This window comes from Solanum lycopersicum, chromosome 12 (genome assembly GCF_036512215.1).
Source record: "Solanum lycopersicum chromosome 12, SLM_r2.1".
In the NCBI taxonomy this organism is placed as follows: domain Eukaryota; kingdom Viridiplantae; phylum Streptophyta; class Magnoliopsida; order Solanales; family Solanaceae; genus Solanum; species Solanum lycopersicum.
In genome coordinates this window covers 13,435,145-13,507,233 of record NC_090811.1, presented here as the reverse complement: position 1 = coordinate 13,507,233, position 72,089 = coordinate 13,435,145, and the positions used below count along the sequence as shown (strand labels likewise).

General features: G+C 35.5%; 1 protein-coding gene and 1 long non-coding RNA gene across 5 annotated transcripts; one reads left to right on the top strand and one right to left on the bottom strand.

Annotated features, from left to right (window-relative positions):
* Positions 1–39,887: 39,887 nt before the first annotated feature.
* On the top strand, positions 39,888–49,486 carry LOC101247793 (uncharacterized). Of its 2 annotated transcripts, none has more exons than XM_004251962.5 (7): positions 39,888–40,115; positions 40,327–40,469; positions 42,425–43,231; positions 43,316–43,453; positions 48,412–48,506; positions 48,927–48,995; positions 49,152–49,486. In XM_004251962.5, exons 2-7 carry the CDS (start codon positions 40,337–40,339, stop codon positions 49,293–49,295), a joined length of 1,386 nt encoding a protein of 461 aa, XP_004252010.1. In that variant the 5' UTR covers positions 39,888–40,115; positions 40,327–40,336; the 3' UTR covers positions 49,296–49,486. The 2 variants fall into 2 exon arrangements, with proteins under 2 accessions (XP_004252010.1, XP_004252009.1); XM_004251961.5 differs by having other exon boundaries at positions 49,115–49,486.
* A 1,474-nt stretch (positions 49,487–50,960) lies between these two features.
* Positions 50,961–57,872, bottom strand: LOC101247405 (uncharacterized). Of its 3 annotated transcripts, XR_738766.4 has the most exons (6): positions 54,317–57,872; positions 54,109–54,210; positions 53,668–53,869; positions 53,294–53,359; positions 52,477–52,617; positions 50,961–51,678 (listed from the first exon to the last, which is right to left on the bottom strand). It is a non-coding gene; the product is annotated as an uncharacterized lncRNA (long non-coding RNA). The 3 variants fall into 3 exon arrangements; XR_183321.5 differs by lacking the exon at positions 54,109–54,210 and having other exon boundaries at positions 54,317–57,780; XR_003244553.2 differs by lacking the exon at positions 54,109–54,210 and having other exon boundaries at positions 54,973–57,778.
* Positions 57,873–72,089: the final 14,217 nt, after the last annotated feature.

Genomic DNA, 72,089 nt, shown 5'->3' with positions numbered 1-72,089 from the left:
AAGATCAATGACAGTGATTGCTCACAATTCCTAAGAAACGGCCCCAAATTTATGTCTAGTATATATCAAATACATCAATCATAGTCAATTCGCCATCTATTACATATATTAATGCACATATAGTGGCCAATATTAATGGTACTGCAGGATCAGGCACAAAATTCAACACAATGAAGTCCACAGAAAAGATCAAGACCCCACTTGCACTAGAACATCCTCCACAACCCCCTCTGGTCTCGCAACATAGTGGTCTGCATGCTGTAAAATAATTGTGATCGGCTTAGGACTTCATAAACCCAACTTTTTTGTAAAAGGATGTAGTCATATGGTTTATGTTATCCCCAATACTACATTGACCCCAGGAATGAATCTTTTAACCTATGGTTATTTTCACTTTAAAGATATCGACATATTTCAGCTTGGTCGGTAATCTAGTCTTAATTCTTACCCATTTCACTCGAGGTTCCCTTACTACAATTAATTCAAAAGTGTACACAAATCCTTATATGTCTTTTCTAGGGCATGTCCCCTGTAGTAGATTGAAGAAGCATTTTTGTGTTGTGTTAAAGACCCTGAATGAAGTTTTGAACCAACACCTCATTAGCTTAATGGTGATGTGGGTATCTTATCAATAGAAATTTGAATCTATCCTGGGCATGGTATAAATCCCCCCCCCCCTTGCTTCTAGATAAATATCTCACTCCTTAATTTTGGTGTTTTCCATGATAGAAAGAATCTAATCAAGAATTTCCACTTCCATTCAAGTAATGGAATTTATTGGTTTCAACTTCAATGACCATTTTTCTCTTCCTATAAAAGAGAAGGGAAACAAAGTAAGACTCACATAATTAGGAGATACCTTATTAGTGTGTAAGTGTCACTTTTTGTAAAAAGTTCTGAAATATGCACTTGGGGTACTTCATAAGAGATCTAGAAGATTGTTTATTGGGGTGCAAGAGTTGAATCATGTTCTTCTTAAGTTCAAATCTACCCCTAGTTATCAATTTCTGCATGCTAGAAGTAACAACGAATGTGAGGGGATTTCCACATCATGCACTATCCTAGCTTCCATTTCTATAGGGTTCTCTCATTAAAAATCAAATTGAGGTACGGGGTATTACAAAGTTGCTTGACTTCTCTAATTGAATAAGAATAATCCATGATTAATCAATGGCTCTACAAGTTCTTTGTTTGTCTCTATTATTCTTATTTAAGTCACTTGTAAAAGATAACAGCTAAGATCAAGATAGAACCTAGAAAAAATTAAGTATATAGTCATTCTAAAGTCTCCAGCAACAACGCAAAAACTTGTTGCGTCCAAATTTATACGCAAGTATATGTGGTTAAACAAGTAGTATAGTGACTCTCAAGAGCAGGGAACTCTAATAAGGCTCGCACTTCAAGTAAACTTTATAAAATTAGTGGATCCATTAGAGGGAGTGGTTTCTTTCAGCGTCAAGGACGTGTTCAAGAAGCTATGCTTATATCTGAGGGCGGTTATCCATCTCGTGGGTTCTAAAGGACAGGCCATGGTTCTCACAGTTCATAATAGTGGTTTGCAAGACGAGAAGCCTATAGTGGTTCTTCTGGATCGTCAAAATAGTCCCAAGGTCAGAGATTTTTCTTCTGTTATGGAGAGCTCGTCATATAATATGATAGTCCCTTTACAAAATGGTTATACAAGACTCTATCCTAGTTCTTCAGTTTTGACTAGGTCTCTAGTTTCTCAGGCAAATGTATGAGGTAGAGCTTAAATTGTTAGTCGAAGATGTAATCCTGGTAGGGATGCTAGTGAAGGTATGACTAATCTAGGCAGAGGTAGATTACCACTTAGGTTGGGGCCAGCATAGGAAGCCAATATTATGCATTTATGAGGAGACTTAAGTCTTAGGATTCAAATGTAGTAATTACAAGTATCATCCTTGTGAAAAATGATAAAGTTGATTTTGGGAATGTGATAGATTGTTCTAGTAATGTTTCTAGAATAGGGTAGGATAACATCTAGGATAAAAAATATCTAAATATCTAGAATATAAAGTTCCACTAGAATTTTCTTTGTAAAAGTCTCTAGAAGAATTTCTAGAACCATCCATGAAAAAGCATAAAGATGGATGGTCTTGTACATTTGTAAGCAACCCAAATCAAATAGTCTTATTCTATACCAAAGTTCTTCTATCCAAAATATTCTTTCTCCCTTCTAGCTTCCTCTTCCTTAGTTGAATCTTCCGATCTTACTTAATGATCTTGGGCTAGCAGAAGGATTCCCCAATTATACTCTTCTTTTGCTATTTTTTTTTATGGTATCAGATCCATAGCCGTAAATTGGCTAGTGGGTGTTATTTCAAGATCGGGTTGGTGGTAGGTTCAACTAGTTTATCTATATGAATTTTAGTAGTCATGTTAATGGACTGGGGATGGACTTGTTGAATCATTCCAATTACAAGGTATGGAAAACATATATGGAATAATACGTTGTGGGAGAGGATTTGTGGGATGTTTTTAATAGGAATGACACAAGTCCTCCTTCTGATGGACAGAGTTCATTGTGAAGAGGACAATCTCCTACAGTTTATTTGATCACATTATGAAGTGTAAATCAGCTCATGAGATATGGACCCTCGATCTCTTGTTCAACAGGAAGAATGAAGCTCGTCTACAGATATTGGAGAATGAATTGGCTAATTCCACTCAAGGTAACTTTTCTATAGCCGAGTACTTTTTGAAGATTAAGAAACTATGTTCTGAGATATCTTTGTTGAATCGGGAAGAGGCTATTATGGAAGCACAAATGAGAAGAATAGTCATTCGTAGACTAAAACCTGAATATATTTCATTTGTGATGTTGATTCAAGGATGTCCTCAACAGCCAACCTTGGAGGAATTTGAAAATTTATTATCATCAAAGGAATTACTAGCCAAGCAATTGGCTAGTGTGTTTGTCAAAAATAGAGAAGAAGATGCTCTTGTAGATGACAAGAGAAACTTTAAAGAAAAACCAGGAGATATGCCACAATCTCGATCCTTAGGTGGTTCACACTCACCTAGAGATTGATGAGTCTTCTAACTATTATGGTAAGAAGCATCTCAGATGTTATTGTTGTGGTGAAGTAGGACATATGAAGAAATATTGTTGATCCAAGGAGAGCAATATGGCTCAAAAAGTTGCCGAAGAAGAAGAAGTGTGGGGAAAACATTTAGTAGCTGAGCCTCGAACAATAGATGCCATGATTCCCATCAATCTTGAAAGTGATAGGATCAAATATTTAGAATATAATATAGTCGATCACTTGGAGAAGTAAGAAACTGATGTTGTCGACACTAAGCAAGAAAATTTTAAGGATTTTCCAAGTGGTGATATGCTAGCTTCCATTGAAGAAATAGAAAAAAGAAGATCCCGAACAAGCAATATCTGAAACTACATGTGTCACTGGATACCTTTACAAAGAAAGCATTGATGGAGATGTACTGAAAGTGGAAGTATTTCGTCAATCATCTGCAATATCAAGGCCAACTAATGACTTAGAGCAAATTTCAGAAGCAGATGGAGAAAGTAGAGATCAACTAGAGAAAGAAGTTTATATTAAAGTCTAAGAGTCAAACAATATGCTCTTTGAAAGCTTTGAAGCTGCCAACAAATATATCATGGAGATGATAAGAGAATATGACAGTAGATCCTATGTTGGTGTTGAGACTTCACAGGAAATTGATAGTGCTTCTCTCGATAATATAATTGTTTAGAAGTTGAGAGAAAGGTGGAGTTTGAGAACTCAAAAAGGAGATAATCTAGATGGATCAACTGATGGTGAAAATTCTTTATCATTTGAAGAAGGAAGAGGAGTCCGGAAGAAAATATTGAGATTTTCACCAAGTCGTAGCTCAAAGCTTCGTTTGAGTTCTTCCACAACAAGTGTGGGGTAGTTTCCAAAAATCACTTTAAGGGGGAGTGTGAAAAATGATAAAGTTGATTTTGGGAATGTGTTAGATTGTTCTAGTAATGTTTCTAGAATAGTGTAGGATAATATCTAGGATAAAAAGTATCTAGATATCTAGAACATAAAGTTTCACTAGAATTTTCTTTGTAGAAGTCTCTAGAAGAATTTCTAGAATCATCCATGAACAAGTATAAATATGGATGGTCTTGTACATTTGTAGGCAACCCAAATCAAATAGTCTTATTATATACCAAAGTTCTTCTATCCAAAATACTCTTTCTCCCTTCTAGCTTCCTTTTACTTAGTTGAATCTTCCGATCTTAGTTAATGATCTTGGGCTTGCAGAAAGATTCCCCAATTATACTCTTCTTCTGCTATTCTTTACAGTCCCAATCTGACAGCGACTCGTATCTATATTGTTTGATCTAGTATTTATTTTATTTTATGTATTTGACCATTTCATTGTTGGGTTTTATTTGATGTGTAATTGTATTACCATGCTTATTCATGTTTATACACCCGTGCGTGATCCCTTAGTTGTGGATCAAATTTATCAATTTTGTCTTATCACTTTGGTGGGGAGTGATACCTAGGTAGACTTGATTATTCTAGGGATGGTGGACTTTGATGCCATCTTGGGTATGTAAATTCTATCCCCTGATAATGATATTCTTGATTGTAATGCTAATTGTTGCTCTCAATTGCACAAGCAAGTGTATGTGGTTGTACAAGTAATATAGTTGCTCTTAAAAGAAGGATAACCGAACACCAAGGAATTGTACTAAATTATAATAGTCTAATTATTTAATTAATAGTATAAGAAGTGTTGGATTTTTATTTGTAAATAAAAGAACGCAAGAATTAAATAATAAGAATACCTACAATGATTTAGAAAATTTCAAGGATGCAGCATGTATAGGATATCATATATCACATCTCACGCATTAATTAACTATGGTTATCAAATTAGTGATTTAAAGGATTCATTTTCTGGTCATGATCTCTTAACCTCTAATCTCCTGCTCCAATTAGTTGTCTAACTACATGTTGAGCAGATAGGCAGACCTAATTGGCGAGCATTTATATTTCGTCCAGTTTTATAGCCAAGTTAGGTGTTCGTCTAGGCATTAATCATAAATACAAATCAACTCAATTTAATGGAAGATAAAGCTTTTTGTATCTATTAGTCTATGTACCTTAGCATCTCCTGAGTTTAAGAGTAGACAAGAGTTTTATTTTTATGGTGATCAAGCACGAAATACTAAAACAAGAATATAAAAGTAATTAAGCGAAACCAATTTTAACTCAAAACAATATATGTTCAAAAATTACCCATATATATAGCCACATAATAAGGGTTTTAGCTAATGTCTAGAAGAAAAAGAAGAAGAGGAAAAAGTATTGACAACTTTATATTTGATGTCCTATGATTTTTTTTCTGCAAAAATAAATTTAATGGGCTATTTGTAGATGTGGAAACCCTAAATAAAATAATTGAGACCAAAATAAATTGAAAAACAAAAACCAAAAGGAATTGGAATTCATGTACGCTGAACCGCCTCATAATTATAGGGGCCTTGCAAGATTCTTGAAATTTCGCTATTTGTTGTACTTTTCCTCATATAGTATTAGATTGAATTTATTTCATTAAGTTTTTTGTTTGATTTCCTTTTTTAACCTTCCATATTTAAGTAGTTTTAGCTTAAAACTTCCTCAACTTTACAACAATTTACTCCTATAAATAAAATATACACCATTTAGCACAATTCATGAAATTCATGGTCAAAAAGAGAAGATATATATAATAAATGTGAGGCAAATAATTGATTAAAATATATTTTTTTGGCCTCACATCACTAACATTGTAACCATTATCTGGTGTTCTCAGGGTTGAGTGGAAGGGTAGTAGTGGTTCTTACCCTAGAAAGGTTATTGTCGTACTCTGTTCCTAGATATTAGAAGATGAGGGTGTTTGTCTTACTTAGCTTTCATACAGCACACTAATATTAATTCACCTCCCATGGAGTCCATTTTCATGGTATAAAATTTTCTGATATATTCCCTACTGATCTTCCATGAGTTTCCCCATTAGAGACAATGACTTTGATATTGATTTGAAGACATGCACTAAACCCATCTCTATTCCCCCACATCGTATGGCCCCAGGAGATTTGAAAGAGTAGTCGGAGAACATATTTAGGGTTTTATTCTCCATAATATATTGCCTTAGGGTGCACTAGTCTTGTTTGTGAAGTAGAAATATGGGTCTATGGGGATTTGTATTGACTATATGCAGTTGAACAAGGTTTTGTGAAGAACAAGTTTCATTTTCCACGTATTATGATATGGTTGATCAGCTTCATGGGGTTGCATTGTTGTTGAAGATAGCTTTAAGGTCCACTTGTCATCAGTTAAGTATTAGGGCATTGTATGACCCTAAGACAACAGTTTTTACTATGTATTGTCATTATGAGTTCTTGGTGATTTTCTTTGAGTTGAATAATGCCCATGTAGGGTTCAGAGAGTTGATGAAAAAGGTATTTTGCCCCTATTTAGATTTCTTTATTGTATCCTTTGATGAAATTTAAGTGTACTCTTGGACAAAAGAGGATCACGTTTGCCATTTGAAAATAGTATTTCAAATGTTAAGGGAGAAAAAGTTTTATGCAAAATTCTCAAAGTGTGATTTCGTGCTTGATTCAATGGCATTCTTTGAATATGTGGTGTCTAATGAGGTTATAAGGGTGGATTCAACCAATATTAAGGCAGTTAGGGTTGGATGAGGCCTACTTCTCCTATGTAGATTCATAGTTTGGTAGGGTTAGGAGGCTACTACAAATGGCTTATGAAGGGATTCTCTACTATTACAACCCCATTAACTAGGTTTACTCGATAGAGTATGGGTTTCCAGTGTGTGGATGAGTGTGAGGAAACCTTTCAAAAGATCAAGACCTTGTTGACTCTGTCTCATGTTTTGAATCTACCTATCACAACTTAGGTGTACACCCTAGATGTAACATGGCGTACTTGACCCCTAAGGGGTCTCATACAAGCCCTTAGCATATCATAACATAAGATAATACAAAAGTGCATAAATATTTAAAACATTTTTCATACAATCAAAGTCTTTCTGAAAAATAAAGCGGAAGTCTTACAAGACTTGTCTCAGACCATCTAATACAACTTTATAAATCTTGGGACACAAACCATACAATAGTCTCATAACATGAAATAAATGCATAAAGGAAAGGTTATTAAATCCTCAATGCTATGAGGACTCACCAAGTCTTCAACTCCTTGCAATTCTAGAACCCTATCTTCAAGAATGGAACTCAAAATCACCAGACCCTACATTTGATGAGAATGTAGGAAAGATTGTGTGTTTGTACAAAAGTACTAAATATGATAGCTAGCATATGTAATATCATAACAAAAGGGTTATTCAACATAAGACATAACTCAAAAGCATAAGAGAGAATAACATCATCATAAGCATAATCTCCAACATAGACATAAGATAGACATTAGTAATCATAAAGCATAGATCCTTATACATAGTTAATACTTAGACCTTTATATCATAAGATAACCACTCCATAAGTAACCTCCAAGTATACTTACTCAATGCATGAATAAGACCCCACAATCCCATTCATGCTAAGTATCCCCTTTGGCCATTATAATCATATTTACCATCTTATGGTCTCATACTTAGCTTAATTCTCATAAATAAGAGAGTCTTCACCTTTAGTCAACATATCAAGAATGAAAACTATAGCAACAATACAAGCTACGCGTACAACATATGAGAGAAACACTTTATAATTATCTTCAAGTCATACTTGTACAATGTATGTATAAGACCCTATAATCCTACCCACACTAAGTACAACTTTAGGCCATCATACATACTCAATGGCTTGGTACTAGTCCCTCTTTACTATTTGCCACTATTCATTTAAGGTACTTCTCTACTTAGTACAAGGAAATTCATTATACATGAAGGATTGGAACTTAGACCAATTAATGCATGCTATTATTCAAGCATTTTATTATGCTAGTTCAAGCTACGTTAGAGAAGCACTATGGTTCAATCCAGGATACCATGGGAACTCCTAACTTAAGTTACCAAGCATGGTCTTTTCTTACCAACTCAAGCTATTCATGAGGGGATATTATTTCTCAACTTCAAGCTATTCTAGTCTAACATGCTTGATTCATTTTAAGTGATCAAACCTTTCAACCTAGAATCATTCTATGTGAGAGAGTCTTTCATCTTCTATCATGTTCACTATGTTTTCATGGGAATTGTCATGCCCCGAGCTACCCCCGAACGCAAACATGGAACCTAGGACCACAAGTGATCCCAAGCTAACCCTGCTGGCATGTGCATGAGCATACTAAAGAATATAAATTGTTGCGGAAGCTAAATCATATATTTAAACTCAAAAGATGGGTAATACCCATATTCTATAACTGAGATAAATAAAATCAATGAGTTAAAAAAAAGAAGTTATTAACTCAATACTGAGGTGAAACTAACTATGTCTGAAATAAGCCTCTAAACTGGACTAGAAATACTGTGAAAAGCCCCCAGCTAAATCTAGAAAAAACTAAAACAAAATGACTAAAAATTGAAATGACACACATGACTGTTGTCCTCGGAGAATGAGGACTCACCACTGAATCTGCTGAACTGGAGGTCGGGAAATCGATCTATGCGTGATTTGGATGCTGATTACCTGAACCTACATCACGAGAAGATGTAACGCACGTATGCATTGGTACCTGAAGGTACTAGCATGTAGGATATAATAAAGCTGAATAAAACATAACTAAACAAGCATAAAAGAGGGTATAATAATCTGACATGATAAACTAAATTCTGAGTTAACTGGTTGTAATGAACAATTTATAACATGTTAAAATTGAATACTGAATATAATAATAAATGGTCAATGCAGAGAGGCTGACTGATCTGTGGGAGCTACTAATAACCGATAATAAAACCACATGAGCTAAATGTGTAGTCCGATGTATACGCCCCATTGAGAGGACCCAATATACCCTGTCAAATTTATAAAGGCATGTTGGCGTGATCAATAAACTGATTGCCTACGAAGGGGACTTACAACCTACTTGGCTAGTAGTTGTGGGACTATTGGGTACGCTAAACCCTAGTCCAACTTCGTATTATGCTACTACTAATGAATTCTGTAAATTTATTGATTATGTCTGAGTTTATGTAAATACTGGATAGCTCAAAACGAACATGCAAACTGAGATTGCAACAATTTATCCATTAATTATGCATTTATAACTGAGGCATGTATATCTTAAGTGTTTGAAATATCTGACCTAGCATGTGTAATTCAAGAACTAGAGAAATACAAAGCTAGAGTTCTGAAATTCATGCAATTAACTGAATAATAACATGATAATCTTATTTGGAACATGTATTTAGTAGGTTCATGAAGTTCTATCAAAGTTCTAGGATCCCTAGGTTTAATCATGACAATAGAATCAAGAATTTGACTGAAAACGAGGGACCTAATGGGTGAAAGGAACCAACTAGTGAAGTCCCACATACCTACCAATGAAATCCACAAAAAAATGCTTAAGTTTCGGGGCTGGAACTGTTGGAGCTTGTGGCATTTTTAAACCAGGGTCATTGAGATTTTTCTCCTCTCTTAATTCTAATTTTGTAGGTTTTGATTTAATTATTTGACTTTGATATGTTTTAATTATTTTTCTAGGCTTAAGCAGACTAAAATCAGATGATTTAGGGTCAAAACGACGTAACTTAGGGTTTAAACTGAGTGGGAAAGGTTAAAAAAAACCTAGGAAAGTTATTGTCGGACCAAACGGCTGTTAAGACTGACGGTCCGTCATCTGACCGACGCCCCGTCGTTGGGTTCGTTGACTGGGCCTGTTCGACAGGCCTTTACTAAAATGGGTATAACGCTTTACTCGAAGGTCCGATTTTATCAAGATTGGTGGCTATGGAAACAAAATTCAATTATCTATTTGTGGGTAGGTCACGGGACATCTAATTCATTTTGTGATAAGAGTTATGACCATTTGAAGTTGACCCAACTGCATTTCCCCTTAAGAGTGTGTTTGGTATGAAGGAAAATATTTTCCAATTTTCTCATGTTTGGTTGGGACAAAATCTTGGAAAATGTTTTCCAACTCAACTCATTTTCTTCAAAATTAAGGAAAATGACTTCCCTTCAAAAATTGAGGAAAACATTTTCCAAAATTCTCCTCCAATTTAAAATTACACTTTTTTTTGGGAAAAACATCAATTTAAAAAAAATATTTTCAATTTTAAATTATTTTTTTTCATCTGATCCCTGACCCCTCCCCCCCCCCCCCCACCACCACCGGCCAGCCCCCACAATCCCACCCTTTCCCAAATAATTAAATTTGCTTTTAAAAAATATTTTCAACTTCAATTTTTTTATTTTTAAACTCCTACCCCGCTCCCCCGGCTATCCCCCCACCCACCCCAACCCCCCACCAAAAAATTAATTTTGTTTTTTAAAAATACTATCAACTTCAAATTTTTATTTTTTCACTCCTCCCCCCTTCCCCCATCCACTACCCCCCCCCATCCCACCCCATCCCCACCACGACCTAAAAATAATAATTTTATTTTAAAAAAATATTTTAATTTCATTAATTATTTTTTACTCTAGTAAAAATAAAAGATGTCTCTCAAAAATATTTTTCATACATACATCAAACACTAAAAATCACTTCCGGATCTACTCACCAACCAAACATGAGAAAATAAGTCCTAAATCTACTTGTTTTCCAGAAAATATTTTCTAGAAAAATATTTTCCGTGGAAAATATTTTCCTCCATACCAAACACACCCTAACTGTCTACAAATTTTCCACCTGCGGACCGTACGTCCACCTACGGACCGTGCTGGTCATCCGTAGCTCTTATCAGAGAGTGGGTGAATCTACGGACCGTCGTCTAACCTACGGACTGTCGGTCCATCCTACGGACTGTCGGTCCATCCGTCGATCAAGATTTAGCCAATTTTTCTGGGTTGAAATTTTTGGGAGTTTTTTATCTCATCGACGGTTGTGCAGGACGGACCGTTGTCTGACCTACTGACCATAATTCCGTCCTTCGGTTGCAAATGAAGATTTATCTGAAAAAACTGATTTTGGTCTATTTTGGGTATGGTGTGTTACATTATCTCCTCCTTGGGAACATTCATCTAGGGAATGAAGACTAAACTAGCTAAAATAGACGGAGAGAGCTGCAAACCCCACTACTAAACAGTGAGAACTGAGTTTCTGACTGAATTTAGTTCTGAGAACATGCAAAACTGAATGACTGAAAAACTGAAGAGGTAATATTACCTCAAGCTGGAGTGGAATCAGAAGGAAAGACGTGAAGATACTTGGATTTCATGGCTGCTTCTTCTTCCTAAGTAGCTCGCTCTACGGACGGACTCCTCTACAAAACCTTAACTGAAGTGACTTCTCTATTTCTCAATCTTCTAACCTAATGTTCTAGAATTTCAATTGGTACATCCTCATAAGAAAGACTATCTTTCACTGCCATACTCTCTAATGGCACTATAGAGGCTGGGTCACCTGCACACTTTTTCAAGAGTGAGATGTGTAAGAGCGGATATACTGCTGCTAATTCTGTTGGCAACTCTAACTCATATGCCACCTTGCCAACTTTTTCAAGATCTTGTAAGGGCATATATATCTATGACTGAGCTTCCCTTTCTTTCCAAATCTCATCACCATTTTAATAGGTGAGACCTTCAGAAAAACCCAATCATCAACTTGGAACTGTAGTTCCCTTCTCCTTATATCGGCAAAAGATTTCTGACGACTTTGGGTTGTCTTAAGTCTATCTCTAATGAGTTGCACTTTATCCATAGCATAAAGGATTAAATCTGGCCCTATCAAAGCTATTTCACCTACTTCAAACAATCCAATAGGAGATCTATATCTACGCCCATATAAAGCCTCATAAGGGGTCATGTGAATGCTAGAATGGTAGCTATTATTATAGGCGAACTCAATAAGAGGAAATTGCTCATTCCAACCACCTTTGAAATTGACCGCATAAGCTATCAACATATCCTCTAAGGTATGAATAGTACGCTCTGCCTGGACATCCGTCTATGGATGAAATGTTGTACTAAGCTTAACTTGTGTACCAATACCTTTCTGAAATGACTTCCAGAAATGAGAGGTAAACTAAAGACCTCTATCTGAGATGATAGACAAAGGACCACATGCAACCTCACAATTTCATTAATGTAGATCTTGGCATAGTCCCCTGCCGAATCTGTAGTCTTGACCGCTACAAAGTGAGAAGACTTAGTCATCCTATCAACTATCACCCAAACCGAGTCATGATGTCTGCGAGTACGAGGTAACCCTGTGATGAAATCCATATTGATCACATCCCACTTCCAAGTAGGAATATCGATCTCTTGAGTCATACCTCCTGGTTTCTCATGTTCTACATTGACTTGCAGTAATTGGGGCACTTACTCATAAAGCCTTCCATATCCCTCTTCATGCCATTCCACTAATAAACTTTCCCCAGATCACGGTACATTTTAGTGGAACATGGATGAATAGAATACCTAGAGTTATGGGCTTCTGCAAGAATATGTTGTCTCAACTCGCCCACATCAGGAACACACAATCTACCCTGGTAGCGAAGTACACCATCTCCTGCTTGGGAGAAAACCTCCACTCTCTGATTATGGACTGCACCATTAAGTTCAAGAAATATTGGATGGTTGTCTTGCTTTTCCTTAACCTCCACTACCAAACACGATTCTGCCCCATTCTGAACTGTTAAACCGCTGTCTGATATGCTCATAAGGCAAACTCCCAAGGAGCAAGCTTGTGAACATCCCTCACTAGCTCCTTCTTTTCTTCCACAACATGGGCTACACTACCCATAGATAATCTACTAAGAGAATCTACTACTACATTCTCCTTACCAGGATGGTAATGCACACTCATATCATAATCCTTAAGGAACTCAAGCCATCTCCTATAGCAAAGATTTAACTTTTTCTAGGTTAAAATGTATTGAAGGATCTTCTGGTCAGTGAACACATCTACGTGAACACCATATAAACAGTGTCCCCAGATCTTGAGTGCAAACACCACTGCTGCAAGCTCGAGGTCATGAGTTGGATACTTCTTCTCATGAACCTTAAGTTGTCTAGAGGCATCAGTTTTTCACCTTACCTCGCTTCATCAACACACAACCTAGGCCAACTCTTGATGCATCACAAAAGATCACATAACCATCTAAACCCTCTAGTAGAGTCAAGACAAGAGCTATAGTCAATCTAGTTTTCAATTCTGCAAAGCTTTTCTCATAATTATTTGACTATTGGAACTTGACCATCTTCTGAGTCAACCTAGTCAATGGTGAGTCTATGGATGAAAATCCTTCCACAAACCTTTTGTAATAACCTGCTAGACCTAAGAAACTTTTTATATCTGTAGCAGAGTTAGGTCTGGGTCATTGTTTCACTGCTTTTATCATCTGTGGATCCACTCGGATCCCTTCGCTAGATATAATGTGACCAAGGAAAGCAACGGATTGCAACCAGATCTCTAATTTACTAAACTTAGCGAATAACTGGCGATCCTTGAGAGTCTGTAAAACAATTATCGAATGACTCGCATATTCTTCCTCATTCTTAAAGTAAATGAGGATATTATCAATGAAGACGATAACGAACAAGTCCAAGTACTATTTCAACACTCTGTTCATCAAATTCATGAAAGCTGCAGGAGCATTGGTTAGTCCAAACAACATAACTAAAAATTCATAATGACCATACCGAGTTCTGAAGGTTGTTTTCGAAATGTCACTATCTCTGACTCTAAGTTGATGATAACCCAATTGAGGTCCATCTTTGAGAAATGGCTAGCAATCTGAAGTTGGTCAAACAAGTCATCAATCCTGGGGAGGGGATACTTATTCTTGATTTTGACCTTGTTCAACTATCTATAGTCAATGCACTTTCTGAGGGAACCATCTTTCTTCCTTACGAAAAACACTGGTGCACCCCATGGTGAAATATTAGGTCTGTTGAAACCTTTATCTAGAAGGTCTTTCAACTACTCTTTCAATTCCTTAAGCTCTGCTGGATCCATTCTGTAAGGAGGAATAGAAATAGGCTGAGTATCTGGAAGGAGATCAATTCCAAAGTCGATTTCCCTTTCACGAGGGACTCTGGGAAGATCTTCTGGAAATACTTCTATAAATTCAAAGACTATTGGAACTGACTCAAGAGTTGGGGTTTGAAGGCTAGAATCCTAAACCCAAACTATATTATAGAGATAACCCTTATATATCATCTTTCTGGCCTTAAGGTAAGAAATAAATTGACCCATAGGCGCTAAGATACTATCCTTTCATTTTAAGATTGGTTCATCTGGAAACTGAAAATGAACAATCCTATTTCTTAAATCGATTGAGGCATAACATAAATGTTACCAATCCATGCCTAGAATGACATCAAAGTCTACTATTTTTAACTTTGCTAGATCTGCTGAGGTGACTTTTTGAGAGACTGTGACAGGGCAAATATGTATACCCGTCTAGTTATTACTGGGTCACCGACTGGAGTAGAGACTGAGAAAGGTTCTGAGGGAGTTTCTGGACTAACACTGAATTGGAATGCTAAACTGAATTACAAAAGACAAATTCATGTATGTTGTCTTTCCATTGAGTGAACCATATGTGAGTCACATCCTTGAGTTGGCAGTATGCCAGTCTCACCTATCACTACCAGTTACTGGAATCACACCAAATATATATTTGACCTCATTAATGAACTTCTGTGGGTCCATACCAACTTGCGACCCTAAAAGCATAGGCGGATTCATCCTATTAAAATCAGAAACTCTGGTTGCCACTAATCTGTCATTTCTATTAGTAGGACTTAGAACCTTCTGATTGTTCCATGTTCTCATACTTTGATCCAAAAGATGAATTGGAGTTCTGAAATTGTGCATTTGAACTTCCTTATCTGGTACTAGAGGAACTACGTAAGCATTGCGTGCATTAGCATTCCATGTCTAAGCGCTATGAGAAGGCCTGCTCTTAAGCACTCTACGTCGAGTTAGAATGGAATTAGATTATACCTTACACACGATAAGAGTAATAAGAAGGTGAATTTTTACCAAAAACACTTCATAGCCTCCCTCTCATTTGATGTGGTGCACTTCACACCCATGAAAAAGACTCTACTTAGTGTGGTCTTTCATAAATCCTAGAACTCTTAAACCTAGTGCTCTGATACCATGTTTTTTCATGCCCCGAGCTACCGCCGAGACGTAGACACGGAACCTAGGATGACAAGTGATCCCAAGCTAACCCTGCTGGCATGTGCAAGAGCATACTCAAGAATATAAACTGTTGTGAAAGATAAATAATAAATTTTAAACTCAAAATATGGGGAATACCCATATTCTATAATTTTGATAAATGAAATCAATGATTTAATACAAAGAAGTTATTAACTCAATACTAAGCTGGAACTAAGTATGTCTAAAATAAGCCTCTAAACTGGACTAAAAATACTGGGATAAGACCCCAGCTAAATCTAGAAAAAATTGAAACTAAATAACTAAAAACTGAAATGACACTCATGAATATTGTCCTCGGAGAATAAGGACTCACCACTGAATATGTTGAACTGGAGGTCGAGAAATCGATCTATGCGTGATCTGGATATTGAGAACCTGAACCTACATCACGAGAAGATGTAGCGCACGTATGCGTCAGTACTTGAAAGGTACTGAGCTTGTAGGATAGAGTAAAGTTGAAATAAAACATAGCTGAACAAGCATAAAAACAAGTATAATAATATGACATGATAAACTAAATTATGAGCTAATTGGATGCAATGACCAATTTATAACATGCTAAATTGAATATTTAATACACTAATAAATGGTCAATGCAGAGAGCCTGACTGATCTTTTGGAGCTACTAATAACCGATAATAAAACCACATAAGCTAAATGTGGAGTCTGATGTATACGCCTCTTTGAGAGGACCCAATATACCATGCCAAAGGTATAAAGGCATATTGGCGTGATTACTAAACTGATTGCCCACAGAGGGGACTTACAACCTATTTGGCTAGTAGTTCTGGGACTATTGGGTACTAAACCCTAGTCCAACTTGGTATTATGCTACTCCTAATGAATTCTGTAAATTTACATATTATGTCTGAGTTTCTGTAAATACTGGATATCTAGAAATGAACATGTAAACTGAGAATGCAACAATTAATCCGGTAATTATGCATTTATAACTGAGGCATGGGTATCTTAAGGTTTGAAATAGCTGACCTAGCATGTGTTATTCAAGAACTAGAGAAATACAAAGCTAGGTTTCTGAAATCCATGCAATAAACTGAATAATAACATGATAATCTGATTTGGAACATGTATTTAATAGGCTCATGAAGTTCTATCAAAGTTCTAGGAACCCTAGATTTAATCAATACAATAGAATCAAGATTTTGACTAAAAATAGGGATCTAGTGGGTGAAAGGAACCCTCTAGTGAAATTCCACATACCTGGTAATGAAATCCACAAAAAAATGCTTATGTTTCGGGGCTTGAACTGCAGGAGCTTGTGGCATTTTTGAACTAGGGTTATTGAGCCTTTTCTCCTCTCTTACTTCTAATTTTGTAGGTTTTGATTTAATTATTTGACTTTGATATGCCTTAATTATTTTTCTAGGCTTAAGCTGACTAAAATAAGATGATTTAGGGTCAAAACAATGTAACTTAGGGTTTAAATGGAGTGGGAAAGGTCAAAAAGACCCATGGAAAAGTTGTTGTCGATCAAAACGACGGCCAGGACTGACGGTTCGTCATCTAACCGACTCCCCATCGTTGGTTCCATCGACTGGGCCTGTTCGACGGGCCTTTAGTAAAATGGGCATAACCTTTTACTCGGAGGACTGATTTTAGCAAGGTCGGTGGTTATGGAAAGATAATTCATGGACTATAGTTCACCTACGGACTGTGTTGGTCATCCGTAGCTCTTGTCAGAGAGTGGATGAATGGGAGTCTCGATCTACGGTCATGAACTACAGACCGTCGTCTGACCTACGGATGTTGATCTGTCCGTCGATCAAGACTTAGCCAATTTTTTCCTAGGCTAAATTTTTTGGGAGTTTCTGATCCTATCGACGGTTGTGCAAGAAGAACCGTCGTCTGACCTAAGGACTGTAAGTCCGTCCGTCGATTGCACCTACAGATTTTTCTGGAAAAAACTGATTTTTGGTCTATTTTGGCTAAGGGGTGTTACAAAAATAGTCTTCGAAACAATACATCTGCATATCATGATCATAGACACTTAACTCTTAAATCTCTACGCCTTACAATCATCTTACATACCTAGATTTCAAGGAGTTCTAATCATATGCTTTATTATTAAGAGATTCTAATCATAAATCATCATAAGGGCTCAACTTCAAGATTTACTAGTCATGATTTATAACATATACTATAATCTAATAAATTCGGGTATACATGTTTTTATTCTTGAACAATTACTATTCATATCGACAATTCTAGAAGATCAACTCTAAGTCTTCAATTTCCCTCTTTAAGACACAAACCCACATTACTTCAATTTCATCAAGTAACTAGGGTTAGCCATATAAAACACATAATATCCTCATAATAAAATTATTAACTACTAAATCAATCCAAATTGATCATTATCCACTCAATTTGATCAACATACAACACTACCCACATAACTTAAAACAATGGATTCTTGACCTAACTTGATTCCTTTTTCTTCTTTTTTACTTTCTAGAGAGAGATATTTTGTTGGAGGGAATTGAGTCTCTTTTGGTGAATTGAAATAATGATTTTGGAATCACTTAGTTAAGTTATAATATATTTATAAAGGAGGTCTAATTACTAATAAAAATACGTCACTTAATAACTAATTGACTCTAGAAAGCTTCTTTAACCCCAAACATAACCAATCTAAGACTTCACTGTCCCATCCCATGAGATCACGTCCACGGGTCGTGGGTCCACCCACGGTCTGTGATTTTCACCTATGGATGAGGTTCTGCAAGTGAATTTTTGGTGTATTTACCCAAGACCCATCACCTATGGGGCATGGGTCCATATATTGGTCGTGGTCCCCCTTCGTGGGTGAACTATTTTTGGCAGTTTTTCAGGTAGTTTCTAGGGTCCTCCTCAGGGACCCTTGGATGGTCCTTGGGGAGTCATAAATTGATGTTTTGATCTCAAACTCTTCATTTTAAGTATGGGATGTTATATCTACGAATCTAATCCCCACATCAAGCTCAAGAACCCTCACATAATTCTCTAGTTTAGCCTACTGTGGGTTTTATTGTGTAATTTAATGCCACATGTAATAGCTTAGATGGTGTGTAGATATTGTAGGGGAAGGTGATTTCTTATGCTTCTAGACAGTTAAAGACCCATGAGAAGAATTACCCTATTCATGACTTAGAGTTGGCGGTTGTGGTCTTTGTGCTAAAGGGTTGGCATCACTACTTGTATGGTGTGCATTGAGAGGTATTCACCAATCATAGGAGTTTTCAATATATCTTCAATCAAAGGAATCAGAACTTGAGGCAGCATATATGGTTTGACTTGTTGAAGGATTATGTCATTATTATTCTATATCACCAGGGAAGGTCAATGTGGCAGAAGATGCATTGATTAGGAGGACTTCTAGCCTGGGGAGTCTTGCCTTGATAAGAGTTGAGGATAGACCAATGGATAGGGATAATCAAAGGTTAGACAATATTGTCCCATTGTAGATCTTAGAGGATAGTGGTGTCATTTATTGTCACGGCCCAGGGGTAGCCCCTAGACAAAACATGGCACATAATACCCCTAAAGGCACTATGTAAGCCACTTAGCATATCATAACATAAATCATTATAAAAAATAAGAGTAAAAACACATTTAAGTCCAAAAGTTTCATAAAATCAAAGTGGAAGTCTAGACTTGTCACAGTTAGCCATCTAATACAATCGAAGTCTCAAATAGGGTTAAATCCCTTACAACATAAATCTGAAAGTCTAGTACAATGAAGAAAGGGTCTAAAAAGAAAGTCAAATGACATGTCCCTTCCTCGAATCATGAGGACTCATCAAAAGTGAGGAGAATAGTTGAATCCAAGATTTATCAAAGGAAGATTACCTCAAACATCGGACCCTATACTTTGAAGATAAAATGTAGAAGAAATAAGGGATAGTACAAAACTGCACTAAGTATGATAGTCATGCATAAAATACTTGAAAAAATGCTAAAAGGGGCAGTTAGTTAAATTCATGCAATTTGTAAGTTAAAACATCATTTAGAGGATAATATTGGTAAATAAGTAATAAGCATCTGAAATACATAAATTCTCACATAATAAGAGAAACATACCATTTGTACCCTCAAAACATACTTGTGCAATGCTTGAACAAGACCCCATAATCCTACCCATGCTAAGTAAGTTTATTGAGTAACCATCATTCATCGTTCATGTTCATCCTCAATTCTTGTCATGGTGGGCATTAGCCTTAACTGACATAGACTATGTTAGATTACCATGGAATCCGGTGTCACGGCATGCCCCACACAAGAAAAGAGATATCATACTTGTCTAAGGTAGAAATAACATGCACTAGTTTTTAGGTGGATCTTCTAACTAAAAAACCTATAGGGGCATGGGATACAGAGATTACTACTAGAAACCCCAACCTTACTTGACGGGGGAGCTTCCATCTCATGATATTACCTTTAGAAACTCGACCTTACTTAACAATAGAGCTTCTATATCATATTCAATATTCACTTGGTGCTAAGCATTACTTCCCACAATTTCATGTTAAGTCTTGTATTAAATTCATATGCATGGAAGAGTGCCTTGACATTCGATCCAACACAATTTATACTGTAGCTCATAGATTGAATATGTGAGAATGACCTTGCAACCTTAGAATCATGATATTGTTATAAAACCTTTCACATCATGTTCATTATGTGTTAATGAGAATAGCCTTTCAATTAACACAATATTTAGGTTATAACCATGTTCATGAAGTATACACAAGAAGTCCACAATTTTGGCGTAATTCTCATGTATTCCTCTTGGATCAAGTATCACCTTCAACCAACCACATCTAAGGTAACTATATTAAACATAGATAATAACATGATTCAAAAAACTAAACTACTATAAACACTATTTTGTAGTATTCACCTTACTACAATTTACCCACATCACAAAGTCATAAATTAGGGATATGGGGGTTTCATGGATTCATTGGAGATTTTATCATAAAACATAATAAAAAAACAACAATTCAATCCTAATATAAGATAATCAGTCATTAAAAATATTTTTAGAAAAAATCCATGACTTGGAGTGAATACCCTATCTTTTAGGGAATATCCTACATTGAAATTGAGAGTTAAAGGACTCCTTGGATGAAAGTTATCCATGAATCAAGTACAACCATACCTTAATTTCATAAATCCAAACAATTTGTGTGAAATTTCCTCTAATTCAATCCCTAGTTTGATCTTCTTTTTCTTCTCCTTGGGTTTCTAAAGAGAAGATTTTGGGGAAAGTTTGTTTTGATTTGGGTAATTGGGATTTTTATGAAGTGAATGGGTTAGTTAATGACTTGAAAAGTATTATATAGGTTCATTAAAAAAATAAAAAAAATGACCCTACATTAAACTAACTTAATTAGGAATTACAGAAAACCCCTTACATTGGTCGAACCTTGGGCAGATTGCAGTCACGAACCACGACCTAGCACACACAGTTCGTGAGTGGGTCTATGGGAATCATGCAGGTCTGTAGGTGGTGTTCTGCATATCCCCTTTTGGATTTTGACCTACGAGCCTCCCCCACGAGGCTTGGATGGACCTACGCTGCATAGGTCCCATCCTTTGTTTTTATCTTTGGGTAGCATTGGTAGTTTTTGGGGATAGGTTTTAGGGTCCTCTTCAAGAGCCCTTGGTTGGTCCTTGGGGAGTCGTACCTTAAATTTAACCTCTAAACCCCTCATCCTAAGTAAGAGAAGACATTATACGGTTCTCCCCCACACATCAAACTCTAAAACTCTCATATAAGGATCTAGTTTAACCTACTATTTTTCCGGTTGTTACAGTGTCTCCCCTTGGGAACATTCCTCCTCGAATGAAGATCTAGACACCTTAAGGGATTAAAGACTCAACATTAGCAGTCCATCATGCATTAAACATCAAAATAATGAAAATTTTAAAACAGTAAACATCCATTCCATATCAAAACATAATCAAGGCAATACAAGGGAGTAGGAACTACTTCTAACAAAATCAAGGAAATACAAGTAGTAGGAACAACTTCTAACAACTCATTATGCATGAAACTCAATATTTTACATATTCATAGAAGGAAATACATTCTACAACCCAAATCATGCTAAACAAAATAGCATGGAGCCAATATGCAATTTCTCTCAAAAGCATACTAAAGTATGTCATCAACTCATCCTGTGAGGCTAAATAGGCAATTCATACAAAATATACAGCAACATAAGGAACATAAATCTTAAAAACTCCTTTTCTCACTAAAAATGAAGTTAATCAATAACATGCATCACATTAGGAAATCATGGAAAAGATCATACAATACATATGATTTTCGAAACCCTAAGATTCAAGAGGAACTAATTTCCTTAAGCTTGAATAGGAGAAGAAGGAGGGAGATGAGGATATCGCGACTTCATATCGACCTCAGCCTCCCAAGTAGCACTCTCAAATAGATGATTTCTCCATAAAACCTTTACAGAAGCTACTTCCTTGAATCTCAATGACTTGTTGGTCAAGGGTATCTACTGGAACCTCTTCATAGTAAATACTTTCATCAACTCGCAACCCTTCTAGAGGAATAATGGATACAGTATATCCAATACACTTTTCAAGAATTAAAACATGAAATACCAGATGATTCGGTACCAACTCATTTGGCAAGTCCAATTCATAAGCAACTTTCCTGATCGCTTCAAAACTTAATATAAGCCCATATAACGGGGAGTAAGTTTCCCTTTATTTCCAAACCTCATCACACCCTTCATGAGTGGGATTTTTAAATAGACCCAATCACTGACTTCATATTATAGTTCCCTTCTCCTTACATTGGCATAAGACTATTTCCTACTTTGAGTCATTCTCAACCTCTCCCTAATGAGCCAGACTTTCTCAATAGCTTCATAAACCAATTCGGAACTAATAAGAGCAATTTCACCTACCTCAAACCAATCAAATAGAGACCTACATCTCTTACCACACAAGGCTTCAAAAGGAGTCATACCGGTACTTGAGTGGTGATTGTTATTATAGGCAAACTCTACCAAGGGCAGTGGTCATCCCAATTACATTTGAAATATATGACACAAGCCCTCAACATATCCTCTAATGTTTGAATGGTGTGTTCTGCTTGAACATCCTTTTGAGGTTGAAAAATAGTGCTAAGATTCAGCTTGGCACCAAGCCCTTTTTGGAATGACTTTCAAAAGTGTGAAGTAAATTGAGGACCCGGATCTGAAATAATAGATAAAGGAAATCCTTGTAACTTAATTATCTCCCTTATATACAAATTAGGAGTATTCTGCTGAAAGGGAAACATTGACGGGAATAAAGTGGGCTGATTTTTTCATTATATCAACAATGACCCAAATAGAATTTATGTTGCCTCTGAGTATGAGGCAGACCCACAATAAAATCCATGTTCACATCTTTCCACTTCCAAGTAGGAATAGAAATATTTGTGATAAGCCTCTCAGTCTTTGGTGCTCAACCTTAACTTGTTGACAATTATGACATTTGGCTACAAATTCTGTAAAATCTCTCTTCATACCATTCCACCAAAAGACTTCTCATACCTCAAGGTATATCTTGGTGGCTCTCAAATGAATAGAATACCGAGAACTATGAGCCTTGTCTAAAATTTTCTCCCTTAACCCATCAACACCTGGAACACATAATCGACCTTGGTACCTAAGTACGACATCTCCCTCCCCTCCCCCGAGAGAAAGCCTCAACGGACTTGTTGAGTACCAATTCTTTCAATTTAACTAATATAGGATCAAGTTCTTGTTTATACTTCACATCCATCACAAAGAATGATTTGGAGACATTATCAACAATGACACCACCCTTGGTAGAATCCATTAGTTGAACAACCTAGACGAGCCAACCTATGCACATTGCAGACTAATTCTTTCTTTTAATCCTCTATATGAGCCACACTACCCATGGATAATCTACTAAATGCATCCGCTACAACATTAATGTCATCGGGCGTCAGTTAATCCAAATGACATCACAAGGAATTCATAATTCCCATACTTAGTTTGGAAATCTGTCTTGGGTATATCATACCCTCTCACCCTAAGTTGGTGGCAGACCGACCAGATGTCAATTTTTTTTGAAGTTACTAGCCCATTGGATTTGACCAAATAAGTTACTGATTATCAAAAAGTGATAATTATTCTTAAAGGTCACTTTTTTCAATTGGCGATAGTCAATGCACATTCTAAGAGACCCATCTTTATTTTTAACAAATAACACCGGAGCACCCAATAGAGAGATACTCAATCGGATAAAGACCTTATATAAGGAATCTTTCTATTGTTTTTTTAACTCTTTCAACTCGGCCAGAGCCTTTCTATAAGGAGAAATGGAGGTAGGTTGTGTATCCGGCAAAAGGTCAATGCCAAAATCTATTTCCCACTGGGGAGGAATGCTGGGCAAGTCATCAAGAAAGACACCAGAAATTCATTCACCACGAGGACCGACTCTAGAGAAGGGGATTCAGACTAACATCTATCCTCCTATTAGAGATCATTTTCCTATCTTTAAGATAAGAAACAAATTGACCTCTAGGGATTGAATTTCCCACTTCAACTCTAAAATAGGCTCATTTGGAAATTGGAATTTGACCACCTGAGTCCTACAATCTACAAAGGCATAATACGCATGCAACCAATCCATACCCAAAATCACATCAAATTCTAACATGTCTAACGCTACCAAATCTACCAAAGTGACTTTATATATATACACATATACACATCAATATTAAAACTTGTAACATATTGATCACTATGTTTGGGGAGCTCTCTTCATCTTCTCAAAATCGAAGAGGATAAAAGCGGTTTTGCTTTTGGGTATTCGAGTCAAAACCACTTAGAAGGGCTTGTTTGGATTCTCTCCCCTTGTGTGTAAGTGTTGGGAAATTTAAAATTGATGACCACTTTTTCCATATCCATAACACACATCAGTGTCAGCTAATCACTTGCCATTATGATTTTTTCCATATTTTGTATAAGTTGGCTTAATCTTATAAGAACTACCACTATAACCCTCCTTGAGGTTTAGGTTTAAGCACCCTATCCTTGTTTACCATTGGGTAAGCACTAGAATAACCTATCTTGGGAAGCCTGTGTTTGAACCTTTGTCGCCCTTGTCCATCTAACCTAGCATTGGAGAAGTTTGCATCACCGGTTCTAGACCTCTTTATCTCCCTATTAGTTTTCTTGATATTTTTCTTTTCAATTTGTTCTACATGGACCATAAGACTTGAAACATTCATTTTGTGATAATCATTTTCGAATAACATTCATTGAATACCAAGTCGGACACAATCATCACAAATTTATTCATTCTAGCCCTCGAGTCTGCCACCATGGTTAGAGCATACGTGGATAGTTGAGTGAACTTTAGGGTTTACTCGTTCACACTCATACCCCTTTGTCTAAGGTTTATAAACTCATGCATTTTTCATTCCCTCAACTAGAGGGGAAAGAACCTATCAAGAAACTCCAATTTAAATTATCCCAATCTTATTGGTCCCGCTCCAACGGATTTCTCACCCTTCCACTGATCATTCCAAACTTGAAACACCCTTTAATTGGTAGGCATCCGGCTCCTCCTTCTTCTTTGAAGACACCTCTATAGCATGAAGCACTTTGGAAACCTCATCGATATATCTTTGGGGATCCTCCTCCACTTTTGATCCAAGAAACTCGGGAGGATTCATTCTTGTAAAATCCCTTAATCTAGAAATCATGGATTTCCCATTAGGTTTCATATAGGGCCCAACATATCTATTAGCTTGAGTCTTCATAACTTGATCTTGAGTTGTCACGGTTTGAGATTGAGCCATCATGGCTTGATTTAACGTTTGGATAGTAGATCTAAACTCCTTAGAGTCACATTTTAGCAACGGGAACAACCAGAGCTTGATTGACTTGAGTCACATCTTCTATAATTTCAACATTCACCCTTCGTGTATTAATTTCCTGAAGGACTTCTATATAGTTAAAATCTTAGGCATGACACAAGAATAATGAAAGAGGTGACATTTCCTAAACATCTTATAGCCTCTTTCACATAAATATGGTGTGATTCACACTCATGAACAAGACTCTACTATATGTAGCTTATAAGACATTGTCTTAGAATCATTTAAACATTTTGTTCTTATTACCAAGTTTGTCGTGACCCAAGGGTACCCTTAAATGTAACATGACACATAATACCCTTAAAGAAACTATACAAGCCACTTAGCATATCATAACATAAAGCATTATAACAATAAGAGTAAAAACATATTTAAGTCCAAAAATTTCATTAAGGCAAAGATGAAGTCTAGACTTGTCTCAATAATCCATCTAATACAATCAAATTTTCAAATAGGGCCACAGCTCAAACAACATAAATTCGAACACCTAGTACTATAACAAAAGGAACTACAAAAAGAAGTCAAATGACATGTCTCATCCTTGAATCATGAGGGATGACCACAAGCAAGGAGAAAAGTCGAATCAAAGCTTCTATCAAAGGAAAATTACCTCAAACACCGGACTTCACACTTTGTAAAAAAATGTAGAAGAAATTTGGGTTAGTACAAAATGCGCTAAGTATATAGTCATGCATAAAATACTTCAAAACATGCTAAAAAGGAAAATTTATTTAAATGCATGAAATTTGTAAGTTAAAACATTATTTAGAGGATAATATAGGATCATAAGTCATAAACATGTGAATTACATAAATTCTAACATCATAAGAGAAACATACATTTTGTACCCTCAAAACATAATTGTGCAATGCTTGAACAATGCCTCATAATCCTACCCAAGCTAAGTAATTTTATTGAGTAATCATCATTTGTAATTCATGTTCATGTTCATGTTCAATTCTTGTCATGGTGGGAATCATCCTTAAACGAGATAGACCATGTGAGCTTACCATCGAAACCGGTGTCATGCTCTGCACTAAAAAGGAGGGTCCTACTTTCCTAAGGTAGAAACTAGCATGTATTAACTTTTAGGTGGATCCACTAGCTAAATAACCTATGGGGGCACATAGTAATGTGATATGGATATTGTTACTAGAAACCCCAATCTTACCTAACGGGTGATCCATCTCATGAGATTACCTTTAGAAACCCGACCTTACTTAACAATAGAGCTTCTTATCATATTCAATATCCACTCGGTGCTAAGAATTATTTCCCACAATTTCATTTTTAGTCTTGTATTATGTTCATATGCATGGAAGAGTGTCTTGACATTCCATACAACACCAATTCATATCATAGCTCATAGATTGAATAGGTGAGAATAACCTTTCAACCTTAGAATCATTATATTGTGAGAAAACCTTTCACATCAAGTCAACTATGTGTTCATGAGAATGGTCTTTCAATTGATACAATAATTAGGTTATAACCATGTTCATAAAGTATACATAAGAAATCCACAATTTTGGCATAATTCTCATGTATTACCCCTCTTGGTTTAAGGAACACATTTAACCAACCACATCTAGGGTTACTAAATTAAGCATTGATAATAACATGATTCAAATAACTAAATTAATATCATAGTATTCATCTTACTAGATTTAACCCATATCACAAAGTCATAAATTAGAGAGATGGGGTTTTCATGGATCCATAGGAGATTTTATCATAAAACAACAATACAATCATAATAAGATAATTAAATCATTAAAAATGTTTTTAGAAATAATCCATGACTTGGAGCAAAAACCTAGCTTTTAGGGAACTTTCTACTTTGAAATTGAGAGTTTGAGGACTCCATGGGTGAAAGTTATTCATGAATCAAAGACTAACATACCTTATATGAAGAAATCAAACTAATTCATCTGAAAAAGGCCTCTACTTCAATCCCTAGTTTGATCTTCTTCATCTTGCTTGGGGTTCTAGAGAGAAGATTTTGAGGAAATTTTGCTTTGATTTGGATTCTTAGGATTTTTATGAAGTGAATGGGTTAGTTAATGACTTAAAAGTCCTTATATAGTCCATTAAAACAATATTAAACGACCTACATTAAACTAACTTAATTAGGAATTTATGTAATAAACCTTACCTTGGTCGAACCTTGGGCAAATTGTAGGCACAACCCACGACCTAGGACCCACGGTCCGTGAATGGATCTATGAGGCATCCATCAGGTCCGTAGGTTGTGGTTTGCAGCTTCCCTTTTGGGTTCTTGACCCACGAGCCTCCCCCACGAGGTGTGGATGGACCTACGCCCTATAGGTCCCATCCGTGGTTCCTAACTTGGGGCAACTTTGGTAGTTTTTGTGGCTAGGATTTAGGGTCCTCCTCAAGGATTTGTGGTTGGTCCTTGGGGAGTCGTACCTTTTCACTTAACCCCTAAACCCATCTTTCTATATACATGAAGCCATTTTATGATTCTCCCCCAGACATCAAACTCTCGCATAAGGCTCTAATTTCACCTACTAGTTTTTCAGGTGTTACATTTCTTTTGTAAAGATCTTGCCTTTTTTGATTTACCGTAGTATAGAGAGGTTTGATTATGAGAGTTTTTGCATTATTTGAGACAAGGTGTATAGGGGTGAAGTTGAGGAAGATAAAACACTTGATTCAGATAAAGTTTTGAGGATTGAGTATATAGGATCTGTGTCCCCAAATTTAGTAAGTTTGTCAGATTGATCTTGGAGGAGTCTCATTTCTCCAAATACTATATTCATTTTGGAGCGGACAAAATGTACCACAATTTTCATAAGTATTTTTGGTGGTGTAGTATGAAGATGGACATTGTTGATCTTGTAGTGAGGCGCTAGACTTGCCAACATATCAGGTGTGAGCATCAGTGATTTAATGGTGTGCCTTTGAGGATGCCCACTTCTACATGGAATTGGGAGTGTATCACCATGGACTTCATAATAGGTTTGCCTACCACTATGGGTAGTTATGACTGGATTTGGGTGGTAATTGATAGTTCTAGTTACGTTACACGAGGTACCTATTTCTAGTTTTTCTGATTGAGATTCTCTCTTTACTTATAACTTTGAGAGGGCCTTACAACATGGTTTGGTTACTCAATAATACATTAGTACCAATTTTCACCCTCGAAAGATGAACACTCTAGGAATAAAATAGATATTAGAGGAAATGAATCAGTATATGTGATTGAGTTTCGAGCTCATTGGGATCAATTTTTGCCCTAAGTGGAATTTTCTTACAACAATAATTATCATTCTATCATTCAAATGTCTTTATTGGAGGTGTTGTATGGTAGGACATGTAGCTCTCTGATTAAATGGTTTAGTGTCATCGAGATAGATTTATTGGGTACAAACTTTCTTAGATATGTTATAGAGTAGGTTGTTGAAATCCATAGTTGACATAAGAGTTATGCAGATAGGTGGGTTTGAGCATTGGAATTTTGGGTGACCATGTTTATCTCAAGCTATCACCTATGAAGGATGTGATGAGGTTTGGGAAGAAGGGAAAGCTTAGACATAGATTCATTGGCCCCTTTTATGTTTTAGGATGCATAGGAGAGGTGGCCCTTAGCCTTGCCACCTAACCTGTTAGTTCCACATCGAGTTTTTCATGTTTCTGTGCTTCAAAAATAAGTACCAAATAAGTCACAGTCATTCGAGGAGGAGCCTATAAACATCTTGGATATGTTGGTTCAAAATTTAAGGATATAGAAGATAGATATAGTTGAGGTGTAGTGGAGGTACTATTCGGTAGGAGAGGTGACTAGCGAGATAAAGTCCAACATGTGTGCCAGATATCCTCAACTTTTTTAAGCTTTATGTACTTTCTTTTACTTTATGCTCGAGGATGAAACTACTTTAAGTGTTGATAATATAATGACCGTAGCGGCCATTTTTGAAAATTTTCAAAAAAAATACCATTTTACTTGTCTTGATAGTTGCCCCTAGTCATGCTTGATCAGCTTACTAAGTTTTTTATAAGTGTAATTGAAAAGTGGTGAGTTTTTTATGTTTTTGAGGTGGAGATTTAAAGATAATGAAATTGGTTTTTGGTAATAACAGAAGTTTTAAGTCTTGGAATGGGATTTTGTTGGTTTCATAAGATCTATAGTACAAAATTTGGTATACGAGTGTCGTCGTTTTTTGTATCTAAGTTGGTTAGTGGATTGAACCCTTAAGTTGAATCTATAAGGTATATTTAAACTATGAGTTGACTTTGGTCAATATTCAGACGCTTAGATCGGATTTCCAAATATTCCATTAGATTTAGGGGATGGTTATAGGCCTAGGTGAGGTCATGCTTGAATATTCAAAAGTTATGAGGGCTATTTGATATTTTTATTGTAAATGTCACGTCCGGAGACTACCCCCTTGAAGTAACATGGGACCTAGAATCATGAGTGACCCCAAGCTAACCCTGAATCTTGCGTTTCATAAACATACTAGAAAATAGCTAAGTAAAATGAACTAATGCAGAAACTAAATCAATAAATATATGATGTGGGGATAAAAACCAAATAGTTTGAATATAAAGATACTAAGAGTTTAGTGATAACTTAAACAACAACTTAATAATTCGCGCTGGATCTACTACTATGTTTGAAAGCCTTTAACTGAGTTGAGTTGTTGGGACATGCCTCCAAGATAACTCTAACAAAACTGAAAAGTAAATATAAAGGCTAGAATGAAAGCATGTATATTGTCCTCGAAATATGAGGACTCACCACTAAGGACACTACATGCGGACCAAGAATCGATAAAGCATGATTTGGATGCGAGTACCTGAACCTACATCATGAAAGGATGTAGAACAGAGCATGCATCAATACTTGGAATGTATTAAACATGTAGTTATAGATACGAAGATGCACAACATATATAAGTTTAACAAAGTATAATTGAGCAAGAATGTAAATACCGAAAAATAATATCAATCATGAAAATAACATGTTAACTGAATGTTGATGTTTATAATGAAAATTTAGTCAAATACACTGAGAGTTTGAATGTGGGAGCTACTATTAACCGACATAAAGCCACGTGAGCTAAACGTGGAGTCCGATGTATAGACCTCATCTAGAGGACTCAATATACCTTGCAAGAAGTATAAAGGCATGATTGGTGTGATCACTAAATCTGATGCCCAAAAGAGGGGACTTATAATTCTAAGAGGGCATGTAGTTCTAGGACTATGAGTGTGTGTGGAACCCTAGTGCAAGTCGGTGATAAGTTTACTCCAAATTGAATATGTATATGACTTAAACGTGATGGAAAATACTGAATAGCTCAACATACTGACATGCTAATTGAGAAGGAAACATTTATATACTGATAATGTGACATTCAAAATCTAAAGCATGACTATTTGTTTAACTGACCTTACAAGTGTTTTTTATGAACTAAGAGAATTTATACAAACTAGGGTTCTAACTTTCATATAGGAAAATAAGCAAACTTTCCAAGAAAATATATTATTTCGATCAAAGATACTATAAAAACTAAATCACAACGAAACTCCAAGATTTAAGAAACCCTAGGTCTTAAACAAGGTATCGAGAATCAAAAAACTGACTGAATTCTAGGGACCTAGTGGATGAAAGGAACCCACTAGTGAAATTTAACATATGTGATGACAAAATCTACGGAAAAATCCTTCGATTTCAGGGTTGAAACTTGAAGAAAATGTTTGCTCTTGAGGGACTGGTCAACTTTCCACTTCTTTTTTGCTCCAAATATGGATGATTTTTTGGAGAATAAGGGTTATGGGTAAGTCTGACTAAGTAATTTGGCTTAGAATAGGTAAAATGACATAGTTTAGGCATTAAACAATGTATTTTAGATTCCCAATGCATATGGGAAAAGACCCAAACAGACCTGACTTAAAAGCCGACGAGGGCCGACCAAGATCCACAAACGGACCATCAAAGGGACCACGTCCTGACAAGTGTGTCGTGGTTCATGGGTCAGTGTCTACTGGTTGTGGCACTCACATCTACAGTCAAAATCATAGATTGTGAGGGTCATCGTTGTTCTTCACTTGGGTTATGGGGTCTAGTAGCTTAGAATGATAGACCATCCACGGTCCATCATCAAGACCACTGCCCTGGATGGACTGTGGTCCGTCACGCTTGGCTGGGTGTGAACCACGATAAGGTCAATAAATCGTGGATCCTTTCACGGTCCATGAACCCTTCCTTTGTTCACCAAAATTCCTATTGTTCAGGTCTGATATGTCTAAGGTGTTACAGTAAAACTAGTTTATTGCGACTTTCATGGGTTTTGGATCAAAGAAGCCTCAAATATCCATGTTTCAATACTTATGTAGAGACCAAAATGTCGAGTCTAGTTGGTTGCATATATGGTTTCTAATTTCTATAATCATGGTTATGAAAAATCTTGGTGTCTATTTGCTTATTTTCTTAAGTCTTTTGATTTGCTGGTGTTGTGTTCTCATGCATGTTAAGTTGTTCATCGCGATCATGAGGTTGATCCTCGTGATCACGAAGCTCTTCATTTGTTGTGCATTGGGATTTCACAAATTGTTATCATGATTGAGTGGCATTATTTTTCCTAATCATCGTAATCATGTGGCTTGTTTCATGATCACAATGGTCAATTAAATGAGTTGACCAATGTTACTTATCTTGATCGCGAGGCTTTGGTTCACAATTGCAATAAGCAATTTTTTACATGAACAATGTTTATTTCCCAAAAGTCGGGTTTCAACTCTATTTGAACATTTTTGAACATTTATAGCTCAATTGAGTTGATTTCAAAGTTATTTTTTGAGATTCTTTGATTGGGTGACAATTATTAACTCTCCATCTCTATTACCCACTAATTATTTCATGATTTTATGGTTAACCATTGTTTTTTATTCTTAACTTTAAAGCTTTTTATAAGAACTTAAGGTTTATGAAAATGGTGGCATGTGATTTGTTTTAACTCATTTTTATATTATGGTTCTCACTATTGAGTTCCAAAACTTTTGGGTAACGTGAATCGATACAAATTTCTAAATTTAACCCTAATTATCATAAAAGGGTGTTTGGGCCAATTTGGCCTCGATTTTCATAATCATTGATATGGGTTTTTTTTGTTTTTGAATTCTCATTGTGATTTCATGTTTGGTTAGATTGTGTTGAATTGAAGACCTATCAGTGACAAAAGGTTCAAGTATCGGGTTGATTGTTTGTGTGATTGAGGAAAATGGACCTTTTGACTCCTTGTTAAGTGTATTGAGCTTTGTATGTCATTGCGCAATTGGAACTAATGGGAATTGGTGAAGGGTTCATATGTCTTATGTATTACCAAATGATGAACGATTCTTATGATGATATCTTGGGGTAAAAGAAGAATCTTGTTGGTTTGTGATACAAATTATACCATGGATATTTGTATGATTATTTTAATTCACTTTGTTGAAGTTCCTTGGTTAACTAAGATTTGTTTTTAATGTTGGAGTATCATCCTTACATTGAGCATTTGTACATTCCAATTTGCATTTGTTCTAAGGCACTATTATGATAAGTATTATGTGATTTTATAATATATATATATATATATATATATATATATATATATATATATATATATATATATAGGGAACTAAAGAGGATGTACCATTTTGTGGGTCGTGTTGCACGTCGTGATTAGTATTATGATTTAAGGGACATGTCCCACACCATGACCAATTCTCTTATATTGAGGGTCGTGTGGCACACCATTATGGATGCATGGATAGATATGCCCCCCATGGGTCTCAGTCTAAGTTACAATGGGTGTTCACTATTAAGAATGACATGCATAATCCTATATGACATTGCACTTCATTTGATTATTATCAGTTACAATCGATGATATGTTATTGTGGTTATGGTATTGCGAAAGTATGTGGTGATATGACTTTAAGTGTTAAGGTTTTATGTGTGATGTTTCATATGTGCTTTATTCCTAAAGAGTGAGAATTGTTAGGTTGAGCTGATTGACTCTTGCACGTTTTACTTGTTGAGGTTGGATGGTGTGGTTTGAGTAATAGTATTCAATATCGATTTACTTAGTGTTATTTAGGTTTTGTTGATGGGTACAATTATTTGTTGGTACTCATTCCCTTTCTTCTTCTCTTGTGTAGGTTACGAGCTTGGATCATCATAATTACTCCTTCTCTTATTCTAATTCTGAGCTTATCGTTGGGAGTTTCTGAGGTAGTTGTTTGTCATTCTGGTAGACACCTCTTACTCTATTATTAGGTTCTTTTTTTGTTTTAGAAACAAAGACATTCATACTTGAATTTCTTTTGAAATTTGTTGTAATATATTAGAAGTTTGTACACATGACACCAGGTTTTAGGGGTTTATTGAGTTATGTTATGTCTTTCCGCATTATCAAAGTTAAAGTATTCCTCTATTATTCGTTTGTTAGGTTTTAGGTAGACTTATTTTAGTGGGATAAGGCAGGTCCGTCACACTCATTTTTTGGGTCATTCCAATACGGACTCCACTGGTCCAAACATGTTAAGGACTGAATTTTGATCCCAGCTCTCGATACGGAGAAGAAGCGCAGTTGGGTTCCTTCTTCTCCGAGCATCCTTTAGCCTTACTTATGACTTGTATGCATAGCTATAAACTTCAGTCTCTCCTTCATTTCATTTCTTCCCATTTTAGTACTTTTTCCACGCACTTTCCATCCTACATACACATTATCATATTTGTTAGCAAAATAACATAAACAAGACCGAAACACAACAATCTTAACCAATTTTATTCTCAAATTTCTCACTTATATTAGCTTCACTTGGATTTTAAGCATATAGATATGCCCAGGATCAACAGTTTGTGGTCAGGGTGCATTTATCTTATCCACGGTTTGAGGTATAGGCACATTTATCCTAGCTACAGTTCGAGGTGAGGGTGCATTTCTAGTAGCCATAGTTTTGAATCCGGGAAAACTTCTATGAGTCAGGTTTGAGTCATGACATCTTGATTCTATTGGGTCCTTTTGGGTGTCTTCTTCAAATCCTAATCATCTAATCACAATTTTGAATCGTCCAACGACAATTTAGGCTACTCTTACATCAAATCCACTATCATTTTTCTTCGCCCAATCTAAAACTTGTGGATTTAGATTGAGGTGTGAAAGATTTAGTTATCTTTAACTTTAAAAAATCGAATTTTATTCTTAGAAATAAAGAAATTCCTCCTGATATGAAGCAATTTCTCCTTTATGAACTTTACACGTGGTGTATATAAATTAGCCAGGCTAGTGGGTTATATAAAAGAATAGTTTTAGAAAAAAAACTGCTCTCACAACAATCCAATATTTTTACATAGCAACCATATTATTCTGAAAAGACAATTAATAAAAGGAAAAAAGAAAAAGGTAAGTTAACAATAATTAGGAAATTATTTTAAGTAGAATACTTTTTCCCTAAAGCTCTAAAAGAAGATAAATGGAAAGTAGAAAATTTTACCAAACATCAAATGCACTAAGATTTGAGAATTCTTTCCCAAGTATATGAAGAAGAAAGGAAAAAATCATTTATTACAAATACTAAATTAATAATATTTCAGAGAAAATATATATATATATATATATATATATATTACTTGTAATATATTCACCAAAAATCTTGTCCTAAATGAAGAAATATATACTAAAACTGTTTTAATATTTTTGAAACACAATACATATAAATATTTTTTTTAATCAATAAATGTTAACCTCACATTTTTGTGAGCCTCTTCCAGATAGAATTGTTGCATCCTTTGTAGTTGGAAAAAATTCTAACTTCACATCCCAACATGAAATGGTCATTCTACATTTTTCTGACCAACCTTCTCCTGGAAAATATTTAACCCAACCAAGAATTTTTACATTTACAAACATTGGTAATTTTGAATTCCAACTTCTTGAAATGGCTCCATGAACATATTCATCAGTAGGTATTCCAACAGAAGCAAATGTTGCATCAACAAGTTTTGTATTATTTATTCCTTGGTAGAACCCTGGTAACGTTGTCGCGGAGATAATATTATTTTCGTATAAAATTATGATGACAGAATTCTCATAATAAAAGTCCTTTGTTAATTTCGATTTGTAGCTACGATTGTTAACCATCATGGTAATTTTCCAATTGCCATTAAATTGCATATTTGATACATTTAATAAAGAACATGGAACCTCTAACTTGTCCACCATGAAGTCATGTTCCAAGATCTGGTCATTTCTATGCATGATTGAATCAGCTATCGCGTAGACCATACATGAACCTAACATGAACACAAGGAGAGCCAACATAAATTGATCGAAACCTCTATTATTTCCTCCGACATCTTGATCCATGTTTATTGTCGTTGTTGTGTGTAGGCATGGTTTAAACTCTGTTTCAAGAGGAGTATTAATTTGATCGGTCTCTTGCGTTGCTACGCTAGTGTACCCTCCTTCTTGTTTCGAACTAGTTGTTGTATACATGATTTAATAATTTCGATTCAAACATGCATGAAAATGCAAATGAAATTAATCAAACTTTCTCAATTATAAAATGCAAATGAAATTCATCTTTCTCAATTATATATATCTAGGTTTCCCCTTGTTCAGAGAAATATGTGGACTCCAATAGAAAACATAGGGATGTGAAGGGGTGGATAAAAATTAATTAGCACAAATAAAGGTATATGTCGAATTTCTAGTCAATACACAATTCTTTTAATATATACGCACAGGGCAGCTCAACATATTTCTAGGCCTAAAGCAAAATTTTTATTAAAGGCCTAAAATCTAAATAAATACTATTTGTATTTATTTATTTTTCTAAATTTCTAGATATAAATTACTACTTAATATCTTTTATATAAATGAATTTTTTTAAATATTTTTTTAGATAATATTTTAAAGTAAGATTTTATCAATTTAATACTGAAAAACATCTTTTTATTGAGACAATTATTTTATGAATTATTAACATAATTCTATAAGTAATAAGTTAATAAACTTTAAAGATAAGAGTTAGAATCATAGAATCGAATTCAAAAAGTTGATAACTTGACATACCTACTTTAATATGAAAATTAACAATGAAATAAAAAAATTGAAATTCACTCTGTTCAATACTTTTCGACCAATAATTTATATTTTTGAGAGTGTATTACTACTCCTCTAATTATAAAAGATTTGAAGAAATAGAATGCAAAAGGAATTTAAAAGGATAAATAATGTGAGTGTTAACTATTGTAAAAATTTAAGGCCCCCATAAAATTGGGAGCCTAAGGCCAATGCCTTAGATTAGCGGGCCCTGTATATACGTACTTGTGAACATAAAATAAGTTTTCTAGAGTTATTTGAGGTCAATTAAAATAAAATTTCACACTTTTTTTTTGTAGTTAGTTCACCTTAATGGTGTCGATGGCACGATACAAACCCGTGGCTTGATACCCTTACAATCTTGTGTGGGAGATCAATACTTAACATCCTAACTCATGCAACATTTGAGAAATCTAGTCTGCAGGATAATAAGCACTACAAAATAATATTATTTCAAAAGAAATCTTATAAATAACAGAGGTCTAAACTATTACATATCGCATAATCTCAAAGCATCATACTAAATCAACTAACGAAAAAATTTCTAAGTAGCAAATGAATAAATGTAGTCTCAATGTCTCTCAAATCAGACATCAAAATAAGAAATATCAGCGGCAGCCAGGACAGAGGTAGCTCTCTCTTAGATTTGGATGTAACTCAGCTAAATGTGGGGTCTTGTAGACACCCTTATATATTCCCTCAAGAGAAAGTACAAGAGTAGCATCAGTGAATCTGAATTTGAGTCACTCATCATTTGAATAGTAAATGTGTTCTGAGTATCTACATATATCAGTATGCTAGACTCTCAAAATAAACCTTAGGATAACACAATAAGTATTAAATCATCACAAGTTCATATTTCGTAACAATAACTTAATGGAGAGTTCAACATTTTACATGCTTATTCATACAAGAAATTACTTAATCCAATCATATGCATACAATGTAACTCATATTACATATCAACTAAGCAAAGTCTAATTCCAAGTAAATCGTAACCTATCTCAATTGAAGAACTGGAAGCGAACAAGCCAAACAGTCAGAGCCTTCTTTTTTTCTCAATGCTTCCGAATGCTCAAAGTCTAAGACAATAAAATATTGTGACACTTTAATAACCTGTCTCCTATAGCAAAATCTTCAAGTGTTCAAATCACCTAATTCTATCAGTTTAGAAGGTCTAACCAATTATTTAAAGGATATTTTCAAACCATAGGTTTCTATGATCATACAAATCACATATATGGAGTTTCAACCTCATTAACTTCTTTGTAACAGTTCATATATCAAGGGAACCCATTTTTATGGGGTGCTTTGGTTCTTTAATATACATGACAATTAAAGATTAGGTTCGAACTTCTACGTTAGAAGACAAACTGAACGAACTAGGATCAAAAATCATGCATAATTAGCATATATCGCTTGTTGTTCTGTCAATTTAATAACCCTAGGTTCAACCCGTAAAGTCTCATGAAGAACGTATCTTTGATTTTGGGAAGAAATTATGGATGGAAAAGATGAAATGGAAGTACTGACCTCAAGAGAGAAAAGTCTTATTTCATGGAAAAGTCGCATCTCGATTCTTTGGTCGAGTGTTTTATGTTATGACTAAGTATTGGCGAGAACAAACTTAAAATGTGGTTCTATGGTCGCTATATTTTATGCTATAGCAAAAAATTTCTTTGTTATGGAAAATCCTTCTTTCATATAGCAATCTCGTTATAGCAAAGAAGGTCTTCGTTATAGGGGAATACTAGAAGATTTTTTAACTTCACTTTATTTTTCAATTGCTACAAACTTTTAACCTGAGAGGGCCTATTAAAAGGGTACAATGGTTCTAAATAATTGTAATGATGGGACAGGCCGTTAAATCAAATACCAATTGAATATGATTCATCCTAGAACATCATAAGGAAAGGAATGTAAGGATAGAAGGAATACCTAATTCCATAAAAAGTTGGGAATGTTTGTTATGCATTTGAGGTTTAGTCTCCCAAGTGGCCTCCTCTATGGGATGATCATCCACTAGACTTTCCCAGATGAAATCACTGTGGATCTCAACTTTCACTCGATCTTGAATAGACACAGGCTTCCACTCATAAGACAAACTCTCAACAAACAACATGAAGTTCCACTGAATGAGATATTATCCATCCTTGCAGAACTTCTTTAGCATGAACAAATGAAACAGTGGGCGAATAACTGAAAAACCTGAAGGCAAAACCAACTCATAGGCTACCTAATCCACTCATCACACAATATCCTGATATATCACATTTCAATTTCGGATACATTACACAACTTCCCAATGTATTGCGTCTCAATTCATCACAACGTTTGGATATATCGCGTCTCAATTTTGAATACATCACACAACATCTCTATATATTACGTCTCAAATTTCGAATACATCACACGATGTCATGATACATCTTGCACGCCTCGATACATCACGTAAATTAATTTATCCAACTGATATGTCCCGTAAAGTGATGTATCCAAAAATAGGCGATAGTAAAGATTTTTGTAAAATTTTCAAACAATAGGGAATTTCAAGGAATATGGTAAATAAGTTGTGTATTTAGATTATTTTTTTATAAACTAATAATATTTTTTCGATTCAGTTTATCGGTCGGTTCGATTTCTACCTACCCTTATTAACATAGCCCGAGTTTAGCCTATTTTATTTTCATTTTTCTTTTATAGAAAAGTCCATATTTAAAATGAAAATAAAAATTCGGGCTTTATCATTTTAAAGTGTTTTTGGCCAAAATCATCCTTCAACTACATCAAAAAACTTAAAGTACATCCTTAAAGTATAATTCTTAGCAGAAACATTTTTCAAGTATTTAAAAGTGAACAATTTTTATCCTTCTACTTGTATTTATCATAAAACTAAGATCCCACAAAAATCAAGTCATCTCTTCGTCATTATTATTCTTAGCTACATCAAATATACTATCGTGAACTTTTTCGATAATTGAATTTATCATTATGCAAAATCTTTCAAATTGACAGTTTTTTTTCATTTATTTTTCATGTAATTTTGATATTGAAAAAATTATAAGTCAAAATATGTTTTTTCTCAATTGAATATGCTGGAAGCAACATTTGTTGGAGGCACTCAATGCGAGACATAATCAATATACTGATCACTTCAACATCAGATGACCCGAAATTATTGATCTATATACAATTTGGATATGCAAAATGTAAAGTTAATTAAGCTTCATCTTCTTTCTGTTACTAAATGAGAAAAAGAGCAGATGATGTATCCTCACACCTTCCAAACATTTTTTTTGTTTCAGTAAACATTAGTGCGTAACATTTTTAATATTTATTTCAGAAACTTCTTATAGCATGTAATAAAATTATGCATGACAACTTTTGTTGATAATCGCGTGAACTGCTCATATTTTTGTAGGATTTATTAATTTTTTGACAATATGCAATAAAAAATGAAAATGTTCATTTTTATATATTTAAATGATATTTTATATTAAAAATGATACTTTAAAATATAACTTAAATTTGAGATATAGTTGAGTGGATGTTTTTAGCCGGAAAAGAAAAAAAAAAAAAACTCTCTTGACAAAGGATATGTGTTCTTCTTCCCTTTATTGGCGCAAAAATAAAAAGCCCTAGCTCTCATACAGCACAAGAAGATGCACGAAGCGAGAGGAAGAAGATAAACATAGCTAATCAGTTTCTGCAACTTAATAGCTCGCATCGAAGGTTTGCCCTTCTGATCTATTTCTTCATTTCTTCAAACCCTAAATTTTCAGATTTCTTGCCTTTTTCTTTAAATTTTACATTTCTTAGTTTTTATGGATTTGGTTATGGATTTGTTTCTTCAAACGATTTCTTTTTTGGGTTCCGAGAGTTTCCTAGTAGATGGGTTTGTTGGCAGTTTGAAATTGTGAATTCGATTTTATATTGGGTTCAGGTTAAATACTATGGACTTAGATGGAAAAAATACGTCTCAAGAGAATATTGATTCAAAGGGGGCTTTCCGTAAGCTCTCCAATGATGCTGTTAACAGGAAATACAGGCGTCGGACTCCTGTTGGTGGATCATCCTCGTCTGATGGTTAGTTCTTTAATTGACACAAAATACCTGCTTTTTGCGTTTGTCATTAATAATTTTACTTTGTGTATGTGTGCCTACTTTTGGAAGCTGAAAGTGGAAGTTCTAGGCTTGACTTGATATTTTAAGGCAATCTTGTAGATTTGTTAACACCCAGTTGCTTCTTTTTTCTGAATTTGTGAGATACTTGCATGTGCACGCACATTTTTTGAAGTACAAATTTACAATGGTTATAGCAAAAGCTTCCCTGTTTGCGTTTGCTGGTCTTTAACTTGAATAGAGTAGGAGGTTGCAATAGTGAAAATAAGGCATGTGACCTAGTACAATAGGTAAAGATGACATGATGGTATAAAAATTTATATATTATATCAAATATATATCCAACTGTATTGGAATGAAATGGACATGAATAGTGAGGACAATTTACCGGACCTCATCTAATTGGGATTGAGGCGTAGTTGATTATTGGATAAACGTTCTATCGAAATTAATGTTCATGATTGAATTGTCTAGGAGTATTGCAGTTCCTATATAAAAGCCAGAATGTGCACTCTAATAGCTTCTTACTTTTTCACCTTGGATCAGGATGAGTACATATTACGCTCCTTCTTTGTCCCATTTCTCTCCAACATCAAAATAATAATTCTATTTTCAAAACTCTGGAAATTCTGTATTTTTGGGTACAAAAATAATGATACACTTGTCTAACCCATTTCTCTCCAACATCAAAATAATAATTCTATTTTCAAAACTCTGGAAATTCTGTATTTTTGGGTACAAAAATAATGATACACTTGTCTAAATAATAATCTAGTAAGCCTTTATCTTCGTCTTGCAATTGCTTCATAATTAACATATTGTAAGTCCTTACTAGCCAAGAGGTGTTTTTTCCCAGTCAAGTAAACTGGACACCTTTCAGGATATGGCATTCTAAGAGCTAATAATGTAACTGAGAAGAAAAAATATTATTTGGGTTGTTTGCGTTCACTGAAGGTGACTAGGATTAGTTTAATTTTTTGGTTTCTGATTTGTGCCAATTTAGACTTCTCTATTTATTATTTACTAGTTTCTACGAATGCGAGATGTATGTTAACAATCGTACATAGATATTTAGTTGATCTACATTTCACGATGGTCAATCCTTCATATGAAGGAAGAACAATTTGAATTTAGCATAATATATTGAGGATAAACTTGTGACTTCAATTGTCATTTGGTGTTATATTTTAAATATTGAGGTGGATTTTAAGCAAAAATATAGAGAATATTAAACCCAACCCTTTTAAACCAAAAACCTCATATCTGTTCTATTGTGCCAGTGTAAAATCCACACATACTTAAATGCCCAAAAAAGTTCCAAGTTACAGCTTATACATGTACTTAACTTTTCCTTGTCGTTGCTAAGAAAAGATCAACTAGGGTCCGAAATTAGGTCACAAAACCAGCAGAGAAAATGGGCAAATGGTCCTTAATGTATGAGGGTCAAAGTATCTGGTCATTTATATATACCACTCAGGGAGAAATAGTCCATTATGTATACAAACTGTTAAGACTTATGGTCCAAATCCCCAACATTTTCACTTTAAATATCTGTTAAATCTAAACCGCAAACCATCCGTGTGACCTTTCATAAAAACCCACCATATAACACCGACTATATTGTCGGTTAAAACATTCATCTCAGACAATATCTTTTGTGGAAATATTTTATGTCATACCAGAACACCCTCGAAGTAATTTGCTTCTCCAGTTCCAAATTAATAAATTTAATCCCTGTAATAAGGCTATCTTTTAGTGCTTCATAGACACAATCTAGTTATCATTTTTGAATCTGCCTTTGTGAATTTGATTATCATCTATTAAAGTTTTCAATAGAGCTTTGTGCTGATGATAAAGATCTCGGTAAAGCTTGACATGTGATGTTTGCTTCTTAACTATCCCATCTTCGGTGAATGTAGGGAGCCCTGCCCGCAAGAGGAGCTCTAGTCCTATCCCATCAAGGAAGGATGATTGGCGACACAAGGATGATTATATAGATAGGGGTTCCAGTAGAAACCGACAAGATCGAAGTGGTGAATCTCAAAGGCAGTCTGATCGACAATCTTCTAGGAGTTCCCGCAATTACCATAAGCAAAATGATTATACCAGATATGGCAGGCATACTGATGATGATGATAAAGGATATTCAAAGCTAAGCTCTCATTCTCATCATGATTCAAGAGTGGACAATTATGGCAATAACTCCAGGCGTGATAATGATCATAGATCAAGACACTCCCCACGTGACACTGACAAACACTACCGAGATAGGTACGGGGATTCAGCACATAGAAGCAAGAATCAGGAGAGAGAAGCTTCATCGTTCAAAGATAAAGATTTATCATTTGACAGAGTAGGATCAGGTAGACGTTATAATAGCTCTAGCATTGACGATAATAGATCCAGGGAGAGTGACAGGTATAAGGAGTATAGAGACAGTCGAGATGAGAAAGGGAACCGTTCGAGCGATCACAAGAGTGATCGTTCACCTGCTTATGAGGAGTCTAGAAGCAACAGAAATGAGTCAAATTCAAGAAAAGAACCACAGGTTGATGCTATGGAGTTGGATGGTAAGAAATACACCAAAGAGGAAAGGAAGAACTATGAGGACCGAGAGAAGATATTTGCAGACAGAAATGTTGCTTCTAGTAAAGGGCGTGTGTCGTCTCCATCTAAGAAGTCAAAATTTTCAGGCATGGATGAGAGTTCTGCGCAGGGAAAAGATGGTATTAACCACCTTTTTCTTCTTCCTTGACTACTATTATTATGTTTTTAGTTGCACTGTCTTTATTTTTCATCCTTGAATCCAGCAAATGCAGCTGATGGAAAATTCTCTTCGAATTCAAAACAAGGTCAAGATCTAAACGGTGAGTTGTCTTTGGAGCAGGGCGTGAAAGACTCTGATATAGATGCTGCAAAGATTGCTGCAATGAAGGCTGCTGAATTAGGTAAATAATCTTCTTTTATTTTCTTTTTCTTTTTCCCGGAAAAAAATATTTTGTAGGAGAAGTTCTAGGAAATAAATTTGGGATTAAGTTATGTTTGGATTATAATTTGATGAAAAATTCTGGAAACATGTGTGAGTTCTTTTAGAAACCTACCTTTAGATTGTTTGGTTTTCAGGCAGCACTTTGGTGTGGTTTCTGGAAGTCAAAATTGTTCTCTGACCACAGCACTGATTTCGTTTTGGATAAGTTCTTGAAATTGTTCTCTGACCACAGCACTGATTTCGTTTTGGATAAATTCTTAAAATGTTCCTTGCATTTAATGGGACATCAGAATATTTTGTTTCTGGAAGTCAATACCTCCTATTTGACTTCTGCTCTTGTTTTATTTCCATCAACTGAAACTAGGTTATAAGCTTTTTACAGAAACCTGAAACACACTGGACCTATATTAGCTTGTTTTTTTCTCCAAACACCAATCTTTACTATATGTTCAAAATACCATCATCTCTCAAATCATAGAACTTTAAATTGTTTTACTAGTACTTCAACATGGCTTGGAGCATCAACACCCTAAGCACCTCCCCCCCTTTCCCCTCTTTAGATACTCATTTACTTTTATATTGATGGCTCTAGCTTAATTTTAAGGTTTCTAAAGAATAACAACATTGTGATGTTACTTTTTATATCTTTTGAGTTCTTTTTTGCATGGAAAAATTTGATATTATTTATTTGGGGGTGATAAATGCAATGTTTCTTAATCCAAAAGGCAATCTCTTAAGCTTATCTCCTGCCACACCGACAACAATAACATACCAAATGTGATCCCACAATGAGGTTTGTGGAGGGTAGGTTCTATGCTGACATTACTCTACCTTGTGTGTAAATAGAGAGGTGGTTTCTGATAGACCCTTGGCTAAGAAGTGTTCCAAAAATAGTTTGACTAATGCAAGAGTAAAAGTTATGGTGAAAATATTGTAGAAAAGAGAAGTAACGACAACTAAAATAGTAAAGATAACCTTGAGTAAAAGAAACAACATTAGTAGTACAATTTGAAAAATAAGAAGGCATTGATAAGTAGAAGAGGGAGAAGACCATGTGCTGTAAGCTAGAACTATGCTCTCCCGGTCGAAGGAGAGAAATTGCCTCATTACCTACTAAACCTTTACCTTAAACATCGACCTCCATGCTTTCCTATCTAGGGTGATGTCTTCCATGAGCTGAAGATGTGCTTTGACATGCCTAATCACCTCTACTTCTCCTTAGACCTATCATTGTTAGCCTCTTGCATCTTCATGTCGGGACATCTATGATCCTTCTCTCTCTATATGCCTACTTCCCACATCTTGTCCACTATAGAGGCTACTTCCACCTTAATCCGTATATCTTCATTGCTAACTTATCTCTCCCAGTGTACGCACACATCCATCTAAGCATCCTCATCTTTACTATATGCATCTTCTGAATGTGTGAATTCTTGACTAGCCAACACTCTACCTTATACAACATAGATGGTCTAACAATCACTCTATAGAACTTGCCTTTTTTAGTCTCGGTGGCACATTTTTATCACATAGTGCATCTGATGCAAGCTTCTGTTTCATCCACTTTGCTCTAATACAACATGTGACATATCTTCTTGTTACCTTAGATTATTGACCTAAGATACTTGAAGCTGTCTCAAGATGACGTGCGGATCAATACTCATTTCCTCATTCGCCTCATGAAATGTGTCACAAAAACTTGCACTCTAAGGTGTCGTTTAATTTGTAACAAGTTATGCCGGGATTAATTATCCTTGGATAAGTTATTTCACCATTTATATGAGATAACTTATTCCATCACTAAGGTATAAAAGGTGGGATAAATCCCAGATTGCCTAATAGCTCCAACCAAACATAGGATTAAATAGTGCTGCATTTTATCCCTTGGATTATTGTACCTTATACCTCACAAAAAATGACTTCTAAGTATTGTCTAAGTCTCACTCAACCCGAAACCCTTAGACTGTAGTGTCTGTCTCCAAACCTCCCATGTATCGTTCACTCTGTTGTTTGTCTCGTCAATAATACTATGTCATTTGCAAATAATATACAACATGGTACCTTGACCTCCCGTTGAATATGTCATGACAATTCATCCGTCACCAAGGCAAATGAATATAAACGGGCTAAGAGTTGATCCTTGGTGCATCCCCTATCTTGTCTTGAAAATTGTTCTAGTCTTCTCCTGCTGCTCTCACTCAAGTTTTACTTCCATTGTATATGTCCTTGATTGCTATTGCATGTCATATGTACACTTTTAGACTCCAAGCATCCTCCTAAAACCTCCCTAGGAACTTTCTTGTATGTCGTTTTAGATCAATCAACATCATATGTAAGTCTCTCTTCCTATCCCTTCACTTTATCCCTATATTGCTCCAAATCTCCTTAGAAGATGAATGGCTTCCGCGCCGGCTTGAATCTGAATTGGTTGTTTGTACCTAGACCACTTAAAAACTACCTCCGAGCACCAGATTGGTTTCAAAGAACCATGATGTGTTTGAGAATTATTTCTAAATCTTCAGCTTCAAAAAAAGATATGTTTGAGAATTAACTACCACGAGGTGAGACTCACATAAATTGCTGATGACAAGAAAGTGCTCGTATTCGAGTTTTGGGACCCAAAAGACATTAGTGTTTATTGGGTCAAGTGACACCAATAAACCCACAAGGGAATGGATAATTAACCTCGGAGTTACAAGTTCTTATGAGGGAGAGTTGAGCTAAAACATTAATGAGTGGCAAATGCTACACAAATAGGGTGTGACGCCCTATTGTTAGTCATGAAAGACACCTTATCTCCTGCTACCAGAATGTAAATAAATGAACAAGTTAGGCCTGAATCCAAAGCCAGTTTGGTCAGTTATACTAGTCTTGCAAATCGATTTTGCTTCAATAGTGCCAATTCAATTTCATTACTCCGTAATTTATCTTTTATGACAAAAGTAGGAGTCTTTATAAGTTAGGCTTAGAGTCTGGTAGCACCATGTCTGTCGTAGTATTTTGACATCTGTTACCATCTCGTCTACTGTGTTTCAGTTATCACATTATTTCGATGTTGTTAGTGGTCTTTTTGTGCATGCTCTTCATCCTTATAATTGACATGTTTTCTTCACTGCGATATTTCAATATTCATAACAACTTTGATTTGTCGCACTTGCGCCAAGGGTCTTTCCGAAATCTTCTCTCTATGTTCAAGAGGTAGGGCTTAGCTCTGTGTATACTCCACCCTCCCCACTCCCCAGACCCCACTTGTGAGATTACACTGGGTATGTTGTTGTAGTGGAAGTATATCAATAGTGTGTAAATGTTAGTTCCAATTAGCTTGTATCTCTTGTATGAATCCCGTGTCTCATGTGTTCTGTTCTTCTCTAAATGTTGATGGATTTCTAGAGATTGCAGGAGGTGATTTCTCTCCATGTGATTTACATTTACCTCTGTGTGTAATTTTTCCCCTTCTAGGTGTGTTATTTACACACTGATTGCACATTCACTTAACCTCCCCTTTTCTACGATACTCATTTTATGGATATGAACGAAAGCTAGCATTTGCTCCTACAAAATATTATTGTTTGTGCAACTGTTCTATAAAACTTGCCTTTAATTTTGGTAGGTATCTCTTCTCTATCTCAATGATCTTGTTTTTGTTCTATATGTTACATCATCATCTATCATGTCATTCCCCTAGAGTTTTCTGCATTTAGGATTGGAATCCCTGCTAATTTCTTCACTTTAAAGACTGTTTGGCCTAGTTTTTGAGATTTCGGAAGTGGTTATTTTAAAAAATGCTTATTATAGGGATCTGAATTGTTTGAACAAGTTTTTAGGTAAAAAAGCTTTTGTATCTACTGTGGGTAAAAAAGCTTTCTAACATCTAACATATATACCACTTGTTTTGTCCACTTGTTAGACTTTAGAGGCATGGATGATATATTGTTCATTACAAATATTGATGAGGGAGTATCGGTGTCCTTATATTGTTAGTCAAAGCATAAGTACGAAGAGACAGTTCTTTCGCTTATAAGATCTGTTTGCATGTGTATTATTACACGATGAGTTTCTGAGATGTCATGGAAGGGTGACCTAAGGCAAAGTTGACTTCCGTGATTATCTTCCACCAAGCAAAGCCCCCTCAATAGACTTGTTAGTGCCGTATATGGAAACTAATATCAAGATCATAATATGCAAAAGAAAGATCCAATGAGTCTCCTTTATAATTACAAGAACACCAAATATGGCACCAGGGGTAGAGCACCAGTACAGAGACTTGAATGTTGGCTGAAACTTTGACAACTATAATCACCATATATATGCTTTATAAATCTTAACTTAGAAGTCAAGACATGACATGACATGACATAAATAAGCTGGAAAAACATGATGCAACTTGGAAGCCAAATTAATCCATATTTACATGAGCTTACTTATATCATGACTCCAAGCAATTTGTTCGGCTTCATTGCAAGGCCGTGGCTCTTGGAGAGAATACACGCTTATCTTTAAAGTGAGTGTGCAGATTGCGGGAGGGTATGGATGGACCGTGCCTGCTGACTACTGTGGGTATTGTAGGCTAACAAGTGCTTGGCACAAGCTAATAATGGGGCGACATAGATACCAGCCAAGTTTTCACTTGGCACGGCCATGACCACTTGGTCGTCCAGTGCGCTAAGCGCTTGGAGGCTTGCAAGGCACCATGCGGCATAGATAGGAAGCAGCATCTGTACAATAAGATATTATGTATAGTATTTATTTATGTTTCTTTAGTGGTCTATACTGATGGTTGTTTGACTATATGTGCTTTATTCAGGAACTATTACAAAGTTCTTATGCTTGCAATTATATTTCTCAGTAATTCGTTAGGCTATTAGGCTATAAGGCTATTCATATTATCTTATTGATTTAACCTTTGCAACATAACAGTTAATAGAAACCTTATTGGAACGGGTATCATGACTACTGACCAAAAGAAGAAGCTGCTGTGGGGAAACAAGAAAACCACCACTAATTCTGAAGAGGTAATTTTGCTCTACCTATGTGTCCTCTTCTCTTTGTGTTCCTGCTGGTGTGGGAACTTATTCCCATATTATCACTCTGCATGTCAACCTGCTGCACCTTCTTCACCTCTCCATAAAACTTCGTATCACCTTTGTCAGCTTATGGGGGCAACAATATGAAATAAGTTACAGCTTGTGTATAATCTCGATGAAATAAGTTACGGCTTGTGTATAATCTCGATAAATTAGTTCCATTTCAAGGGGATACATCTCTTAAAAGTGTTATTTGATCCATTTTGCTGACAGGCTGTAGCAACTCGATTTTGGCTGTTGCATCAACAAATGCTTTTTTTTTGCTTGTTATATATATCTCTTTATCAAATATTCAATGTTATTCACTCTCTTGCTCTTTATATGGTCAATTGATGGTCGATTATGTAGTCCACTCATCGATGGGATACATCACTATTTGGTGATCGCGATCGACAAGAAAAGTTCAACAAACTCATGGTAATTTCCGTTCCCTTTTATTTACTTAAGATTGTCAAAAGTAATAGCTGCCATCAGTGTTGAGTCCTATTAACGTCATCTCAGTAAAGTTTTCCTCGTATGTACTAACACACTTTTAGAGTCTGAGGTTGCCTTGGTGCCTATGGCCAATTGTAGGGTGTGAAAGGCGACGTGCCAACGGAGAACAAACCTGTCATCCACGATGCAGAGAGGCAAAAGGAACTTCAAATGGACTTAGAGAAGCAATACACTGCTGGACTTCGCCGAAGAGACGGTCGTACAGTTGGACTAGGTCTCTAAGGACTTGCCTTGAACATCTTTGTATTTTAATGACTCTTTTGGTCGTGGTGTTGTGTTGTTTGCAATTATGGAGCTGCATGTATTGTGTCGACTTAAACAATGTATCCTGAAATTTACGTTATCTCTTGATCAAAGATTGTATTTTTTAAATCTATGTTATGGACTCAATCTACTGCTCAGTTCCACCTCAAGTAGTTCTATCTATAATAATTTAGTGTTGCATACTGCATGCAACACCATAACAGATCTTTGCTAATCTGTTGGATACTGCATGCAAAGATTAATGGTATACTAATGTTTTTTGTTATACATCGAGTTATAGTAAAACTGTGTAAATGAAAGAAAAGCAGATAGACTTGTTGGGTGATTGATAGTATCTTATTCCATAGCTTTCTTTTACTTGTAAATCTGATATTTTAATATGTGGATACAAGCGTGTGATATTGCTGTATGAAAGTTTTGGAAAATGCGTCCAATAACTGTACATTTTGCCAATGCTTGGCTACCAGCGCAACCGTAGTAGTTCAATGCCAGACAAATGACCAATGTACCTCGAATCTGAAGAACGAAAAGGATGCAACAGCAGCAGTGATGATTTTCAACCCATTGGGAGATGTGATGGAGCCAGCCCAGGTGGGAAAGGGGAAGAGCTTACAGGATCAACCACCAACTCAGCACATTCTAATGAGTTTCATCATTTGGATTGCGAGGGAAGCCAATAGCACCAAGTTTATGTGACAATGTGATGCTATGTCAAAGTTCACAAGCTTGCCATGGTTGTGCTACTTGAAACAAAAATGACTGATCATAAACATCTCATTGAGGAGCTGAAATTCAATACTCATATCCAGTCTGCTGCTAATGGCATCTCTAGTGGCATTGTAATCGTGAGGAAGGACATTGTAAAGCTGGATAGCCTATTATCACTCCTCAAGGAGTCCGCGTTATGGTGGAGGTAATTCCAAACTAAAAACCTTGGCTTTTCCCAGCTACTTATGCCAGCCATGACATGAATACTAGAATTGACCTTTGGGATGAGTTGTGCCAAATTGCCCAAAATCACAAGAGTAAATGGATCATTGGTGGTAACTTCAACGAAGTCTTGCAAGTCAATAATGTTAGAACAACTCAGTTTAGAAATTGTCTTAATTAGTGCGGGATGGTGGACCTAGGTTATAAAGGTTGTGAATACACCTGAACCAACAAGAGATATAGAAGGCCTCATCTTAGAGAGACTTGAAAGACACATGGCCAATATCCCTTAGATAAATCTATATCCTGAGGTTCTTGCACTACAACAAAAGAGACTTTTAAGTGGCATTTAATTTTCCTTTTAGCGGCAATATTTATTGCCACAAAAACTTTTAGCAACATTTAATTTATTGCCATTGCATCCAATGTCGCTAAAGCCTTTAGCGGTATTTATTTAAAGTGTCGGTAAAGACCTATAATATTGCCGATAAAAGTAATTATTTTTAGCAGCAATAACTATTGCCAGTAAAGCTTCCACATTTATAAATTATAATTACCAATAAATGAGACCTATTTTAGTTGAAATTATTATAAAGATTATAATTGACCATGAATTCACCTTTAACTTATGTATAACGAGAGAAATCAATACAAAAATAGTAATCGAAGAAATACAAAACTCAAACACCATCATTCTTTTAAAAGAACAATAAAAAACTTAATACCATCCACTTTATTGTCTTCTAGTGGTAAAAATATGAATTACCTATAATATTGTGTTCAAGTTATCAAAACAAATAAAAAGAATGTGTTTAAGAATGAAGAAACGAGAAGTTGAGACAGTAAAAGTATAACAACTTGGATCACAATCATATGTAATATCGGGAGGATTTTATTCTTCCTTTTGTGATTGAGGAGTTGTCTTGCCAAGGTAGCAGGCAACAAAAATATGTAATTCTTCCAACACTTGCTTGGTATTGGTTTAAACTCAAGATTGTCCCAGCAACATGTGTTGGTGGAGGGATCCATGATGGCATGGCAGAAATGAAGTCTAACAATCTTTCATATTCTTATGTGAAATACCATCAATCTGCACACCAGAAACTATACTATGCTGCATGTCTGCTACTTTTTTCTTCACATCTTTGCGTTCTTCACTTAACATGAGTTTTCTTACTGTTTTCTCTATTACCGTGCTTTCCATAACCTCCCATTGAAACCCAATCTTGTATATTTGGATCAGAGACCTTACGTTCACCGGTTGGTCTGCTAGAAATGATCTGCAAATATTGAACCGGAACATAAGGAAGACATAGACCGAAGTACCTCAATTCCACTCTTTAAGCCAACTCCTAGAAGTGTAACTCCAACTCTGATCAATAAAACATCCTCTCTTATATCCAAATGGTGTCTGCATCAACAACAAATCATTGAAATGACCAAGCACGAAAGGACAAACTTTTAGACAACAGTTAACAACAGTCCCAATACTCAGAAATCATAATCACAACATTGAAAAAGATGTACTTGAATTCAGCATAAACAAAAGCTACACACTCCAAAACAAATAACAGCTCGAACATGAAGTTATTTCATAACAATATTTGATCAAATTAATATTCAACTCTCACCAATACCCCATATGTAGGCAATAACACAGATGAATGAATATAAAAAAAAAATTATTGCAAGATGACAAAAAAACAAAGGCTTTCAAGAACTTATAGGTTAAGACCAATGTTGCATACATTGGCTTATAGTTGTATATAGATTGAAAAAATAAGAGTATTTTTTAACTGCAAATTCATCATGATACATAATAGATTGAAGAAAGAGCCAATCATTAAGCAGGAAGAGAACATGGGCCTGTGCAATTTCACCGATCATTCAGATACATAATAGAGTATATCCATTGGTTTATCCAAGTGTAAATTACACAATCCCGATTGTCAACTACATATTTGTTAAAATTGAAACTATTTAAGTTGAAAGCCATAGTTCTCTGTCATTTTCTATAGTGATAACAGAGAGAGCCACACAAAGTTTCATATTTTTTAACTGTTAATGCTAGTGGGAAAGTCTAATCCCAATAGTTGTAAAATTATCTAGTAAGATTAACTAATGTCATGTATTTAAAGCTAAAAGTACATATTAACTTGCAAATATAGGAACGTCAAAGGCATTCAAAGAGCTTGAATAACCAACATACCATCTTTAATATTTCATTCTTCCTAGTCCCTATTGATCGACATCACTCGCGAGCAGGATTGTACCATTCACTTGAGAACCCAAAAAAAATGTTCCTTCTTAGTAAACCAAAAATCTCCAAAAGGGAAGATATTTCCTGTAACTGGATAACATAAAAACAGTTAAGATGGAAGAAGATTCAGATAGAAGCAAGCATATATCTGAAGTTCTAAAGCAGCCACTGATTATTCATTATTTTTTGACGTGTTAGTGTTTTGCTCTGCCCGAGTCATTCTCTAACTTTTCTATTTCACATCTATCCATTAACTCCTGGAGAATCTAAAATAAGTAGATTGGAAGACTAAGATTAACAATAAAATTTCTGAAAGTTCATATACATATTTCATAACCAAACAATCATTATACAAAAATGAGAAACAAATATTCAATGGTCAAAATCACAGCTTAAGTGCTAAGTATTTGTATTTCATCACTGAACTATGCACTATCACTAAATATTTATCAAAACCTACAGTTTACTTCTCCTACGTGAACAGATGGTGAAACATAAACTAACTTCTCCTACAGTTTAGGTAAGTTTTCACTTTTCAGCCTTCACCCCAGAAACAAATAAAGAGAAGTGGCAGGTTCAATCATTTTTGAAGAATTTCATCAAACTTGTGAGGAAACTACTATAACACTCAAAGAGAAATCTGATCAACCAATCTCTATGTCTAGTCTTATGAGATAACAAGTTAACAACGAACACGGAGAAATCAGATAAACCAATCTCTATTTCTAGTCTTATAAGGTACAAGTTAAGAATAAACACAATGTACCTGTGAATCAGGTTTAGAGGTTCAACGAAACATGTGTTGTTGATACTTGCTTTGAGCTGCAGATGTCTGAAAAGAAAGTGGAACAATATGTTCAAGTAGTTAAAGAAACGTCACAAAACATCTAAGAGTCTCGCAGGTGCAATCACTTTTAAGACTTGAGAAAGTTCATAGGAAGCTTAATCACCCCAAACTGTAATAGAAATAGTGCAACTGCATAGCAGAATTGAAAAACTAGAAAGCAACAACCAAAAAAGTGTTATCTTTCTGCTCAAGCCCTACAATGTAACATAATCAGTCTGCCTTGGACAATCGACATGAGCATAGTTTCCTTCATTAGCCCAGAGAATTTGTTTAGTATGAATACTATGGAATACCTCGCAAATACTGACTTCACCAAAATGTAAACGCGGTAACAGAAACCCAATCAATGGTTCATTATAGAAAGTAGTGACTAGTGAGTGCCTTATCAGCATTGCTCCAACCAGGAGACTACGCTCGAGCAAGAAGTGCATTGCTTCCTTTCTTTGATTTACTCTCAAAAACCAAGTTATCTGAAAGGGAATCTCGATGCATCACCTGAAAATTCAACGAAACAAACAGTAGAGTACTTGGTCAACAAGCAAATTACTAAAGTGAGTGTTCACATACTACAATCAATCAATCAATTACACCTCAATCTGAAGCTAGCCAACCAATCATCTATCATCTATATAAATTTAAAACATAAATAAGCAGAGATCATAAATTCAAAACTCACATGCAATATGAAAGAAATTCCAAATTACTATTTGAAGAACAAAATCAAAGAATAAGACCTTAGATCAGTAGATTTGTATGCGGAAACTTGAAAAACTTTCACCATTATCATGCCACAGATCTATCAAAACTAGAAATCAACACTTCTCTACCTCTTAGATCTACAATCAGGAACTTTTATATCTTAGATCACCATTAAAAACCAGAAATTGGAGAAATTCGAGAATGGAAAAGGAGTTAGACACGAGAAAGGGTTTGAGAAATTACGGTGGCTCCAATGGCGATATCTACAGTGGCTTCGTTGGCGGTGTCTATGGTGGCTCCTCTGTCGGTGGCCACGGTGGCTCGGATGGTGGTGGAAGAAAAAGGGGAAGCGGATGATACGTGGTTCTCACAATTCACAACCCAGGAGAAAGTCAATTTGTTTTTTAACAATTAAGTAAAACAGCAAAAATACTTTTAATTAAAAGGAATTTTTTACGACTAATGTGTAATTGCCGCTATCAGACCACACTGTCTGTTGCTTGTGAGCCTCCAAAATCAGGTTGTTAATGCTACCAACAAGCATTTTAGAATAGAACCCATGTGGTGTGGGCAGTGGGCGCCCATCCTTTCAAGGTATTGTTAAGCATGTTTTGACATAAGCAACACCCTAGGCAATATATTGATATTTTCTGGAAGGAAACTACCAGTTGGAACAAATCAACTTTTGGCAACATCTTCAATAGTGTGAAAAAAATTCTAGCAAGCTTGAAGGCATCCAAAATTCTGCTAACTACCATAGCACTACCTCCTTCAAGACCTCGAGAATGAACTCCTCCTTGACTATGACAACCTCCTAGAACTGAGGAAGAATTCTGGAAAATCAAACCTAGGATCAACTAGTTAAGTGACGAAGATGCAAACACTAGATTCTATCATACCTCCACCCTCAACTGAAGACGCAAGGACAAATTCTGTATCAAGATGATGTGGGAAATAAGTACTTATATAACAAGGACATTAAAGTCAACATCATCAACTGCTTCACCAAGATCTATACCACTGCCCATTCCCAATCTGAAAATTGCCCCCTAGAGGACCAGACTCGTGTAAATTGCATCCACTACGAAGCCAAGGACCTTCTGGACTCTCTCATCAGAGACCTGGAAATTCTCATTGCTCAAAATCTTTTAAGCCTCTGAAATATTGAGATCTAGCGGGGGAGAAAACTACTAATTATATTCCTGTAAAAAGGTATTAGATAACCGTTCATTTCTCCTGACATGAACAACACCCTTTTTTGACTCATCACCAAGTGCCAAAATGCATCCATGCTTAAAAATTTCAGGCCCATTGGTCATTGTAATTTGAGTTATAAATTAGTGAAAAAAATCATTATGAATCACAAGAAACCGCACCTTCAAAGTTCAAAATATCATTGGCCCCAGTCAAGCCAACTTCCTTTCCTCTAGAAGAGCTTTCGATCATGCTATCATTGTCTAGGAGTATATCCCTCACTTCAAAAAGATGAAAGGGAAGAACCCCAAGATGATTTTAAATTTGGTTTGGAAAAAGCCTTTGATAGGTTAAAGCGGTCTTTTATTAGAGATACTCTCCATTTCATTATTTTTCCCACTAATATTTCCTCCTTCATTATGTGCTGTGTGACCTCCAGCTCCATTTCCATCCTTGTCAATGGGGGAAAACTGAATACTTCAACCCTTCCAGCGGCATCCGACACGGCGATCCCATGTTCCCCTATGTCTTAATACTCTGATGGAGAGGTTTTCTAGAGATATCGACCAAATGGTCCATGTCATGAAATAGACTCCCATCAAACCACCACTACAGGGCCCAAGATCTCACATCTGTTTTTCGTAGATGATTTTACTTTATTTTTCTAAGCTGACATGAGGAACTGCATTACCATCATTGATACATTGAATAGCTTCAACATCTTCTCTGGCCAAAAAATTAATCTTGAAAAATCTTAGGTGATCTTTATAAAGAATTGCTCCATTGAAAACTTTGCAATGTGCTCTAGCCTCCTTAACGTTGGCCCTAACGATTTTTTGGGAAATACCTTGGTTTCCCAATCTTTCACAAAAGGTCTACCAATGGGGATTTCCTAATTATTACTGATAACATGAACAAGAAGTCAGCATGATAAAAATCAAGTTCCTCAACTTAACGTGCAGAACCGTCCTAGCCAAAGCAACCCTCAACAACATCCTCTCTCATGTTATGCAGTACATTAGTACCCCCTTTAGAACCACTTACTCCATCAACAAAATCCAAAGGGATTTCAGATGGGGAACCAGTATTCACCTTTTTGGCTGGGACACAATCACTAGGAACAACGGGGCTTGGGGGCTAACAACCTTTAGAGCAGAGTTTTGGCTAGCGAAAACCACAAGCATGTCAAACTCATTAATAACATTAGAGTAGTCTCTAGAACTTGGAAAAACACACAAAAAGGATGCTGCGAATGCAAAAAAAGCACCATTGGTTGTTCATAAGAGTGAGAAGGTTGGCTTATTATACTTAGATTCCACATCTCCAAGTCCTTAGTCAAATCGTCTATGGTCGAGGATGAAAAGCTCAAAATTAGCAGCATCTTTGTAAATGGGATCGAGAACTTTTGACATCCTTTCTTTTAACTTGATGATATCTCAAAGCCACCATCAAATGCTACCACATTCCTTAGAACACCTCACAACATGACACTCTGATCTGGAACTTGCCAGCGATCATCTCTTCTCAACTGGTAGTGCCTACAATCACATCTCATTTCATAGACTAGGTAATAATCAAAATCAATGGAAGCAATTTGACTAGATTTGCTCTACCAAGGCTCACAATAAAGCCAAAACTTTTTTTGACTTTTCTACCATGGTGGACTCCCCACTAGCCACTCCCTCCATCAGAAAGGTCTTAACGTTAACCATAGTAGCCACTTCTGCAACTCTCCGAAAGAAGATAACAATTGTATTTTCTTTGAGTGCCCTAATTCAATTCAATTTTGGGAGAATATTTTAAATAACACCAACAATATCCAGGCCTTGAATGTGAGCACCAACAACTAGATTCCTCTTCCGAATTACATTTGGAATAAGCCTTTCAATAGTAGAATTGACCGGGGCACTCTAATTCCTTTCTGATCGAGGAGTATCTAGTTTACAAGGAACAACAATCTCTTCAACAAGAAGAAATACCACATTAAATGTGGTAATACCATCAGCCAAACCATGGTATACCATCTAATGGTTGTCCAAAAAGAGATGCTTAAACGACATCAAACTATCATTCAGGTCAGGTGGGAGCCCCCCGATAGAGATTCTTCAAGTTCAACATTGATTGGGCGGTAAAGAACAACCCGTGATTAGGAGGACTTGGTGGGGGTTTCCCGGGACAACACGGTTCATTGGGTGCTAGACTTCATTGAATGCACTCCTAATACAAACCCTACGATGGCAAAGCTCCAAACATGAAATAGAGAGTTGCAACTAGGAGTGGATCATAACCTAATCCCTTAGTAATCAACATTGATTATTTGATGTCATCCACATGATTGAAAATGACCATTTGCAATACACTAACTTGCAGTTGAGTGCAGACAATTGATGCAGAAAAAATTGGGTACACCAAGGCTGGTGTACATCTTCAGGGAGCAGAATAGGCCTTGCTGACAAGCTGGTGAAGGAAGGAATGAAACAAGAAGTTTTTGGCCTTCCCTCTATCTTCACAGCAAAATAGAAACTATCTATGCTAGGGAACTTTATTTTGTTAATACTATCATCTAGGGCCTGGACGTGGCCCAAAACTCTATCGATGTGCACCCACTGTCAAGAGGGAGGGGGGGGGGGGTCATAAACTCGACCTAACTTGTGTGTGTGTATATATATATATATATAACTATCCGTTTAACAAAAAAACAATCCACAACATACCGAATGTATCCTACGAGTGGAATTGGCGAAGGGTGACATGTATTTACCTTTATCTTATGAAGGTAGATAAATTATTTTTAATAGATCCTTGTCTCAAATAAAGCATTTCAAAAAAAAGGTTTGAAAAAAAAGGTCATAGTAGAGAAGTCATGTCTTGAATAAATGAGAAAAAAAAGTAGGTAATTGAAGCAAACGACATAATAGATAATAATAAAAATAGAAGAATAAAATAACATATGAGTAATACAATTATTATTAATAGAAAGCTCAAGACAATATTTGCCTACCTACTAACCTTCTACCCTAATCCTCTATCTCCATATCGTCTAATAGTGTTTTATCTTTTCTAATGATCTCAACCAATACTTCTTTAGCCTACTTCTACGATTCTACCTCTCCTGATACCCACCATAGTAAACCTCTCAGAACTCTCATTCTCCAAAAGACAAAAACGTCTCTACCTCATTTCTTCCGTCTTATCCATCACAATATCTATATATCCCCGTATAAATAGCTCTAGGGGTTCCTTTTGATACCCACTCTTAATATTTTTACTACATGATTTGCGGTTCATGAATTGATTCCCCATTGTAGAACACATTTTTTTTGACAATTTTTCTTAACTTTTTTCTCCTTTTCTAACTCTAAAATACAAAATAATATTTTGACAAAACATAAAATAAACATAAGAACATATAAAACTTCAAGAAAAAAAAAGATATAATTTTTTCTAATTGCAAGACACATCACATACTAGTACTAGAAGTTAGCATTTAGGTCCCTAGTCCCTACTATATATGGTCTTATAGTACTAGTAGGAAATTCCTCCTTCAAAGATAGAGCTACCTGAAAATCACCAAGGTAATATGGACCATATGACAAATAGTGATTGGATTATAGAGACATACTCAAAACCTATCTAAAAATTCCTACCAGAAGGTTGAATGGAGGAAATACATGCATTGGAACACAAAATTCAAGCAAGAGCGACTCAATGCCTTTAAAATGAGGCACCATATTCTAGTTATAAAAAAAACTTTTTAACATTAAAAAAGAATCATATTGTGTCTATCTTTTAGTTTGTTTCTAAATATTAAAGAATGTATTTTTCCTTTTTTTCAATTTTTAAATTTAACTTTCCTGTGACAAGTTTAAAATTACAAGATTAAAATTTACTTTGTGGTATATTATAAATATATATATCTTTAGTTTAAGACGATAGAAAATAAAGTTTTTCTATTAAAAAGAGAAATAATTTTGGATCTCAAAAATTAAAAATAATTATAAAAAGAAGTTAGGCCTTTTGATTTATTTTTAAACTTAAACGACTAATTAGCTTAAGCCATTGATGCATGACAATTTATTATAGACACCTTTCTAGAGAAGGAAATCAACAAGCAAACCAAACATTAAATAAAGAAATGATAAGTTATCAAAATTTCAGGGACTTTGAAACAAGAGAAAAAGAGAACCCTAAACAGTGATAAATCATAAATATTTTATCTTAGAATTAAAGAATTTTAGTTTGAATTTGTGTGCTTATATATTTTTCCTTCTTCGTATAACTATTTTATGTTTTTAGATCTTTGTATTTCTTTTTTAAAAAAATTCTTCATAAAATGAAATCAATTATAGGAAAACACAATAGACATAAAGAAAGGAACAAATGCACAACAAAGGGAAGAAGTACATACCCTAAAACTTAAATTTCATAACTTAGCGAGGACATCTAGGGAACAAATAACAGATACAATCTTTTCTTTTAATTTTTTTTTATTAAAAAAAAGATCGAATTTTTGGTCTATTGTCTACCATTTTAAGTGAACCTTAATCATTATATCAATTTTATAATATATAAATAGGCCCATAGGTCTAAAGCTTAATTTTTAAAAATAAAATAAAACTTTTTACACCATATAGAAAAGTCTTTTTCATGAAATAATTCAAAATTAGAATTTGATAAAGTTGAGAACATTTTTTTGTTTGAACTGTTAGGACATGGATAATGATAATAATAGAAAACCAGACAAACTATTCTTCACTTATAGAGTTGATTAAATCGCCTCTTTACTTGACCTCATTTTACATTTATTTTGGGTATGCACAAGTAGATACTTAAACTTGTATAAACTTGAACAAGTAGACACATGAGTCCTACGTGACACAACACACACATAGGGCAAAAATAACATGTAGGACATGTGCGTCTATTTGTTCAACTTTATATAAGTTTAAGTGTCTACTTGGACACATCCAAAGCTGAAAGGCATAAACATAATTTGAAGCCAAGTTATAAGATATATTTATATATTATGCCTTGGAATATAGTTTAAAATATTTTCACGAGCAAATAAAAAATCAACAATAACACTATATTTGTTTCAACTAAGCCACAATAAGTTAGCATTCTAATATTATTCACTTATTTTTTATGTATGAATAATTTTACCCTTTGATCAAAACATAAAATTGTTCAATATGTTGAAAAATAGTTTGCCAAATGAACGAACCTCAATTTATATGCTAAAAAATAGTTGAAAATATTAAGCTAACTTTAAATAAAGTCATAAATAAACTCATGACTTTAAAATATTAAACACGTATTTAGGAGTTCAAGAATGAATCATTAAACTTTCACAATTTAATTCTCTAGATACGTTTATTTTGAGAAAAAACATAAGTCCTTTTCTCTTATTTTTCTCTTTTGATTTTTTCTTTCTCCTTTCTTCTTCACGACAACTCCAATCACCTCATGTATTTACCTACCTATGTCCAGAGTCGAATCCAAAATTTGAAGACTTTGAGTGTGATAATATTATCTTAGCTCAAATATGAGTTCTAAGATAAATTTAAAAAATAAAAATAATACAATAATGTTGTAGGCTAGATTCAAATCCAGATCTCATGGATGGTTCCTCTAGCTTATACAAACAGCACAATGAAACTTATACTCTTCATAGGTGCACATTTAATGATATCCTAATTTATATCAGTTACTCAAAATAGATATACTCTTATACACATGATTTTCTTTCAAAGTTAACAAGTGCGGTTGTGTCATCGCATAAAATTATGAATGGTTGCGATCAAATGATAGAATTCACTAACAAAGAGTTTTTATCACTATAAAATATAAGATTTGAATCACCACCTTCTCGAACTCCTCTGAAGTGATAAAAACTCAAACAAGATTCAGAGTAGAGTTGTAGAATGAGATGAAGATTGTTATAATTCTTGAAGTGTGTTTTACAATGAGTAAGCCTATGTATATATATACATCCTTTGTAACAACCTTATCTAACTTCCTTACTAACTCTCTAACTAACTTTAGGAAAAGTGCCTAACTAACTTTTAACTTCCACAATACTCCCCCTCAAGCTATGCGGTGGTGCAAATATATTCAAGACACCTAGCTTGGACAATAGATGATCATGTTGTGGCTTGTTGAGACCTTTAGTTAGCAAATCTGCATGCTGATGTTGTGTTGAAACATAGACAATATTAATCTGTCCATCGTGAAGTTTTTCTCAAATGAAATGACAGTCCACCTCAATGTGTTCAGTGCGCTCATGATACACTGCATAAGATTAATTGAATAGAAGACTTGTTGTCACGATATATTTGAACTAGTAAGTGTACCTCAACCTTCAACTCTTTCAGCATACCTACTTACCAACCAAACTAACTCTGTCACAGTTGAAGCTAAGCTTCTATTCTCAGCTTCATCTGAGCTTCTTCACACAATGATTTGCTTCCTAGTTTTCCAAGATATCAAGGACTCTCCAAACTTAATCAAATATCCAGTACTTCCTGATAAGAGGACATGCATCCCAATCTGCATAACAGAAAGCTGTAATTTCACTACTTACAGTGATATACCTTGACCTGGTTGCCTTTTGATGTATTTAACAACTCCCAATGCTGCATCCATATGGGACTTTTTAGGTTGATATAGGAACTGATTTAGTGTTTGTACACTAAGAGAAATGTCAGGCCTTGTCATGTTGAGATATAGCAATTTCCTGATCAACTTTTGATAAGTGACTTGATCTGTTAGAGGTTCCTCCTGATTTTGTCCAGTTTGTTCATCATAATGCCTTGATGTCAATTTCATATTATCAATATGTGTTCCAGCAATCTTTGCTCCTGATAAACCAATCTCTGAAATGAGTTGAAGTGCATATTTCCTTTGATGCATAACTACTCCATTGTTTGACCTTACAAACTCTATTTCAAGAAAGTATTTCAACTCTCCTAGATCTATTATTTTAAAGCTTAGTTGTAAGGACCTTTTTGTTTCCTCTACTAGCTTTAAATTACTTCCAGTTACCAAGACATCATCAACATACACTAAGATTATTGTAGTACCTTCAGTTGTCCTTCTTGTAAATAAGGAGTGATCATGCAGACTCTTGAATGAAATCCAGCTTCTGTAAAGCTGCTGCAAATTTATGATTCCATTGCCTTGGTGCTTGCTTGAGCCAAGGTTCTAACTGAGAGTGATAAGTTAGCATCAAGGAAAAAGACTGCAGTGCTTATGGGATATTCAGAAATTCAGAAAGGTTATATTCTGTTAGATTTGACAAGTAGTAGTTTCTTTGTGAGTAGAGATGTGATATTCAAAGAGACAGTGTTCCCTTTCAAGTCTGTCTTAGATAAAAAGGAAGAGGGTACATTTATGAGCAATATGAATGATAATATGATAACTGAAGAATGAAAGTCATTAGGTGACAACATGATGAATAAGCAGAATAGTGAGAAAACATGCACAAAAGAAAAGAGATGCAGTCAGGATTTGAACAGAACCATGGATGACAACATTGAGGAAGAGACAGTGGAAGAAACAGATCAAGAGAATGAGTCTGGTTTTACTTAATCTCAAACAGTGGTGAATAGAAGGTCTACTAGAGTGGTACATCCACCAGTTTGAATGAAAGATTTTGTATCATTAAATATGGGGAAGCAAGTTAGGTATCCTATAGCTGACAATGTTGCATACAATCATTTGTCTAAACCTTATCAGGAGTTTGTTGCTGCAACTTCAGTTCTAACTGAATCTGTATCATTTGCTGAAACCAACAAAGATCCTAAGTGGATTGAAGCACTGCACGGTGAAATACAAGCTTTACAAGATAACAAGACTTGGAAGCAGGTTGATTTGCCAAAAGGGAAGTCTGCTATTGGATACAGGTGGATTTATAAGATTAAATATAAGTCTAATGGAGAAGTAGAAAGGTTTAAAGCAACACTGGTGGAAAAAGGATATAGCCAAAAGGAAAGTATAGATTACAAAGAAACCTTTTTACCTGTGGTAAAAATGATCACTATTTTAGCCTTAGTTGTATAAATAGCCCTTTTTGTACCAATACACCTAAAATAAATTAAGTTTATTACTAAAATAGATCTACATTGTTAATAAGAAGCGGTCTTACCTTCTATACACGGAAACGTCAGGTCTCTATGAGGAAATTGAAATTTAACTTTTGTCACTGAGAACACAGATGGACTTTGCACATTCACGTACGATACTTTCTGATAACACGAAAATATCATGTCTCAATGAGGAAATTGAGATTCAACTTTTGTCAATGAGAACACAAGTGGTCTTTGGAGACTCCACGTACAACGCCTTTCAATAACACGAACATGTTAGATCTCTATGAAGAAATTGAATATCAACTTTTGTCAATTAGAACATAGATGGACTACGATGCTCAATGACCTATTTACAGGGCCGACTCTAGGGTTAGAAAATGAGGTATCTATCTTAGGTCCCGAAGTTTGACGTGCCGTATTTTAAAGCAATAAATCGAATTATTATAGGTTTTCTTTAGAAAAAATATTTTGTATTGTCTGATTTAAATTTGTTTGTCTTAATATTATTTTTAGTTTGTTTTAAAAAGAAAAGAAAAATAACATTTTTTTGGCTAACTCTTTAATTTTTACTTTGCATATTGAATGTTTAAAAACACATGGTTATTTTACATATCTTTTATTTAAGACTACAAGATTTAAAATATATTCTTTACCTTCTTAATGATCAATGATAATTCATATAGTTAAATATAATGCTCGGAGAGAAGGATACTTTTGAAGTATTAAGTATATTTTGAAGAAAATAGTAATATTTGGGTCCTAAATGAAACAAAAGTGATATTTGAACGCAATTTTCAATATTTGAGTGACCATTTAGGTAACTCCTATTAATAATATACAAAGTTGATATATACTTCCTCCATTCCATTTTATGTGAGGTAGTTTGACTTGACACCAAATTTAAAAAGAAAGAAAAACTTTTAAAACTTGTGGTCCAATTAAATGAATGATAGAAATTTGTGTAGCTATAAATCATTTCATTAAGGGTAAAATAGACATTTTATAGTTTAATTGTTACTTAATATAGAAATGTCACTATTTTTGGAACAAACTTACTAAAAATGAAAGCAAGTCACATAACTTGAGACAAAGGAAGTAATTATATTTCTAATACACTCTACCAAACAATTAGAGAATATAAAAAAGTCTCATGTCCCAAAAATAGCTCTGCCCTTTGCTTACAATTCTGCGTAAATGGAAAGCAGCAGAATTCGGTCCCTCGGAGTTTTCATCCAAGGTACTACTAGAATCGGCCACACTTCTCTCCCCAGAGAAAATCAATCAAATATTGCAAATGACGTAATGGTCTTCGAGTCCCCATCCTAAATCATTTTAATATTGACCGATTCCATTTGAAGGTGGAAGTTAGTTTCTGAATTTATCTGAAAATAGTATCTTTATTCTTATTTTTCTTAGAGATCACTGATTTAGACATCTTTATCTATATAGGGTTGAGCATTTTTTCCCAATAACATAAAGTCTTTCTTTTAGTATTTTTTTGATGGATTGTATAATTGTTATGTCTTTCTTCATGTTCCTTGGTTAATTATGTATAGAAATTTGTTTGTTTGTTCAAACGCCTCTTATGAAATAAAAATGCAGAAGAAACAAGTAAATATATTTCTTATACCTTTTTCTTGCATCTAAAATTTGCTGGTATGAATTTGAATTGAAGATAACTAGAAACATTAAATAGTTTTCTAATGAATGTTATCCTACTATATATTTGTTTCGAACGGTTTTATAATCAATATTATTTCTATGTTTTATTTGTATTATGTATATTATCATTTTTCAATTTCAGCTACCACATGAAGAAAACTATAAAGATGGGTGTTAAGTAAGAAATACTTTGTTAGAATTTGGAACCGTTTACTTATACTTCCTAACTGTTTGAATGGTTTATTATTCTTTCAATAATAGCATATGATAGAAAAGTGTGTTCCTCTACCACTACATTGAACAAATCACCTCATTGTCTTTAGTTTATTGTGTATACTTTGTAAAATGGTTCAGTCATATTTGTTGCTAGGAACAACAAGATTGAGTAGGTAAGAATGAACACTTTAGTAGCCCTTTTATCATTCTGTATAAATGAGCTTGTACAGATTGGGTGGAGGGGAACATTTAATTCTTTTTACCTATTAGTTTTCATTTTTTATCTTTGGCGTGTGGCAGAGCAATCTGATAGCTTGCAAGTCTCATAACTTTAAGGTCACGAAAACTGCAGTCACTTTTCTATCCTCATTTTGTAGTTATATCCCTTCATACATGACATGCTTTACAACATTTCATTAAAAACTTCCCTCTTGGATACATCACTCCTATTATGAATCATGCTTATAGTTACGTATCGACAATAGAGGAATGTATCCAACGAAAAATAAGAGTAGAAACCAATATATCCAACAATTTAGAGAAATGTATTTGACACAACAGAATAAGTAGAGATGAATGTATTCGATAATAGAGGAATGTATCTGATACAACAACAGAGTAGAGACCAACTTACTCGACTATAGAGGAATATATCGCAATTGAATCTTAAGTAATGTTTCATTTGCAATGTATCGCACAACCAATAAATGTATTTGAAAGCAATGAAAATTTCAAAATTATTATAATTATGAGACTTTCAAAATAGGATGTAATAACCACCGTATGAGATTTCTCTAATTTATGCAGATTTCAAAGAACATTTTAGATTAAGCCTGACATGTTGGGCCCGTGCACAACACGGGCTATGCTAATCTAGTTATCTAATAATATGGACAATTAACACACTAAGTAAAAGAAATAGGATTGTATTAAGTGCATCTACAACCCAAACATTAATGCACTACTATTTTAATAAAAGAAAAATTATTTATGTTTTTTCTTCCGAAGTTTGATTCAAAATTGGGTGGAAACATATATCTTTCTACATGCGAAAAGGACTGAAGCATGAATTAAGTATAATGGAGAGTGAAGGGAGAAAACCACATCTAAAGTATCCTTTGAGTTTTACTTTTCAAATATTCCTCGAGTGACTCCACAGACAATAGAGTTTGAATATGTTGATAGCAATGACAATCAGATGCATCGATGCTCAAATGAAACAACCCCTACGAAGCATATTATTCCTGGAGTTACTCCAGAGAAAATAGAGCTTGAACCTCTCTCTAAGGACGAGAAGGAAGTTAATCAGATTCACCAATGCTTAGATGAGACAACCCCTACAACGAGAAATATACCTGGAGTGATTCCCAAAAAAGTAGAGCTTAAACCTTTGGGTGAAGATGAGTGAGATTTCAATAAGATGCATCAATGTGCACATGAGACAACTTCTACAAACAAAAACATTCTTGGAGTGATTCCAGAAGAAGTAGAGCTTAACCCTATGGCTGAAGATGAGAGGAATGGAAATAAGATGCATCAATGGGAAAATGAGACAACCCCCCCCTACAAAGCAAAATATTTTTGGAGTGCTTCCCGAAGAAGTAGAGCTTGAATGTCTAGCTCAGCACGAGAAGGATGCCAACCAGATACACCTATGCTTAGATGATACAACCCATACAAAGAAAAATATTCTTAGGTGATTCCCAAAAAAATAGAACTTGAAAAACTCTGGTTCAAAATGAGGATGGGAAGCTTTCTTCGGACAATTGAGATTTCAGTGATGAAAAACCTCAGAATAGAAGGGCTGAAAATAAAACATGTACACCAACAATGTTGGTATCTGAAAGTAGATGCATGTTTTCTTTTCAACCTTTTTCTTCTGAGGCCCTCTGATAGAATATATGCCTTCACTTAACAAGTAATGGACCAGGTCCCTTACTACACTAATGAATAAAACCTAAAAGTTAAATGCAGTAAAATCAACACGATGATTTTACATGGAAACCTCCTTGCTTAAGGGAGTAAAACCACGACCTGTCTCACAGGTTTTTTAATCATTTTCACTAATCTTCAAAAGCAAAAGTAAAACACGATTAACAACAAATGTGAGAAGAAGTTTTTAATCTCACGTTTAAGCAATAGTCTCTATTGCTTAACAAGCCTAAGTAGAAAACAATCTACCCACTAAGCTATCCCACTTGGACAACCTAGACTTTTAACACTACCCACTGATTCCTTTATAGATTCAGGAATAGTTTACAGTTTAAGAACAAGAGAATGTATTCCTAAACAACTACACGAAAAGCTGCAGAGATTGCTGTTGTTCTTGGAATAATTCTGCCTTTGTTTACTAGCAGCCTTTGCAAATGTTCTTGAAGAGTTTTATCTCAAGTTGCAAAAACTATCAAAAGATGTTTAGGAAAGTGCCTTTTATATGGACAAGTCACTTTCCTTAAACTCTTTGCTAATGGTTGGAGAAGTCTTACTTTCTGATGCCATCGGGAAGTGTGCACCTACTTTCTGTACCATCTCCAGCTGGCAGTCAACTGGCTCGTCACCATGAGAGCCTGGTACCTCTACTAGGTCCCTGGGTTTGTTTCATCTGCAACACTCAAGTAAGAAACCTGGTACCTTTACAAGGTCTCTAAGTTTGTCAAATCATCAAAATTACAAATAACACCCTCCATATCTGAAATCTCCATTGACTAAAGAAAGCTTCTCATCCTTATTTTCATCCAGATGTTCATGTTCTACTTTTATTCACCCAAAGAATATCTTTTTGTAGGAGTTATCTCATTTAAGCATTGGTGTATCTTATTGACATCCTTCTCGTCCTTAGACAGACATTCAAGATCTACTTCTTCGGGAATCACTCCAAGAATATTTTTCCTTGTAGGGGGGGACTGTCTCTAAGCATTGATGCATCGTATTTCCATTCCTCTCATCTTCAGCCATAGGGTCAAGTCTACTTCATCCAGAATCACTCCAAGAATGTTTTTCTTTGTAGGAGTTGTCTCATCTGCAATGCATCTTATTGCCATCTCATTCATCTTCATCTAGAGGTTCATGCTCTACTTCTTTGTGAATCACTCCAGGAATATTTCGCTTTGTATGATTTGTCTCATCTAAGCATTGGTGAATTTGATTGACTTCCTTCTCGTCTTTAGAGAGAGGTTCAAGCTCTATTTCATTAGGAGTATTGTCAGGAATATTCTGCTTCGTAGGGGTTGTTTCATCTGAGCATCGATGCATTGATTGTCATTCCTATCAGGAGATTCAAGCTCTATTTTCTCTGAAGTCATTCGTGGAATAATCGATTCTTTAAGTTTCATACATGATCTACTAGGTGATCTAGTTGGCATGCTACTTTCCTACTTAACAATCATAATTCACCATCTATTTATGAAAAGCACACTATAACTATTAATTATTTGAGTTTAATACCTTAACTTTTAGGGCTGTCATTGGAAGCCTCTCTTACTCAGCTCATCAAGCAATGTATATTATTGGGAAAAAGGGATGGGCTTGGACTTGGGTCACAACCCACGTAAGTGGACATGAACTTTTTGGGGGTACTTTTACTTTTCAAACTTATGTAATAGACTCTCGCTTAAATTAAAGAATTGGTAACCTAAAATAAAGATCAAATCGAATACCAAAGTTTACAACTCAATCATTTAATGTAATCACTTAGTTCATAAGAATTTATGAATTCCTCTATTTCTTTAACCCTTATTTCTTGAACTCTCAACTCTAATTCAACATTCGTAGAATATATAAATCAATCTAAAAACTAAGTTCACAAATAAACCCTTTTCTTCGCCCAACATTAGTTGACTTCTATTGTTTCCCATTTTTTTTTCTTTTCAATCAATTAATATTATTTCAACACTCTCTGTACACTCTTTTGGGAAGAAACTCTGGGTTGACTTACCATAGCCATCTAATAAGGCCTTAGATACTTCAGGAACATCACACTTGATGTTCTCGTGGAGGAATTTAGGTTGGAAACGATATACATTTGTGTTTGTGCAATTATTGCATATGTTCTTTTTGTGCCTTTAGTTAAAAAAAATTATGGTATAAAATGCAAGTATCATTATCTATTATATAGATACATAAAAGAGTAAAAATGGAACTATAAATTGATAGGTGATGAAAAAGGAGTAATGGCCATGAAACGAATTCCATTGCTAGTCCATTTTGTTGAAAGAAAGAGAAATGCGTATTATTATTACTCCAATATAGAAGTGGGAGTTTATAGACTAGCACAACACAAACGAATAGTAACAAAAGCAGTCTATATAGTACTATGAATTCGTTATTTCTCCCCTTCACGAAAACAAGTGGCAACACCAAATTAATAACAGATAGTATTAAATAAATAGTATTAAATAATATTAGTATTTACTGTGTACTAATCCTAGTCCTATTAGGATTAGTACTCCTTAATTCTAGTCCTATTAGGATTAGTACTCCTTAATCCTAGTCCTATTAGGATTAGTACTCCTTCCTATATCTCCTATATATATCTCCCATGTATTCCCTTATTAGGTTAACACTTCAATACAATCAATATTCCTTCATGGTATCAAGAGCCAGAAAACCTAGATCTTCTTTTCTCTAGGTTTTTTTTCTCTCTTTAGGGCACTGATCGTTCCCTCTCTTCTCTTGGGCGGCAGCAGCCATGACAACCGAGGTGGATCCTCTCGATTCACTTCCTTCTGGCGTTAAACTCCTTCTTAGGCATCTTTATGCCCTGATTCCCAAAAAATTATCAGACATAAATTACCCTACATGGAAAATCACCGTTCTTACAGCCCTTGAGGCCAATTACCTTCTCAAATATGTCGATGGAAGCACAGAACCGCCGCCGGCAGTCATCACCGCCACGAACAAATCAGAAAAAACCAATGCAGCCTGGAAAGCCGTGGATGGACAGATCCGATCATGCTTGATTGCGGTCATCTCTCCCATGGTTCAGAAACATGTCCGATCCTACACAACTGCTTCAGCCCTGTGGACTGCCCTCGCAACACGCTATGCATCAATTTCCCACTATCATATTTTTCAATTGCGTGATCGTCTCCACACAATTACCAAAGGCACGAAAACTATGGCGGAGTATTTAGACGAGGTCTCCACCATCATCACAGCCCTCGACATCGTGAATGAAATCATTCCCGAAAAAGATCTCGTCATGTGCGTCGTTCGGGGGCTCCCATCAGCTTACTCCTCCATTAAACAGGCGGTTCGCATCAGTCCAACGCCCGTTGACCTGGCTACTCTCTCCTCGTGGCTAAAAAGTGAAGAAACCAATGTGGATCTGGAGAGAAAACTTCTTCTCTGAGAAACCGCTGTTATGGAGCCGGCCACCGCCCTTACCGCAAGCCAGAACTATCGCGGGGGCCGTGGTGGCGGCCGGCAGGGCATTCGTGGTGACTACGGCAGAAACAGCGGAGGCCGCGGGCGCGGCGGTCGGCAGGGCAGTCGTCCGCCATACGACGATCAGCAGCACGACAACAACAACAGCCTGCACTCTTTCGGCAGCGACGGGCAGTCATCTTCCAGCGGTGGGCAGGGCACTTACGAGCGGGATCGTCCAACTTGTCAAATCTGTCAGAAAACAGGACACAGCGCTGTTCGTTGCTGGTTTCGGTATGAGGAGAGCCGCAATAGTGATAACCGTGCCAATTATGCATCTCAAGCCGGCCCTTCCTCTGAATGGCTGTTGGATACTGGGGCCAACATGCACGTTACTTCTGATCTATCCAAGCTTAACGCTCCAAATCCATATCATGGCTCCAATGGTATTACTGTTGGCAACGGTGAGTCCCTTAATATTTCTCACACTGGCATGGGTACCATTAAAACCCCTACCGCTATCTTTCACCTAGGTAACCTTACCCACATCCCTTTTATTAAAACCAATCTCCTTTCAGTTCACCAATTCACAAAAGACAATAATTGCTCACTCTTGTTCACCTCTAATGATTTTCAAATCCTAGACAATACTACCAAGAGGGTGATTTTTCAGGGCTCCTGTGAGCATGGTCTGTACGTTCTTCCTGGCACAAGTTCGTCTGCCCACCCAGTTTTAGAAAGCGTTCCTGTGGCTCCGGTGGCTCTTTCGGCTGATGGCCACAGTCTATTGTGGCACAGTCGCTTGGGTCACCCGTCTGCTCAAATAATAAATTCTTTAATGTCTCAATTAGGTTTTTCTTCCATTCATTTAAACAATTGTGACTCCTGTTCAATTGCTAAATCTCATAAATTACCTTTTACTTTATCTGAGAAGCGTACAACTGCACCTTTTCAACTTATTCATTCTGACCTATGGGGTCCTACTGCTGTTCCTTCATTTGCTGGTTTTCGCTATTATATTTGTTTTGTGGATGATTTTACAAAATACACTTGGTTGTACCCACTAAAACACAAATCACAGGCATACACCACCTTTGTCACTTTTGAGGAAATTGTCAAAACACAATTCAATTCTCATGTTAAACTTTTTCGAAGTGACAATGGAAAGGAATATGTAAATAACATCTTTGGCCAGTTTCTGCAATCCCTGGGAATTATACATCAAACCTCCTGTCCATACACTCCCGAACAGAATGGGGTGGCTGAGCGTAAGCATCGTCATCTCATTGAAACAGTGGTTACTCTTCTACATCAATCTCATCTCGTCTCCTTTTGGGTAGAAGCTCTAGCCACCGCAAACTACCTCATTAACAGAATGCCCAGTCACACTCTCTCCAACAAATCACCCTATCAACTCCTTTACCAAGAACTTCCCAATTATACCAACCTCCGCGTCTTTGGGTGTCTTGCCTACCCTTGGCTACGCCCTC

Bases quoted from the DNA above. Each gene is read 5' to 3' on its own strand.
- LOC101247793 (XM_004251961.5), top strand. From the start codon at position 40,337: ATGGACTTAGATGGAAAAAATACGTCTCAAGAGAATATTGATTCAAAG. The intron at 40,470-42,424 runs GTTAGTTCTTTA...CGGTGAATGTAG, and splicing joins TGGATCATCCTCGTCTGATG to GGAGCCCTGCCCGCAAGAGG. The intron at 48,996-49,114 runs GTAATTTCCGTT...ACACACTTTTAG, and splicing joins AAAAGTTCAACAAACTCATG to AGTCTGAGGTTGCCTTGGTG.